Source organism: Coregonus lavaretus, assembly GCF_964263955.1.
Source record: "Coregonus lavaretus genome assembly, chromosome: 14".
NCBI classification, from domain to species: Eukaryota; Metazoa; Chordata; class Actinopteri; order Salmoniformes; family Salmonidae; genus Coregonus; species Coregonus lavaretus.
In genome coordinates this window covers 18,885,925-18,957,632 of record NC_140001.1, presented here as the reverse complement: position 1 = coordinate 18,957,632, position 71,708 = coordinate 18,885,925, and the positions used below count along the sequence as shown (strand labels likewise).

The 71,708-nt window shown below is 45.7% G+C and overlaps 4 protein-coding genes across 4 annotated transcripts; all 4 read right to left on the bottom strand.

Annotated features, from left to right (window-relative positions):
- Window positions 1–3,769: 3,769 nt before the first annotated feature.
- On the bottom strand, window positions 3,770–6,398 carry LOC311140996 (LIM domain transcription factor LMO4.1-like). Its single transcript, XM_084176266.1, has 5 exons — window positions 6,327–6,398; window positions 5,117–5,353; window positions 4,914–5,010; window positions 4,516–4,674; window positions 3,770–4,411 (listed from the first exon to the last, which is right to left on the bottom strand). Exons 2-5 carry the CDS (start codon window positions 5,332–5,334, stop codon window positions 4,403–4,405), a joined length of 483 nt encoding a protein of 160 aa, XP_084032392.1. The 5' UTR covers window positions 5,335–5,353; window positions 6,327–6,398; the 3' UTR covers window positions 3,770–4,402.
- Window positions 6,399–13,595: 7,197 nt separating this feature from the next.
- Window positions 13,596–15,640, bottom strand: LOC311141250 (CCN family member 1-like; the record flags this gene model as incomplete). Its single annotated transcript, XM_084176511.1, has 5 exons — window positions 13,596–13,898; window positions 14,062–14,264; window positions 14,440–14,799; window positions 15,035–15,248; window positions 15,569–15,640. 5 exons carry the CDS (start codon window positions 15,638–15,640, stop codon window positions 13,596–13,598), a joined length of 1,152 nt encoding a protein of 383 aa, XP_084032637.1.
- A 14,232-nt stretch (window positions 15,641–29,872) lies between these two features.
- LOC311140995 (FK506-binding protein 15-like) lies at window positions 29,873–43,762 on the bottom strand. The gene is made up of 28 exons (XM_084176265.1): window positions 43,549–43,762; window positions 39,602–39,705; window positions 39,414–39,492; window positions 39,219–39,288; window positions 39,015–39,089; window positions 38,818–38,916; window positions 38,564–38,713; window positions 38,372–38,440; window positions 38,088–38,231; window positions 37,830–37,981; window positions 37,685–37,733; window positions 37,431–37,547; window positions 37,262–37,337; window positions 36,962–37,065; window positions 36,594–36,794; window positions 36,397–36,495; window positions 36,186–36,280; window positions 35,938–36,040; window positions 34,937–35,108; window positions 34,653–34,789; window positions 32,942–33,097; window positions 32,620–32,772; window positions 32,292–32,384; window positions 32,016–32,159; window positions 31,812–31,919; window positions 31,092–31,696; window positions 30,778–30,889; window positions 29,873–30,468 (listed from the first exon to the last, which is right to left on the bottom strand). The coding sequence occupies exons 1-28, from the start codon at window positions 43,596–43,598 to the stop codon at window positions 30,394–30,396; spliced, it is 3,591 nt and encodes a 1,196-aa protein (XP_084032391.1). The 5' UTR covers window positions 43,599–43,762; the 3' UTR covers window positions 29,873–30,393.
- A 16,015-nt stretch (window positions 43,763–59,777) lies between these two features.
- Window positions 59,778–63,749, bottom strand: LOC311141036 (fibroblast growth factor 17; the record flags this gene model as incomplete). Its single annotated transcript, XM_084176312.1, has 5 exons — window positions 59,778–60,068; window positions 61,925–62,031; window positions 62,907–63,084; window positions 63,593–63,629; window positions 63,718–63,749. The coding sequence occupies 5 exons, from the start codon at window positions 63,747–63,749 to the stop codon at window positions 59,778–59,780; spliced, it is 645 nt and encodes a 214-aa protein (XP_084032438.1).
- Window positions 63,750–71,708: the final 7,959 nt, after the last annotated feature.

The window sequence follows — 71,708 nt, the reverse complement described above, 5'->3', positions numbered from 1 at the left end:
AGGAGAGAGAATGAAGGAGAGAGAACGAAGGCGAGAGAACGAGGGAGAGAGAACGAGGGAGAGAGAGAACGTGTTGCATCTGCTCCTCATTAACAGAGCGCTAATGAATGCACGTGTGTTCCACCTGGTTCCAGTGAGAGGGGGTTGGAACACACACTAACTAAACCTGCCAAAGAGGCCTTGGCCTTTCACAACACTTCTTCTGAGCAATAATAGAACTCTGTCTCAAGAAGCACTGCTGTGGAACAGAGTTGTATGAAGTTGCCAGTAGAAGCTGATCTATGGTCATTTTTGGATTTCTCCTCTCACTGGTTAGGATTAGGGGAGGGTAATCTGATCCTAGATCTGTCTACAGATCCTGAGGAACAGCCTCAGGTTTGGTGTTGTAAGAGCCTCTGGAGCCTAGCAGTGGGGGACAGGAAGACACAAGTGGAACTAAGTAAATAAGGTCATCACTATGCTGTGTGAGAATAGACTACTAAACGATCAGCATCCCACACTGAGTTCCATTTACAAACAGGTCACAGCCCATCTCAGAGCAGCATCTGTCCCTTGTCTCTCAGGTGAGAATAACGTTACTCCCCCTGGGGGTCTACAGTCTGTCTTGTTTTGTATCGATACAACACCCTGTGGGTTTACCCTAACATGGGCCACACCTGGGATAATCAGCACTACACCAGAGCGGCTGGAGTTTCAACCATTAGTCATTGGATAGGATTAGAAATAGTGTGTACAGTGTGTTTTATGGTACTGTATGTCAAATAACTTCTATGTCATGGGGTATGGGATCTGGGGGGGGGGGGGGGGGGGGGGGGGGGGGGGGGGGGGGGGTGACTACTCACTGAGATAGGGGCTGGTGTCACTGTGATACTCAGGGCAGACACTATTTAAAAGAGTTCGGGGTTATGAGAGGGAGCAAACACAAACATCAGCCTGCACAAACATGATAGCACAACCTGCATCATGCATGTATACACACTCACAGACTCACACACACACACAAACACACACACACACACACACACACACACACACACACACAAACACACAGACAGACACACAAACATACCATGACAAATGTACACACATATACAAATCCTCTATCTACAACTTGTTGTTAATATCAGACTTTGGCAAAACCTTGGCTTGCACATCCATTCTATTTTAGATGTGTGTGATGGGAGTAAAGTGAGCGTGTTATTGGGGGGTAGGGGGTGGATTGCAGGCGGTGTTAAGTCAAGCCCTCAATGTTGCTAATTTATTTACAGATTTAATTAGATGGATAGAGCCCTCACAGATATAAGAAAGAAAGGAGAGATGTTGCCAGCGTTACAGCACTTTAATTATGGTACCAGGCTTCTGATCCCTGCGCGCTGCTGTCTGGGGAACCAGTTAATTAAAATCCTCATTATTTTACTTTTAATTAGTTCCCCCCTCTTTTGTTTCCTTTCACCATATGGCCGTGTTCCATGGTCAAATTAACGTAATTGAGCTAATTAAGCCGATCAGTTTAATTATTCAAAGCGTTCTGATTGGGCAGGGAACTTTTCTCCTCTCTCTCTCTATCTATCTATCTCTCTCTCTCTGTCTCTCTCGTTCCTGTGTGAGGCTCATAGTTGTAAAGTTGTTTTTTCTTTGTCATTAAGCCTGTTCTCTATTGTTTTAGCAGACAGGACAGTTTTATGGTCGCAAGAAGAATTCTTAGCATAGTTACAATTCCTTAGGCAACAGTACATACATACTTGGCTTTTCAATAGATAGGACAAATGTAAAAAAAAAAAAAAAAACAGATGGTGTTTTTTACTGGAAACCTGTTACCATGAATGTTATGCATGTCTGTAGGCGGACATCACCTCAGCTTGCATGCCTGTCTATCAACACGGACCCACTTTCAGCAGAGTCTCTGGCTCTGTTCCTGACAGTGACCACATGCACATACCTCTCTAACATACTGTATTCTCACTGGAACACATTTAACAGCAGCCAGACTGCTTGAGCTGAGAGGATTTAAATGGTGTCTGTCTGTCTCTTAACGCCAGCACATTGTCAGATTGCTCCAAACCCTCTCCTTGGCCTCTCAACAGATCATGAGACAGATATGATCTTCCTGCCAGTCCTGCTGGCACAGAGACAGTGGTTCATCTTCATATGACAGCTCAACACAGAGACTCCATCTTGGATCTGTATCAGAGGAGTGGCTGGGCAGAAGGACATAGAGACTCCATCTTGGATCTGTATCATAGGAGTGGCTGGGCAGAAGGACACAGAGACTCCATCTTGGATCTGTATCAGAGGAGTGGCCACTCAGACGGAAGGACACCACTCAGACCCTCTCTTCCTCTTCATCCGCTTGTAAAAAATATCCTGGCTAATTTCTGTCTCTTCACACAGTGTGAGGCGTAGAAGCTAAGGCAATTACACTCATCTGCATGTGTTAATATGATTAATTAGTGAGTATAAACACTTTCCTATAACAGAAGATAGGCTAGATTGTGAGCCACACACCTGCAAAGTCTCTGAAAAAAAACAACACCTCATGGCAAAGAGTTTCTTTTATGAGACCTGCTAATTGGCATCTGAAAATGCTGGGCTAATTAGTAATATGCAGATGAGTCCTGATTGGTTTGAACGCTAAGTGTAACTTGTGGAGCGTTGGGATTCAGATAGTGAGGAAATAAAACCTCTGCACAATCTAGATATGAAGATATTTGTAATTGTTGCCATTTGCATACGTTAATGAATTTGCGTGATGCTTTTCAATCAAATGTGGAATACATCATTGATGCCGTATCAGCACCTACCATGACAAGTGGGACACAAGGTGCAATTTTGATGGCTGCCATGCTCCTAGCAAAGGTGTGAAAGTACAGACCTCATCTGAAGCACAGCAGATGCTATCAACTGATTCACTAACTGTATTTCTTAAAGCCTTAATCACTCAGGTCTACAAACCCATGTCTGACTATATTTTTACATTTTAGTCATTTAGCAGACGCTCTTATCCAGAGCGACTTACAGTTAGTGAGTGCATACATTTTTCATACTGTTTGCAGTATGGCTACAGATTTGTCATATCCAGTTTTACATTACATCAAACAGACAAATTCAAGGAAGTTCAAGCAAGTTAGCCAATGCAGATCCTAACAGAAATCAAAGCTCATTCTATTGAACAACCAAGAGCAGCAGAGGGGGATTGGAAAAGCTCTGGCTTGTGTCTTTTAATTGCAACATGGTAAACCGTCCAAGCATCAGATTGTTGTTGTGGTTTTTTTCTTCTACACGCTGGCTGGATGCGTAGGAGCCCCTCCCTTTAATTAGGCCGGCTCCCAGATTAGTCTTTAAAAACATCAGCCACGGGATATGGCCGAAGTTCAGCCTCCCAGGAGCAGGAACTGTAGCAGGCAGCAAGATACACCACTCATGTTTAATTGCTTCTGTAAATGGTCAAGACTATAGCCCTCCAACTCTATTCCTCAGGGTAATCAGGCATGCTTTCACCATACAGGGCTGGAGGAAGCTATGCAGCACAAGCAGGGAGAAAATGCCACACCAACTGGGTAGTAGCTTACCATGTAATACCATGAGACCCATGTCATGTAACCAACCAACTGCACATAGGCTTCAATTACTTCAGTTCACCTCATGTTATAGTAAAGTATTTTAATAGTATTTTTTGTCTCCATCTGATAATGTCACATATTGAACAGACATCCATAATTAAATTGAATGCAACATTAATTCAGGAAATAGAACTCTACTGGGAAACACACAATAGCATTATATAAAAAAGAATGGACATTTATCTTCTTCCTTGACTTCAGCCCAATTCATATGATGGTCTAAACATCACAGAGTAACAGAGGAGGCCATTGAGAGGGATTCTGAGTTCATCATCTAAGCGATATTCCTGACAATAAAGATGACCACAGCAATACCACTGTGACTGATAGAGTTTTAGTGGTGTCCATGAAGACACTTATTTTTGTTTGCTTTATTCTTCTTAGAGAGGGTCCAGGCCATACCCTTAAAACTCATGGCAAGATTTGTCCACAAGCACCAAAGTTCTGGATATGCACAGAATTGGGGGTCCCTTACTTACAGTACAACATGTAACCTCAGTCCTGAAGTAGTTCATGTGGTCCATATTGTCTTTGATGGGCAGACCAGCACTGCATCACACATGACTCACCATGACAGTGTATTTGTAAACTGTTTCAAGCATGGATATGCACAACACATCTGAAGTTGATCCTGCAAGTAAAAATAGCCTCCTGGTCAAAGAGACAAGATGGTGGATGGTGATGAGGATCCACAACAACAGTATCGGGAGCAGGGTGAGCATGGATGGAGAGACCTCTGGAGACAAGGGAAGGATGAAGGCACACCGCACCGCTCTAACCACTCAGCACACCTACAGACAAGAGCAGGGGTGAATAAAATGTTAGTTACTAGACAGTAGTGTGTGTGAAAGATATGACAGTGTGAAAGGCCCCATGGACCTGGTCCCCCTCTCACCTTCTGGTCAGGCAGCACAGGGTTACTCTGGAGTGGGGGCAGGTGGCTGCTGAGCAGTGCAGCCCCTGGCCGGTCATGCTCACAGAAGATGGTGCCGTTGACATAGTGGAAGCGGTCCCCTGGCACCAGTCTATTTCTACAGGTGGCACAGGTGAAACACTAAGGATAAAAAACAGACACAGGAGTTAGAATCCTCATGACAAACGTGCCAAGTCCAGGCCTTACTCTAGTGTCGTTAGCAAACGTTAAACTCCAACATACAAGTTAACTTTAGGACAGTGTATATAGCACCTTGTTTCAAGTATACATCTATTGGTTTCACACAAACAACTGTTACAAATGCACTGATGGTGACAGACACTAACAACAGTGAGACAATTACTGCCAGGAGGTCTTACCTTGAGATGGTACACATTGCCCTGTGCCCTCATAACCATCTCATTGGCCGGGATGGACTGGCCACAGGTGCTGCATGCCCCACTGTGCCCGAACAACCTGCAGACACAAAGCAGATCCAGATCAGTCGCAGTGCCCTAGCCTGGGAGATAAAGTCTAGATCCTCACCCTCCTGTCCTCTCCACAGAGCCCCATAGGACCTCACCTGATATAGTCGCTCCTACACAGGATCATGCCTCCTTTACTGTAGCAGGTGGTGCCAATGTCGCCCAGCTTTGCGTGGCAGCAGGAGCACTTGAGGCAGCGTGTGTGCCAGTAGCGCTCCATGGAGAAGAGCAGGAAGCGGTCTGCGATCTTCCCCCCGCATCCTGCACATGACCTGGGAGGTGATGCCACAACACCACCCAGCTGACTGTTCACCATGCTGGGCCCTCTGAAGCTCCTGGAAACAAAGAAAATGTTGACACTTAAGCTACATGGCAAAGGTAGCATGCTGTTACAATGACCTCATTGACAATGTCAAGCAGGGAGCCCCCAATGATCTACTCCTGTAAGGGGTCAGGATACCCACAAGTCCTAACAGGTGACCAATAAAGCAAGCAAGCATGGGCAACATGAATCCAATAACTTTAAGTACATTATTTAGTCAACATGCTTATGTTTCACTATATCTTCCGACAAAGGATTTCCCCACACCTTTACTTTCTGTATGTTCGCTAGTTCAAGAACATGAAGCTCCTACAGGACAAGCCAGGTAAGCTGTAAATTGAAGTTTTAATAAGGATGCCCATATTAGGTGGTTGGGTGAATGATTTTTTATTCTAAATACCAAGCAGACAAGGTATACCTAGCAAATGTTCATTTGCCTGCATCACAACTCACCAAAAACGTAGGAAGTCAACAAATAATATGGTCACTGATTGAACAAAATAGGCTACATTATACTAAAAACAATAACATAGCATTTATAACACGTTTTATGACAATAACACCAGTTTAACCTGCCATTTTACCTGTCATTTACAGGTATCACAATAATAATAATAAATACTACATATTTATATTCCACAAGACAAGGGAGCTGTGTTATCTATTCATACAGAACACTTTTCTACGTTGAATAAGGTCCTGGTTACGAATAGTATATTTTTTATACAGGAAATCATACAGTGAAACACAGAAGTGTCAGAGTGATGCACGTGCAAGGAAAACAATAGCAGTCTCAAAAGAAGGAGACTCGGGATGAACTTCGAACCATCATGCAACAGCGAATCAAGAGGAGGTAAAAAAATAGCCTGTATATAAATGTATACTTCATGGAATCAAAATTCATTTGAACATTACGGTAAGTAATTTGGTCATCAACTTAGACTGCTTAACGCACCATAAGCGCATTTAGAACAGAAGATGCTCACCTTGATGTGCTTCCCAGAGAATTCAGACGTGGAGAAGTTCAGTTGTAAAAAAGCAAAAACAAAACAATGGGCGACAGCAGATAATGTTTCAACAATAGTTAAACCTGACTGTAACAAACTAGCGCTTCTATGATATCCATATCCCATAAATAAAGCGACACATTTACGAAAGTGGTTAATTAAAACGATTTAAAGCAATGTCAAAAAGGAAAAAACGCACGTTATCAAAGATACAATGTAACAAAATTGGTTTTAAAGAGATGGCACGCAAAATCTTTTTGAGTCAATTACATTTATCATCCGACTCTCAACTATCACTCGCGTCTTTGACAGCTACACTATTTACTGAATTGCGCAAGCGGGTATTTAATTCGCTTCTTGGTGACGTTTTGAACATGCAGTGTGCGCAGCCACTAGACTGTCAGGGGTGGGGTTACTGTCAAAATGATTTATGTGTTTGGAGAGGGTCATTGGACATTTTCTCATTAGATTAAACCAAACTAAACTGTTTCCAATTATGACAATCCATTCCACAATTAACATGTCCAATTAAAACGTATAGACTGTCAATAACCACTTGCACTTCCATGCATGATTTAATTACATTTTACATTTTAGTCATTTAGCAGACGCTCACTTACAATTAATATATTCGGAATCATACAAATGTGACATTTACAAGACATTAACATTGACTTTTAAGAGAAGTTTGGGCGAGATGTGGCAATACATTTATTTGAATATAGTTACTATATTATTGTGTAGGTTAAATTATGTATCATATCTTTCGTAGTAAATAAAGAGCTGGGGGTCAACAATAAGGCCTGGAAAATAAAACATTTCCAAATAAGACTGAATCCTAGTATTATGAATGTTATTAGAGTAGGCCAAGTACAGTGGTTAAATTGACCTTGGGTCAAAGGGAGAGCCCGGCTCAACCCTACCCATAACCCTAGCTTCATGTCCACACCCTGGCTCAACCGTAACCCTAGCCATAACCCTAACCTAATGTCCTCACCCCGGCTCAACCTAACCTGCACTGCTTGCTAGGGGCCAGTAGAGGACAGTGTTCTCTTGTGTTGTAGGCGTACTGTCTCCTCAACAGTGGCCACTGAACAGTGATAACTTCAGTGTACTGGAAAACTGCTGCAGAAAATGTCCACCCAGTGCAGGTTATTTTTTCCCTAGAAATATTAGTTTTTTTTTTAAATGTAAAGATATGGTTTAGAGTTATATGGCGGGACAAGTTAAATGTTGTGTTTTACACAATACATCTCACAGACTGCAGCACTGAACTGCTGGAACCTTTACATTTTGGTGAAACCTGACTCCTGTTTAGAGAGTGACATTTCTCTCAGGGAGAATACTTTTTGTGTAATTGTTGCTTATATGACAGTTGTCTTCTGCAGAGGATGCTATGGTTCTTTTTGGGAGTTTCTTCTGCTCTGGTTAACCTTCCACCCAGGCCCCCACCGTACCACCACTTCCCACAGACCCTGTTGATGTCTGACATATTTCCCTTTCCTATGTTACGACCATGCTGAAACTCAGTTCTCTGTGAGGCTGGACAACACCTGTAACTTCCAGTCTGGTGTCCAGGCCAATGTAAACTCCACCGCAGCAGGAGGCTATAGCCAAAACAATTCACAGGGGAGAGAACTGCATAGACTCACTGCCTTTATGAGTAATGCTAATTTCACCGGATGCTCTGCTTTCATATAATATGTTTTAGTGTAAGTCAACTACTGTCGTGGTCGAAAGTTTTGAGAATGAAACAAAAATAAATTTTCACAAAGTCTGCTGCCTCAGTTTTTATGATGGCAATTTGCATATACTCCAGAATGTTATGAAGAGTGATCAGATGAATTGCAATAAATTGCAAAGTCCCTATTTGCCATGAAAATTAACTTAATCCCCCAAAAACATTTCCACTGCATTTCAGCCCTGCCACAAAAGGACCAGCTGACATCATGTCAGTGATTCTCTCGTTAACACAGGTGAGAGTGTTGACGAGGACAAGGCTGGAGATCACTCTGTCATGCTGATTGAGTTAGAATAACAGACTGGAAGCTTTAAACGGAGGGTGGTGCTTGAAATCATTGTTCTTCCTCTGTTAACCATGGTTACCTGCAAGGAAACACGTGCCGTCATCATTGCTTTGCACAAAAAGGGCTTCATAGGCAAGGATATTGCTGCTAGTAAGATTGCACCTAAATCAACCATTTATCGGATTATCAAGAACTTCAAGGAGAGAGCTTCAATTGTTGTGAAGAAGGCTTCAGGGCGCCCAAGAAAGTCCAGCAAGTGCCAGGACCGTCTCCTAAAGTTGATTCAGCTGCGGGATCGGGGCACCACCAGTGCAGAGCTTGCTCAGGAATGGCAGCAGACAGGTGTGAGTGCATCTGCACGCCCAGTGAGGCGAAGACTTTTGGAGGATGGCCTGGTGTCAAGAAGGGCAGCGAGGAAGCCACTTCTCTCCAGGAAAAACATCAGGGACAGACTGATATTCTGCAAAAGGTACAGGGATTGGACTGCTGAGGACTGGGGTAAAGTCATTTTCTCTGATGAATCCCCTTTCCGATTGTTTGGGGCATCCGGAAAAAAGCTTGTCCGGAGAAGACAAGGTGAGCGCTACCATCAGTCCTGTGTCATGCCAACAGTAAAGCATCCTGAGACCATTCATGTGTGGGGTTGCTTCTCAGCCAAGGGAGTGGGCTCACTCACAATTTTGCCTAAGAACACAGCCATGAATAAAGAATGGTACCAACACATCCTCCGAGAGCAACTTCTCCCAACCATCCAAGAACAGTTTGGTGACAAACAATGCCTTTTCCAGCATGATGGAGCACCTTGCCATAAGGTAAAAGTGATAACTAAGTGGCTCGGGGAACAAAACATCAACATTTTGGGTCCATGGCCAGGAAACTCCCCAGACCTTAATCCCATTGAGAACTTGTGGTCAATCCTCAAGAGGCGGGTGGACAAACAAAACCCCACAAATTCTGACAAACTCCAAGCATTGATTATTGCAAGAATGGGCTGCCATCAGTCAGGATGTGGCCCAGAAGTTAATTGACAGCATGCCAGGGTGGATTGCAGAGGTCTTGAAAAAGAAGGGTCAACACTGCAAATATTGAGTCTTTGCATAAACTTAATGTAATTGTCAATAAAAGCCTTTGACACTTATGGAATGCTTGTAATTATACTTCAGTATACCATAGTAACATCTGACAAAAATATCTAAAAACACTGAAGCAGCAAACTTTGTGAAGACCAATACTTGTGTCATTCTCAAAACTTTTGACCACGACTGTACAGTACATGACAAAGCTTCTGTTTAATATGGACTGGACCCTTAGAAAAATCCATACCATGATGTTATAACCCAATTTTAATGCTCTTGCCTTGAACAATCAACTATCATGCAACCTCCTATAACAACCTCCCCAGTCCTCATATTGCCATGGCTTTCGCTGAAATGCAAGAGCACCTCTTTGACAGCCGTTTTGTCAAACGTTGTCCTGGGACACCAGCTTTAGTGTTCAATAATTCTGAGAACAATACTTTCCCTGAATTTACAACGCCAAATAGCCCCACTAGACAAACACTAGAGACCATAGTCTTTGGAGAAATGTGGTACAGTCAGAAGGGATACAGCCAATAGGAGGAGTGGGGCCTTTAGTGAAGACGATGGCAGATAGTACTGCAGTCTCTATGGTGATGATGGAATGTGTGCTCTGTAGGGTTTTGTCTGTCGGTGGACCAGTGAACAAAATACAATGAGGATGTATAGGCTTATAGGAAACCAAATTGTCGCCCTATTCCCAGCCTTATCTCCAATCCTTATCTAACCCTATAGTGTATGATTGATGTGTCCAAACCTGAATTTCAAACTGATTACATTGAGCAGGTGAATAGGTGATACATTGAGATGATCCGAATACATTAAACAGTAGGCCCATGCTGTGATAGCCTCAGAGATGCCATTTAGGCAACTAGCACACTGGAAGTCAGTCTGTTCCAAGCCAGACCGACAGGTCTGTAGAGAGAGGTGTGATAGACAGGGAAGGTGGAATAGATAGACAAGGGGAGAGATAGGAGACAGGGGAGGAGAGAGGGGTGTGGAATCTGGGAGGCTGCTGTGATGTTTGTGCTGCAGAGACCAGCCTGTATGTATAAAGACAAGAGGGAACATGATCGTGGCTAGAGGACTGGCCCCGGCCACACTGGAGACCCAGCCTCTTCTCTCCGGCTGGCTTTCAGCACTACTCCCCTCTCTGGAGTAGTATACTCAGCCCTAAGGTACCTCTACAAGCTAAATGTCAGACTCACCACCTTCTGTGAGCCTATCCCAACTCAGGAGAGACTCTTGCTTGCCCCCCTTACAGTAGCATCCCAGACCAACCACCCGATACTGTCATCTAAATCACCTGACACACCTCTCTGAGAAACACAAGTAAGACGGAGAGGGGCACGTGTTGAATGTTTTTATTAGATTTTTCAGAGTATTATTGATAATAATTTTTACATTTTAGTCATTTAGCAGACACTCTTATCCAGAGCCTTACAGTTAGTGAGTGCATACATTTTCATACTGCCCCCCCGTGGGAAACAAACCCACAACCCTGGCGTTGAAAGCGCCATGCTCTACCAGCTGAGCTACAGGGGACTATAGAAATCTTAAATATATCAAATACAATCTTCCCTCCAGTACAAGTCTATATACTATGAGGCAATAAAAACACACCCCGAAAAATGAGGTGATCTCCATCAATTGCCACTCCACTAAGAGTGAAGTCTGTACACTATACTCTGTCATATGACACAAATACACACATGTAAACACTGTTTCTCACCCTTTCATTCTCTCTTACACACATAAACACTGAACTTTACACAATGTAATATACAGTTAATTACAATCATTGATGAATTTGTAGAATGATATCCTGTCCTCTTTCTACCATCGATGTATCAGACAAAACACTTCATGAATGTATGAGGATTGCCCATGGCCGTCACTCATCACAGCCTTACACATTCACTGGCCTCAGTAATTTACACATTTCTATTATGACAAAAAGTAATATGTCCATCACATACAGTGGGGAAAAAAAGTATTTAGTCAGCCACCAATTGTGCAAGTTCTCCCACTTAAAAAGATGAGAGAGGCCTGTAATTTTCATCATAGGTACACGTCAACTATGACAGACAAAATAAGAAAAATAAATCCAGAAAATCACATTGTAGGATTTTTAATGAATTTTTTTGCAAATTATGGTGGAAAATAAGTATTTGGTCAATAACAAAAGTTTCTCAATACTTTGTTATATACCCTTTGTTGGCAATGACACAGGTCAAACGTTTTCTGTAAGTCTTCACAAGGTTTTCACACACTATTGCTGGTATTTTGGCCCATTCCTCCATGCAGATCTCCTCTAGAGCAGTGATGTTTTGGGGCTGTCGCTGGGCAACACAGACTTTCAACTCCCTCCAAAGATTTTCTATGTGGTTGAGATCTGGAGACTGGCTAGGCCACTCCAGGACCTTGAAATGCTTCTTACGAAGCCACTCCTTCGTTGCCCGGGCGGTGTGTTTGGGATCATTGTCATGCTGAAAGACCCAGCCACGTTTAATCTTCAATGCCCTTGCTGATGGAAGGAGGTTTTCACTCAAAATCTCACGATACATGGCCCCATTCATTCTTTCCTTTACACGGATCAGTCGTCCTGGTCCCTTTGCAGAAAAACAGCCCCAAAGCATGATGTTTCCACCCCCATGCTTCACAGTAGGTATGGTGTTCTTTGGATGCAACTCAGCATTCTTTGTCCTCCAAACACGACGAGTTGAGTTTTTACCAAAAAGTTATATTTTGGTTTCATCTGACCATATGACATTCTCCCAATCCTCTTCTGGATCATCCAAATGCACTCTAGCAAACTTCAGACGGGCCTGGACATGTACTGGCTTAAGCAGGGGGACACGTCTGGCACTGCAGGATTTGAGTCCCTGGCGGCGTAGTGTGTTACTGATGGTAGGCTTTGTTACTTTGGTCCCAGCTCTCTGCAGGTCATTCACTACGTCCCCCCGTGTGGTTCTGGGATTTTTGCTCACCGTTCTTGTGATCATTTTGACCCCACGGGGTGAGATCTTGCGTGGAGCCCCAGATCGAGGGAGATTATCAGTGGTCTTGTATGTCTTCCATTTCCTTATGATTGCTCCCACAGTTGATTTCTTCAAACCAAGCTGCTTACCTATTGCAGATTCAGTCTTCCCAGCCTGGTGCAGGTCTACAATTTTGTTTCTGGTGTCCTTTGACAGCTCTTTGGTCTTGGCCATAGTGGAGTTTGGAGTGTGACTGTTTGAGGTTGTGGACAGGTGTCTTTTATACTGATAACAAGTTCAAACAGGTGCCATTAATACAGGTAATGAGTGGAGGACAGAGGAGCCTCTTAAAGAAGAAGTTACAGGTCTGTGAGAGCCAGAAATCTTGCTTGTTTGTAGGTGACCAAATACGTATTTTCCACCATAATTTGCAAATAAATTCATAAAAAATCCTACAATGTGATTTTCTGGATTTTTTTTTCTCAATTTGTCTGTCATAGTTGACGTGTACCTATGATGGAAATTACAGGCCTCTCTCATCTTTTTAAGTGGGAGAACTTGCACAATTGGTGGCTGACTAAATACTTTTTTCCCCCACTGTACATACATACATACATACATACATACATTTTCCCTTGTTCCTCTGTGGTTATAGAGGAACTTGACAATGTTAACAAAGAAAAATGATAAATAACGAGGGGGAAAAGCAAACAACCAAACTGATTAATTTACATATTTCACCCACAATTTCAAAATGACATCAAGAAAGTGACATCAGGCCATCCATAGTCTGTTGTGCTCAGTGCTTTACCTTCCTCCACCAGAACAGTTCAGGGACTGGGTCATCAACAGGGAAGGGACACTGGGCCTGGCTGCAGAGAGCAGTTGCTCCACATCTCTCATGTCGGATAACTGGTGGCAACGTGTAAGGAAGCTTAAAGTGCAAGCGATAGTTCTGCCTGGTTGGATGGAGCGGCCACCTAGCCGAGGCTCTCTCTTCCATAGTCTGGCGCTGGTGCAGGAGGGAGAGGCTGGTGTCCAGGAAGGGGCTGAAAGGCAGGGCTATCCCTGGGCAGAGGGTAGGTGGAAGATGGGGAGAGGTTAGCATGTCCTAGCCCTGTCTAGTGTGTCGAAGCTGGGGTTGGGCATCCTCCTATGCCTGCCTCAGTGCCTGAAGTTGTGGATGTCATTGTGCAGGCTGACAGAGGGCCTTGAGGGGGCACTGTGATTGTGGCAGCTCTTCTTGCAGCTGCAGCGCTGGATCCACATGACGTTGCGTGTGAAGCCCTCTCCGTCGGGACAGTGGAAGCGCAGGTGGACGGTGCGGGTCAGTGAGGGGGTGCAACATCGCCCGTCCGCACAGGAGCCACAAGTGCGAGGCCGATGGCGGCGTGTCGTGGAGCAGCCAGCAAAGTTGATCCTGATTGGCTCCTGGGGGCGTACTGTACGCTGGCACTTCTTTACCCTCTGGACAGTCAACAAACAGAGTTAGACAACTGAGCTATGTATTCCACAATAAATTGTAATATTGCAAAAGTTCTCATCATTAAAAGTGAAATATCAAATGTTCTATGTGCTCTAACGCAATTTCCCACAAACATATCAGACATTGAGTGGAGTCTCACTTTACCTTGATTGCTGGGGTAAGTTGCAGGTCACACTGGCGGACCTGACACAGTCGTGTCTCTCTGACCAGCCGACACTCTGCGTTGTTATTGGACACCCGGCTTGAGATGCCCATCCCGCACGTGGTGGAACATTCCGTCCAATCAGTGGTCTGAGGGAAGCATCTGGCGCTTAGCAACACCTGGGACCTGGGGAGGGACATCACCTCTGTGAAAGAAAATGACAGTCATGAGCAACATGTATGGTAAGGCTTGGGAAAAACAAACATATAGGGCCGGTTTCTCAGCCTAGTCCTGTACTGAAAAGCCATGACTAGACAATCTGTGCCTGGGAAACTTGCCCTTAGGGTTAGGCTTATCATTGGATAGGTGGTTTACTGTACCTCGAAAGGTGACTCCAGTGCTGGCCTGATAGCGTGGCTGGGCGTGGGTCTGGAGCTGGTTATTGATGTGGTTTGGGAGGGGTTGTGGGTCGGGTAGGGCTGCCTGTGGAGGTTCCTCTGGGTCCTCACTGATGTGGTTGTTGTCATCACAGACCCACTCCTCACAGCAGCGGCCCAAGGGCCGTGCCAGCCTTGGCCGGGAGCAGCGCCAGTCGGGCAAGGGTACCTGCTGGGGGCAGAGTGGCATGCAGCCCACCACCCCGTCCATGCAGCTGCACTGGTGCTGGCAGCTGGGCTGGAAGTCCTCTCCATGCTGGTAGACACGCCCGTTGAACTCACATGGCCGACCCTGGGCCTCCGCTGGGGAGAGACAGAGACATTTGCAGCACTGTGGACTTCATACCCCTATGGTAGTGTGTTACCATGATGCTGAGCATTTGACAACTATCTACCTGGATCAATCTAATGATCAAAATTCTACTACAATTCTGAAATACCCATACCCATCTGCTACTCCTATAATTCTGCAGACTCCCATACTGGCCCAACTACCTCATATCTCTTCCACTGATGTTAGGGGGCTCCTGGTCCTTACCTCTGCACAGGCCTCTCTCTGGGTTTCCCCCAGCCCCCAGGTGGCAGTGCAGGCCCTTGATGTGGTCACAGGGCTGGCTGGGGCTGCAGTCCTGGTTGAACTGCCTGGCACACACCTTACAGCAGCCACAGGCATCTGCCACCCAACTAATGCCTGCTGGGCACGATGGGGGTGAGGGGCCACAGGAGCACTGGGTAGGACAGTCACTCTCCACCTGAGACAGACAGCAGGGTCAGTGTTAAATGTGAGTTAGGGTCGGCACAGCAGCAGGAGGGTGGAGGTGAGGGGAATGCATTCCTCAACAGGCTGATCATTTCAATGACTACTAGTACAGTAGTATATTGATCTCAGTGCCTTTCTTCATTGTAACAAAATACCCAAAAAGTTCAACAATTATTTTAGTAAACAAATATTTGTACATAGAAAGACACAGAAACACAGCGTGAATATGGTCATGCAAAGTGTAGAGAGAAAAGGGAATGGGGAATAAATCAAACAAGGGCAGGCAGGTATGTATGCATCTTTGAAACTCACCATGACAGCAGCACTGAAGAGGAGAAAGAACAGGGTGGAGACGGTCCATCTCAAACTAACCCGAGAACACATCCCGAAAGCGTAGATTACAAAATTAAAATGACAGATAAAGATTCCGTCCTAGAGGTCGTTAGATGGAGAATAGATACCTAGTGATATACTGTCCAGAGCCTGCACCTGAGTCCAGAGGAGAGAAGTGTGTCTGTCTGTCAGTTCATCTATTCATTCATCTGTGTGAGTGCACTAAAAGGTACACCAGTCTAGTGTTTCTTTGCTCTCCTGCAGTGTCTTTGCTCAGCACGGGTCAGCACAGCTCAGCTGGGTTAGCTCCACTTCATATAGATTCCCCCTGTGGTGCCTGTACTTATAGACACGGGCAGACCGCCACCTCCCTGTGACATCAGCTCTCCTCTCAAGGAGGAAGAGAAAGTGCATCGGGGGGGATTGAGTGAGTGGAGTAGGAGAGGAAGAAATTGCACCATTGCTACATTACTATAATGAGAAAGCATGGTTATATTACAAACACAACACTGTAGGCACTTCAGTGCACTGACAGCTTACTATCATATGACCCTAATGCTATTGAGAAACTACATGAAAAGCTAATTGCTGATAAATTCATAATAAGAAAAGCTAAGTGTGGAGTGGCTTCAAATAGTATTTGATTTCTTTCAAATAGGTTGAGCATTTGATTGAGCCTGCCTTTAGTGCCAGATGGGTGTGGTTTGCACTTTTGGGACTATTCCATGGGAGAATCTCAATTGCATATTCCTCACATCCTCTCTCCTCACCTCTTTCTTAAAACCCATTGGATGAGAAAGCAAGATTTCCCTCCCCTCTGATCTTCTCCTCTAATGGGTTTTTGAGAAGGATGCAGGGAGAGGACGCGAGGAGTAGGAGTATGCAATTGAGATTCTCCCCATCAGTCCCATTTTGCCATGAAAGCTCAATCAAGTGCAGCTTAAAAGGGCAATTCCACCACTTTTCAACCTCATTTTCATTATCTCCAGCACAGTAGCAGTGTCTACATATGTAAAAACTGTGCATTTCTACATTTAGTAGAAAAAAATCGATAGTTAAAAAGTTCTACCCCATGACGTCATCAAAAGTTAAAACATTTTAAAAACACTATGAGATTAGATGAGAAAAGACCTTCCCTCTGGCTATAAACTTGTTGCAGGTTTGGAAAATCACAGTCTTTTTTTACTTTTAACCCTACCCTGTGATGTCAGAGAAGCCTTTTTTAGGACCTTTCGTCTTATCTTTTTAATCACAGATCATAGAAACATGCCATTTTCACATATGTAGACACTGGTTTGGTGCTGGAGATAATGAATATGAGGTTGAAAAGTGGCACAAATGTCCTTTAAGTATTTGTATTTGAACGAACACAAACACTATTTGAACCCAGGGCTGCAGGGCTGTGGGATTCCCATACTGTTGAGTAACACGGTAGCTACATTCTGGCATATGAGCAGTATTTGACAATGGGTCACGTAAGACCGATTCTGTAAACAGAAAAAAACAAGTGCAGGTGTAACGGAAAAAATGAGTGGGGAATCCCACTCTGGCATAGAATCCACTTTAATAGGGGAAGTGGTGATGCAGATAACAGAGAAAATCCCTACGTACAACTCTACCATTCTATTGCCTGGCTGGGCTGGCCCCAGCCACCCCATTGAAACACATTGCCCAGGCCAAGGCACATATCCTGTGTTCTCTCCATCTCTTTCCTAACGGCCACATTCCAGGAAACAAAGGCTCTTCTACAGGTTCCCATGTTCGGTAGGAAAAACGAAACATTCACATTGTCATCCCAGGGGGACATAAAAAGTGTTTTGTTCGAGGGCAGGAAGGCCCTGTATTAGGCCTTGGCTCTCATTGTTGTGAAACACAGGAAATGTAATTTTGCACATTTGATGAGGCCACTGAAAACCTGCAGAGCGAGAGAGAGAGGAGTGAGTGTGAATATAGAAAGCCTTACACCACAGGAGAGGGCAAAGAAAAGAACTAGGACCTGTTTCTGTGGATCCCTGCTCAATTTGTCAGACCTGTCCTCACTTAACCCAGTTCACATTGACAAAACCACAATGACAACACAGCTTCACCTATAAAAAGCAAATCCCCCAAAATATCAAACAAGATATAAATAATAATGGTTCAGAAATACACGCGTCTTAATCACATATATTTTGGCAATGTTCGAAAATCCAGTATTTTTGGTCTGAAATTCTCCATGTTATACAGGACATCACACATATTATTATTCAACCAGACCCATGTCATCTCCTTCTAGGTATTGTTCCTGTGGATACACTCCACTCCTCTCCACTTAAATTGATAGATTATCTTTTAGCAGCAGCAAGGAAATGTGTAACAAAATGCTGGAAAAGTTAACATGCACCTTCAAAAGATATGTGGTTAGGTCTATGCGGGAAACTTCTGGGTTTTTGTGTTAAGTGGCTTTATCCATACTGTATTCTTATTCAGACTCTTTAAATGTTTGCTTTATCCAGCCAAAATGTACCCTTAACATGTGAATCTCATTACGCTCCTTTGTAAAGACTGCAAAGATATGTTGTGTATGTACTTTACATGTTCTTTATGTGGTCTTGAAATAAAATTAATGTAAAAAAAAAAAAAATACAGGTATATTTGAATACAAAACCGCTTCAGAAATTCAAGAATTGCGAGGAATGAACCAAAATGAAAAACCAAATATAACAACCACCATGGAAGTGTTGAGAGTTGAGGCAGCAGGAATCTCAGTGGGAGTTAAGATCAGTGGGAGCAGAGGGGAACCACAGAGAGCAGGTGTTGCTACTAACCTGCCTGCCACTGATGTGGGGATGGAGCACTGTGGAGAGAGAGGAGGAATGGAGGGAGAGAGGTGAGCCACAAGCAGTGCCTTAGGCAAGCACCCAGACACCAGGCCGCTGGGCTGAAACCACCGGGACACGGGGATGTTTGAGAGAGAGCACCTTGTTGGGGAGGGAGGGGTGGGAGAAGGAGGGCAGCTGTCTGGATTCCTGGCCCACAAAGGCAGGATGTGTGAGCTGGCCGTGGTTTGGCAAAGTTCCCTCTGGCCCTCAGCCAGCCATTGTTTGTCAGATAGACAAACACTCCAAAACAGGGGGGTCAGGAGCCCTGGCGATTATCAATGCTGTCCCTTTCCCATCTACTCAGCCTAGAGTCTCAATCTACACCACTATTATACAAACCACCACCCATGGTTGGAAGATTTACTCCTATCCACTCCTGTGTCTGCACGCTGACCCATCTATACTGTATGACAGCAGTTAGCAGCTTTACTATTTTGGAGGCCTTTACAACAGCTTGATTTCTGGTCTACTCACAGTCTGAAGATAATGGTCTGTGGACATGTTGATATTGTTGGCAGCTCTGATGCCAGTAAGTACCCTGCGTAGTGCCGAGAAGGGCCAATGATGATGGGCATACTCGTGTATCATCGGTGAAGAAGTGGGTAAACAGGAAGTCTATCTACACAACGCTCACAAAGAGGTGTTATAATGTCCTAAAGCCTGACTGTCAGTAATCCAAACAGATATGCCCTGAACACGTAAGTCAGTGTAACTGGGTTTGTGGGTGTGAGTAAGTATTCCATACCGTATCATAGCAAACAGACAATTTCATTCAAGTCAACTTTATCAGACTGGTGTACTGTATAATGAGTGTCCTCTAAAGTACTGCAGCTATTTTCTTCACTAAAAGTAGACAATTAAAAAAAGAAACTCTTACATAACTGTCTGACAAGTACTGCATGCGACTTGCATTCTGAGTTACAGTATATAACAGTGACCGTGGGAGCAGCCTCACATGTATTTGTGTAAACATCTACCCTGTGTAGAATCAGCTGTGTATGTGCAGTGCACCCTAACCCAGCTCATGACACCACCTCTATAGGTCAGGCCTCCACTGAATTCCTCATACTAGTGTCCTAAAAACCTTGGCTGGTACACTCACAAACTCAATCATCAGTAACCCTTAAAATTGTCCCTTCCAAGAGCGCTTGTTTGTTTGCTAAATGCCCATAATTGTACATCTATGAGAGAGAATACTGATTATACAACAATTCTTTAAATACGTTACATTTTGTACATTCCTGTAAGGCAGTTGAGCAAGACAGCTGTGAAAAGGATGATGTCAGGGGGCCCGGCCATTGGATCCACATGACTGGGGGTCGACATCTGTGCATCTCTCCTCCAGTACGCTCCTCCATGAGGCCCCAGGGCAGAGCATGATAAGTAGACCTGTGCTAGCCTAATGCAGGTGTGGCTCTCCTGCACCCGTTAAGAGACAAAAGGGCCTCATTTAGGCCTAACCTGGCGGCTGCCCAAGCAGCAGCGCAGAGGGAACCCGTGGCCTGTGCATTCCTTCACCCAGCCTAATAGGAGTGATGAAAGCAGCCAGGAGAAGAGACCCCCTCAGCAGAGCTCTCTACAGCACTGCAATAACCTGTACATTGTGTGGCTGACTGACATGAGCAGGTGTAAGAGACAGACACACCCACCTTCTCTGAGAGAGGAGAGGTATGCATGCCCACTGTAATCAGTCAGCCCATGCTGTAACCCAAAACTACTGCTGAATCATCTGATATTGTGAAGCACACCCACCTACACATGGTTATGAGTTTTGGAATAATTGCATGACAGCCAGGCACATTACAAATGCAATGCATTGAAAAATAAATAGAACCCCAGGACAGAACTACTAGGCTGTGACAAGACATTCATTATAAACCATCTACTCTAACTGAGAATCCAGACCACCTACACACACACAAAATGAATCCTCCCTTTTACCTAATCCACTGTGGCTACTTATAGCCTACATCAATTGAAAATACTCTGATTTAATTTTTGGATTGTGAGGACAGACAAACAGATTATGGGCCAAGGCAACAATACCTACTGACACTGCTTTTTTGCTCCAGTGAATCTGAGGGTTCTTAAGCTGCACACTGCATATTAAACTAAGTACACAAAAAATGAACAAACTTGCATTTTAAAGAGACTTTAGTGGGAGAGCTGCTGGTGTAGCTGCCTGACAGAGAGTGTCCTGTTAGTGGGGAGGCGAGAGGGGGCGGGCTGTGTGGCACCATTACACAGTGGTGCCTATGATTCAGAGGGGAATTTTTTTTCGCTAAGAAATGTAAACAGAAAGTTCCAAGGTTATCCAACAGGGATGGTGACACAAACACATAAAGCTTACTGTGACTGACTGGGCACTGGATATTCACACTTCACTATCATAGTTCAGAGCATTAAGCAATACTTTCTTTAAGTAGTTAGATAATTAGTTTATCCAGCAGCTTGCAGCAGGCACTAATACCTAATGACCAATATTCAGTGTTATGCCACCTAAAAATAGGCCAGTTTATTTGCTCTGACATTCAACTTACTTGAGGTCATTCCTAATCAATGGCTTCTTTATACCCTGGTGAGGTCTGATGAATGAAATCAAACAGGACCTTTACGATAGGAAAACATAAAAAAATCAAATCTATACAATAATGTATAAGCCACAAAAATAGGCCTTTCCCTGATAGGAGATGCTCTGGGGTTAAGGGAGTAAGAGAGAAACCTGTTGAACACATCACTATTATAACTTGTTCATGTAGTACTTTCTGCTTTAAAAACCTTGCCTTTTAGAGAGAATGTAAGTAAAAGAGGGCATCAGACAGGTTCAGTTCAGCCAGTTCTTTCCTCAACCTAGCTTTGTTACAGTGAGAGTCAGTGCTTAATAAGTACTGTTACTGTGAGGCCTTCATAGGAGGAGCACCTGGCAGAGCAGCAGGAAACCTCTCCTGGGCGTCTACTCCACTAGCGGTAGCATAGCTAGCCTAACCTCCTGCACCCAACGCTGGCCTTGATATCCTCTGCTACATTACCAACCACTGTCTGCTGCTGCAGTCATAATTAGGCCAAGGACAGAGAGCGGAAATGAGCACAGCTGGAGAGTTGAAGGGATCAACTATTCCATAAACAAACTGAACTGAACCATAGGCCTAGCCCTGTGATGTGATCCAACCCCAGAGCCCCTTCTTTCACTTGTCATGGCGAATGTATATATTTGGGCTGCTGGACGGAGAGTAGCCACGGTTGTGACAGGGCTCACAAAATGTGTGGAACCAAGTTATCTTTTGTAGAGGATTTTATCACAATAAAAACACATTTTAACTATGTTTTGAAGTGAAATATTTAGAGGTTGGCATTGGCCCCCTACTGATCGAAACAGAGCCAAATTGGGAATTTCCTCAATGACTCTACAGTGACACCTGGTGCCCTCTCATAACCATGAAGGTGGTGGACTCCATTTAAACCCTGCGGTGAGAAGAACCTAGAATCCTGATACACAAGGCTGCCATGAAGCTGACTAATGTCAAATAATCAAATACTGAATCATGACATAGTTGAATAAGGATTGTTGATTTATTGTTGAATCAGGATAAGGCCTGTAGAAATCATGTAAGTTAACATACACTGAGTGTACAAAACATTAAGGACACCTTCCTAATATTGAGTTGCACCCCCGCTTTTGCCCTCAGAACAGCCTCACTTCGTTGGGGCATGGACTCTACAACGTGTCGAAAGCGTTCCACAGGGATGCTGGCCCATATTGTCTCCAATGCTTCCCACAGTTGTGTCAAGTTGGCTGGATGTCCTTTGGGTGGTGGACCATTCTTGATACACACAAAACTGTTGAGCGTGAAAAACCCAGCAGTGTTGCAGTTCTTGACACAAACCGTTGCGCCTGGCACCTACTACCATACCCCATTCAAAGGCACTTAAATATTTTGTCTTGCCCATTCACCTTCTGAATGGCACACATACACAATCCATGTCTCAATTGTCTCAAGGCTTTACAATCCTTCTTTAATCTGTCTCCTCCCCTTCATCTACACTAATTGAAGTGGATTTAACAAGTGACATCAATAAGGAATCATAGCTTTCACCTGGATTCACCTGATCAGTCTATGTCATGGAAAGAGCAGGTGTCCTTAATGTTTTGTACACTTAGTGTGTATTGTTATGTTACCATGTTAGGCTATACTTTGACATGAAAAAAAAAAGCAAGCTACCAGATGTATTTATATAAAGCAGAAGGATAGCTCTGGATGAAATATATGAATGTTCACAGGCCTGATGAGTACATTTACTCCTGGATCTTAGTCCTGGATCATTCAGTGTCTGTCTCTTCCTTTTCAAGGTTTACCATCGCCATTGGTATCGGAGTTGACGCTAGAGGTTGGAGGGGATGGCTGGGACCCTGAAGACCTGTGGCCTTTGTCCTCAGAGCTCCTCCCTGTCCTCTCTAAGGCTCCTAGACCTTCTTCAGTATCTCTCCCTGGGCATAGGCCAAATTCATGATCCTCTCCTTGACTGTCTGTGGAATCACATTGAGATTAGAAAAATTATCTATGAGAATATATTGCATATATGGACACTTCTGATGTACAAATGTACATACATTTTAAAAAGTAGCAGATTAATGATGATACAATAATAATAATAATATAATATGCCATTTAGCAGACGCTTTTATCCAAACGACTTACAGTCATGCGTGCATACATTTTTTTTTGTGTATGGGTAGTCCCGGGGATCGAACCCACTACCCTGGCGTTACATGTGCCGTGCTCTACCAGCTGAGCTACAAATATAAACGTTAAAAACGGAGAACCATCCTATTCGGTGTTGATATAATGACCAAATCTGTGGTGTGAAGCTGTGTCCTGAAGGTACATCATGGAGTTGTGAGGAGCAATGGTGCCCTTGTTGCCTGGCTCCACATCACTTAGGTCATCTCTATCTAGGAGCTTAGAGAACATGTCAGATCAGTTTCAAATGCAGGGCTGAATTTTGGTTTTGATTGGTTCACGCTGAGTGTGTTGGCTAGATTTGAGAGGTGTAGAGTCAGACACTTACTTGGTGCAAGGGGTTTTGACAGCTGAGGTTGGATCTGCTACAGAACTTGAAGGAACTGTTTGACACCAATGAATTATGGCACTTGGATATGGAGGCCAGTGGACCACCACCATGGCCACACCACATCCTATCCACACAGTCCAGGCAGTGCCACACAGCAGGACCTGCAATACACACACATTTTCCTCAACAACATTCTTCGCAATCTTTCTCTCTATTGGCATCACACCAACAAACATATACAAGTTTGTTACAAATTAGCGGTTCTTTGATCACCTTGATCCATTCAATGTCAAATCTACAAATCTTTAAGTCTCTTTGTGACATCATGGCACACAGCCTCCTGGCTTGCATACAATACGCAGCCTAGAGCTCCAGTGTTACCTTTGGACAGAGGGCTCCTGGGGTCGTGATGGAGCATGGCCTTTGGGATGGGATAGAAACCAAAGCTGTTCCACTGCTGGCCTGTCTGACAGACAGTCATGTCCTCTGGGGGAAATGGCTTCTCTCTGTCACAGTTGGGTGGAACGTTGTGCTTCCTCCACAGATAGGTCTGTCTTCTCAGACTATCCCAGTCAATGCCATCCCCTCCAGTCTAGAGTAAGAGCCATGAAGAGAGAAGAAAAAGGAAATGGAGATAAAAAACTTCAAACAAAACAACAATGTGAGTTGCCAGATTTGCCTTATTCAAGTGTAACACACTACAAACATTTGTTTATTTCATTGACTAAACTAGCGGTTCCTCGCTTCATTTCCACACACCAACAGGACATTACAATAGACAAGTGTTGTCTACAACAAGTAGAATACATCCCAGACAGTGTATTTGGCACTAATTCAGTGTCACGATCGTTTATAGACGAGAAGGACCAAGGCGCAGCGTGATAAGCATACATGTTTATTTAACGAATAAACACCACGACAAAACAACAAACGAAACGTGAAGTCCAAGGTAGCATACACACAACATACCTTACACGGAACAAGATCCCACAACTAACAGGTGCCAAAAGGCTGCCTAAGTATGGTCCCCAATCAGAGACAACGAGCCACAGCTGCCTCTGATTGGGAACCACACAGGCCAACATAGATCTATACATACTAGATCCAACATAGAAAATCAACCTAACAAAACACAACACAGAAAATACACACCCTGACTCAACAAATACGAGTCCCTTGAGTCAGGGCGTGACAGTACCCCCCCCCCCCAAAGGTGCGGACTCCGACCGCGCCACATAAACATAACAGGGTAGGGGCCGGGTGGGCATTCCGCCTCGGAGGCGGATCCGGCTCCGGGCGTGACCACCACTTACTCTCCACCTCCCTGTTGCGCCCCTGGTCTGGTCTGGACCTCGGCGCGCTGCTTCCCCTCTCCTTCCTCCCACGACGTACCAAGCCTTGTCTGGACCTTGGTGTGGGAGACCCCGAACCTGGAGAGGGGCTGACGTCTGGGTCTGGACTGGAACCGCTGACTGGAGCTGGACCCGACGACGGTGGAGCGAACTGCTCTGGCTCCGGAGTGGAGCGGCTAACCGGAGCTGGATCAGGCACCGGTGGAGCGGACTGCTCTGGCTCCGGAGTGGAGCCGCTGACCGGAGCTGGACTAGACCCCGGTGGAGCGGATTGCTCTGGCTCCGGAGTGGAGCAGCTGACCGGAGCTGAACTGGGCACCGGTGGAGCGGACTGCTCTGGCTCCGGAGTGGATCCGCTGACCGGAGTTGGATGGACCCGGTGGAGCGGATTGCTCCGGAGTGGAGCAGCTGACCGGTGCCGGACCAGGCACCGGTGGAACAGGCACGGGCCGTGCCGGACTGGACACACGCACCACTGGCTTGGTGCGGGGAGCAGGAACGGGCCGGACCGGACTGGCGACGCGCACCACTGGCCTGGTGCGGGGAGCAGGAACAGGCCGGGCTGGCGACGCGCACCACTGGCTTGGTGCGAGGGACAGGAACAGGCCGGGCAGGGCTGGCGACGCGTACCACTGGCTTGGTGCGAGGGACAGGAACAGGCCGGGCCGGCGACGCGCACCACTGGCTTGGTGCGAGGGACAGGAACAGGCCGGACCGGGCTGGCGACACGCACCACTGGCTTGGTGCGAGGGACAGGAACAGGCCGGACCGGGCTGGCGACGCGCACCACTGGCTTGATGCGAGGAGCAGGAACAGGCCGGACCGGACTACGAAGGCGGACTGGAGGTCTGGAGCGGAGAGCTGGCACAACCCGTCCTGGCTGGCTGCCCACTTTCGCACTACACATGCGGAACGCTGGCACAGGACGCACTGGGCTGTGCACGCGCACTGACGATACAGCTCGTAGAACAGGCGCAGGATATGCGGGACCGAGGAGGCGTACTGGAGACCAGGAGCGTTGAGCCGGCACACCCCGTCCTGGCTGAATGCCCATCTTCGCACAACACGTGCGTGGTGCTAGCACAGGATGTACAGGACTGTGCCGGAACACTGGCGACACAGTACGTAGCTCCGCATAACACGGAGCCTGCCCAGTCACACTCCTCCTCGCGTGAGTACGGGGAGTTGGCTCTGCTCTACCTCTAGGCTCCGCCAACCACCCTTTTAGCCCCCCCCCCCCCCCCCAACATTTTCTTGGTGCTGTCTCTCGGGCTTCTTCCTCGGCCGGCGCCTTCCGCGTTGCCGCTGCTCCTCTCTATATCGCGCCTCCACTGTCTCCTCCCAAGGACGGCGATCCATCCCGGCCTGAATCTCCTCCCAAGTCCAGGATCCCTTACCGTCCAGGATCTCCTCCCAGGTCCAGGCTGTCTGCTCCTGGACACGCTGCTTGGTCCTCATTTGGTGGGATCTTCTGTCACGATCATTTATAGACGAGAAGGACCAAGGCGCAGCGTGATAAGCATACATGTTTATTTAACGAATAAACACCACGACAAAACAACAAACGAAACGTGAAGTCCAAGGTAGCATACACACAACATACCTTACACGGAATAAGATCCCACAACTAACAGGTGCCAAAAGGCTGCCTAAGTATGGTCCCCAATCAGAGACAACGAGCCACAGCTGCCTCTGATTGGGAACCACACAGGCCAACATAGATCTATACATACTAGATCCAACATAGAAAATCAACCTAACAAAACACAACACAGAAAATACACACCCTGACTCAACAAATACGAGTCCCTTGAGTCAGGGCGTGACATTCAGTTAAGTTTAAATTATTTAATTCATTTGTTTATCAACAGCTGAGCAGGAATTTGTTCCATTCTTCCTGGACTAAAGCTTGGCTGTTCAAGGAAGTACGTGACTACTGACCACTCCCTACATGAGATGCTGAAAACAGAAAATAAACACTTAGTTATAAATCTAGCCAGAAAAGCTCAGTGTAATAGGAGCTATCATGGCCTGCATCTCCAGAACCAGTGCCCAGTCTCACTCTCCCGTGACTCTCCCTCACTGTGGAGCCAAAGCAGGGTTTCCCCCTCTCTCAACCACTCAGCAAGCCAGATGAATATGGATTGAGAGGCAGCAACATGCTTCATGCCTGTTGGTTACATGTAAATTAATTATATTTCACTCAAACAGCACTGGAGACAGGCCTTTTAATGATCAGTCAGAGAATTATTCAGAGAATCATTATTTAGAAAGAGAATGTCATGGGGCAGTAGTATGATAGTATGAGTGACCTTGCTGTCCAGTTTGTACATGTATGTTGAGAGGTCCTGCTGGGTGTGTCTCCTCAGTACCCTCTCCCTGACACTGTGGAACACCACAGGCTTGTTCCTGAGGAGGAAAGCACTTGGGACCCTGGGTGCTGGGGGAGGGTGTGGGCTGGTTTGAACCTGGGTCTGGGCCTCCTCCTCCTCCCTCTGGGGGTCAGTGTCTGTGTCAGGCTTGGCCAGGGCAAGGTCTGTTGGGTGGACAGTTTGCTGTGACACAGGGGAGCCCAACCCATGCTCACTTCTCGGCTTTGATGTCAATGGTGTCAGCTGGAATGGCACCATCTTCCGCACATTCTTGGACTTATTTCTGTTCTATAATATACAATAAAGATGAGAATATGTAACTGCTTAACGAAATAGGCCTATTCATTAACACTAATGTAATACAAAGACAAATAACCTGCCACATACAATTTATGAAAGCCGTGAAAATATGGTACTCACAATTTTGGAGGTTTTTAAGGACGGAAGGCAAGTGAGCTCCTTGACAGGTACATGGGGAGATTTAGGCCTGTGATCAAAAAGGCAATGTGCATATCTGCCAAGTTTAATGTCTAAAAAGGTTATGTGGTAATCAAATGATGCACATTTCTAAGGTCTAGGCCAATAACATAAAAAGTACAACATAAGGTGACTGAGTATGATGAAAAATTAAGATACAATCTACATCAAATACAATAAATCAAGTGACCTGTTTCGGGCTTGGCACTGAGGGATGTGTTGGGGATTGGGTACCCACATCACTAGGGAGCCAGAGCCCCATGATGCACTGGAGCAGCTGGCCAACTGATTGATCTGGGCTGTGCTGAGCTGCAATAACACCCACAACAGACATTACACTGGATCAGCTATACTCCAATCAATATTACTCACCATGGAAAAGTATAGCCTACAAAAACTCCATCTTTGGTTTTCAACGAAGGGTGTAAGACAAAGTCAGCAAGCCTTGCGTCTGACTTTAGGCATACTGTCTCTATGTGTAACTGTGACAAACCTTTACTTCCTTGTGTTGTTTATTACGAGGACTATGGTCAACAGAGTTTAACCCTGGAACGTGAAGAGCTGCACTGCAAAGAAGAATTAGAGAGTAGGAGGACCCCTATGCAAATCCATTGTTTAAACTTCAACTAGAATTGATAACTCTGTTTTCTGTTCCAGTATACTGAATGGCCAATGGCAATATACTATATTGACTTTGATTAGGCTATTACTAACCTTGTGTTATGCTCCTGCTGGTGGGCTTGTGACTGGCTGGAGAGAAGAGTTAGAGAAGCATCTGTGGCAAATTTCTCCTTGCTAAGTGTCTTATAGAGCAACTTCACTTTAGGGGTCTTTCGGCCTTCAGTCCACTCCGATACATTAACCACACTAAGGGTTGGAAACTCTTCCACTGATAAAACAGAAAGAACAGCACTGTTAACCCACTTTAACATTTGGCCCATTTGAGCCAGCAGCTGTTCAATGCATTTTGCAGTACTGCTGTGTGTGTTTGAAAGCGAGAGAGGAGAGAAATTGAATTGCAATACTTGACTGCCTACCATCTACAGTGGCTCTGCCCCTATCTGATGTTCTGGGCTTTATGTAGTGTGGTTTGCCTTTGGCAATGCGCTGCTCCGACTCCCAGCAGCAAGGATGAGGGCACATCGCCCAGAAACAGTGGGCCTCATCCAAAACCTCACTGGCAAGGCTGCCCATGGACTATACCTGAGTGAGTGAGCGCAATCATTTAGCTAGTCCTGTAGTACACGTACTACACACTACTGTTAGCTATTATCCAATGTCCATTCTAGCATACCACTTAGAATGCATTCCCAATAATAGCTCGCTACATCGGTTCTATGTAGCTAATATGCTATTGTGAATATTATAACAGAGCTGCTAACATTTTTGGAGAAGCCCCCGGCCTTGTCCTCTCTGTTTCTCATTCATTGGAAGGAAACCACTTTTTTTTTTTTAAAGAGAGAAACTTACTTTAGCTACCCAGCCATTTATACAGTAAGGTTAACTCCGCAATAGTTATTGAGCAGAAACCCCATCGGAGTGCAACGCATACGTACCTCGTGTAGGGCACCCTAGATAACTGAATGGAAAAAAAAATAGGCTAGGCTAATTTAGCCAGAGAAAAATAAATGTAGCTATTAAACAACTCCGCTAGCTAGCTAACCAAGAAGAACCAACTTTCAGAACTTGCGTTGCCAAGCAACGATGAGACACGTCCATACTATATCTCGTTCTCCACCTGCTGGTCAAAGTTGTTTTTACAACATTCTTTTACATTTTTAGTCATTTAGCAGACGCTCTTATCCAGAGCAACTTAGTTAGTGAGTGCATTCATTTTCTTTTCATAACCATACCCATCCTCTTTTGGAGGATGCTCTGCACAGCCTTCCATACTCATGACTCATTCTAGGCATACTTTATTATATGGTGTTATGGTAAATATGTCAACACCAAATTATGATCCAGTTTTGTCAATGTGTTTTTTAAATGTTTTAATTGCAGTAAGCATGCTATAGGCTAGCGGTATCAGCATTCAATGATTGCAGGTCCTTGGTTTGATTATGGATGTCATTCCAAAATGATGCAGAAATCTCTCTGGTGCAATATCTTATGGAAATACAATAAAATAACAATTTGAAGGAAAAAAAGGTGTCCACGTATTCTATGTCTTTTATTTTCTGGAATGAATCTCAGTCAGCAAAAATGTGTAAAAGTTAGATGTTCTTGAAGCAGCAAGCCCTCCTCATTAATACATGACAGCCTTGTAACCCTTGACAACAAGCAAACATACATTTTAAATCAAATCAGATAAATTAACATCTGAGCTACAGTATTTAAAAGACCCTAGAGCATCATTTTAGTCTTGAAGACACAATGAAGACAACAAATTACAGGACTAACAAGAGATGGATTGACTTTGATTGCATTTTCGGGGGGGCTTTCAGGCAACAGCAATCAGGTCAGCCCTACAGATCAACACAGCACACAGATCTTTAACCGCAGTGTTCAGGGCAGTCTGACAGGACGTCCTTCTCACTCAGAGTTGCATTATCTCAAACAGAGACTGAGTTCACTACATGTCCTTCCAAGTATAGTCTCTTCTAGGACAGTGGAAATCATATCTCTAGAGGAGGGCGTTTAAGACTCATAAGACCTATCACTTCAGTTGTTGCTCAGCCCAGCCAGTCAAGATCTTCATCCTCTTCATCACCAAACAGAGGGGCTGGGGGAGGTCGCCCCTTCAAGCTCTGAGAAAACATGGGAAAAAGTATATCAAATGTGAGTGTTCAGTAATCCTACGCTGACCAACCACAAAACACTTAACTGAGACTGTTTGGAAATGAATTAAGTAATTCAGAACAAATTCCTGTCATACACATTCAACAGCAGAGGATCCTGCCACTGAATTCTATCTTGAAACCAGCTTAATGTTACCTGATGTACTATTCAGTAGGCCGCGTAACAGACAAACTTAGGCTTTACTGACAAACAAGGGGAACAGAAGCAGTGTTTAGAAATCTGAGAGAACTGGTGTGGCTCTACTGATCCTTCCTCACCAGCTCATCCTCCTCCTCCTCCTCCTCAGTGGGTGGTGGTGGGGGTTTGGTTGGGGCTGTGCTCTGGAAAAATGTCTCCTTCCCATTTTCCTCTCCTACTCCCTCAGTCAGACTGAGAGAATAGAACACACGAGTGAGAATGGACATAAGAGTAGAGCAAGGAGGGAGAGCGAGGGGGGGGATAGAAGGCCGAGAGAAGTGCAGGAATTCATGCGTATTAGCAAGGGACAACAGACTTATTATTATGAACATAGATAAGGCTAAATTAAATGAGCCTGGGTTGTGTAGTTCAGTGGTCTCTCTATAGAACTCACCTTGTTACTTTCCCAGGACTATCATGCAGAGGGCTTGGTGGAGGTGGGGGCTGGGTTGGAGGACCGGTGGCTTTGGGGCTAGTTATATCCAGTTCACCCATGGGACCCTCAATAGTCACACTCACTTTCTTCACCTCTGGGGTACTTATGTCACCTTCTGACTGAGTTTTCTGTCCCATCTCAGAGGGCAGATTCTCCTCAGGGTTTATGTCAGTGGGTTCCGAAGCCTCGGTGGTGTTATCTCCCTGTGGCTGGGGAGATGTTGGTCGTGGCTGGGTTGAGTGTGATTGGTGCTCTGGATCTGTGTAGATGTCTGCCTCTAGCTCCACCTTAGTCGGCTTCTCGGTCTCTGGTACTGCCTCCAGGTGAGACCTCTTCTGCACATCTCTGGGGTCTCCCTCCCTCTGCCCAACGGCCTCACTAGGCTGCTCTGGCTCTGTCCTCTGCTCCTCCTCTTCCTCCCCATTCACATGGACATCATGTGGTGGTCTCTCCTCTCTATGCCTCACATCACTGTCCTCCACCACCTCCTCCTCCTCCTCCTCCTCTTCCCTCCGATGGGACGAAGGTCTCTCAGTACCATTGAGCAGTTGCAAAGTAACACTCTGAAGGGTCAAAGACCAACATTAATTCACCCAAATCCCTTTCAGTCCATCTCCATTGTGAATAACACAGTAATAAGAGAACAGTTTTGATAATTGTCGTGCAGAGATGCAGTACCTTTATGGTGTTGACGATTACACTGAGCACAGCACTGCCTGTGTAGGTCTCGTGTAGGTCAAACTCCCCCCTCAGAGAGTGGAACACTCCGTTCATCACACGCTTCACCTGCCAGGGCACACAGGGCTATGGTCAAACCATGAAGTACAGGTAAGAAAGACACTCAGCTCTCACAATGAAAACATGTCTCTGTGTCCCTCTCACCTCCCCTGCAGTGTCCTGTCCTGCAGTGTCCCGTCCTGCAGTGTCCTCTTGGCCCCCTTGCTCTGCCAGCCTCCTTTCCAGCTCAGCCACTCGCCCCTCAAGCTTCTGCTTCATAGCTGATGACTGCTCCTGCAGGCCTGAATACTGAAAGAGAGGAGAGAAAGAGAGAACAAGAGAAAAGAGAGAGAGAATGTGAGTGTGTGAGAAAGAGGACTTCATAATGATATGGAGAGAGTTAGCTGCTAATGCCATACTAAAATGTAAACACACCAGTACCTTTTCTTGTAGGACCTGCAGCTCCTCGTCCTGTCCCTGCTGCTGTAGCAAGCACTGCTCCTCTGAGTCCCTGGACTGCTTCAGAGATGAGAACTGGTAGAATGAGAAGGAACTAGTTAGGTTTCCGCACCACTAGACTCTCGCAGATTAAGCTACACAATAAGTCATTTCACAGCCTTATACTTATGTAATTCCATTGTTGTATAACAACATTAACAAATCCCCCCTTAGCCACACAATATAAAACTATGTATTAACTCAGGAGTCCAAAGGGGCGTCAGGAGAGAGAAAGCTTTGTGTACGGTAAAATATGGGTTAGGCTGTTGACCTTTTCCTGTAGCTGGGTCAGTCCCTGCTCCAGTGTGTCCTTTTGCTCTGCCAGTTGGGCCATCTGACGCCCCTGCTGCTCCTGGGCAGAGGCCAACGCCTGCTCACACTTCCCCTTCCACTCCTCCTCCAGCTCTGCTTGCAGCTGGGCTAGCTGGAACAAACACACGCAAAAATATAAGCACACAAGCACAGTCAGGCACACACAATTACTCTTCATTCAAATTAAAATAAACATCTCCAAAAGGAGATTGAGCTGTGTAAATATTTGTGTTATCATCACCCTCTCCCCATAGACAATATTACTACACCCTGTACAGTACCTGTTCTGAGGCTGCCTGGCCAGTGCTGGTCCTGGCCTTCCGGAGCTGGGTCTTCAGACTGTCCATGTCCTGCTGGCTGCTCCTCCTCAGCTCCTCCATTTCCTCATCACACCGCTGCCTCTCCGCCTGCCACTTCCTCTTCCTATCCGACAGTGTCTAAGAGAAGAAAGATGAAGCTACCCTTAGACACCAATCTAATGTCAGTTTTAGGTCATTTTCCCACTCTAATGGTAAAGGTTATGGTTTAGGATTGAAGAGAGCTGAGATCTGTAAGCTGATCCTAGATCTGTGCCTTTGGGCAATTTCTACCAGAGATGTCTGATAGCCCCACGAACATCGACATAAGCGTTGGAGGCTAAATATTAATGTTTAAACAGGGTTAGTTACAATACCATATTTACAATGTGCAGGGATACTAGAGTGATAGAGGTAGATATGTATAGAGGTAAGATGACTGGGCATCATGATATAGGATAAACAGAGTAGCAGCAGCAGCGTAAATTATGATTGTATGCGAGTGTGTGTAGAGTCAGTATAAATGTGTGTGCAAGTTGTGTGTGTGTGTTGGAGTGTCAGTGTGTGTTGGTGTGCATATAGACAGTGCAAAAATAAAAAATACAATACAAGGGTCAACTCAGATAGTCCATGTAGCCATCCTGTTAGCTATTTAGCAGTCTTATGGCTCGGGGATAGAAGCTGTTCAGGAGCCTGTTGGTGTCAGACTTGATGCACCGGTACCACTTTCCATGCAGAAGCAGAGAGAATAGTCTATGGCTTGGGAGGCTGGGCCTTCCTTTCACACCGCCTGATATAGAGGTCCTGGATGGCAGGGAGTTCGGCCCTAGTAATGTACTGGGCTGTCCGCACCACCTTCTGTAGCGCCAGTCGATCGAGTGCGGTACTGTTGCCATACCAAGCAGTGATGCAGCCAGTCAAGATGCTCTCACCACACTGCCAGGTCACTGACCTCCTCCCTGTAGGCTGTCTCATCGTCACCGGTGACCTACCACCATCTTGTCGTCAGCAAACTTGATGATGGTGTTGGAGTCGTGTGTGGCCACGCAGTCGTGGATGAACAGGGAGTACAGGAGGGAACTAAGCACAGACCCCTGTGTGGCCCCTGTGTTGAGGGTCAGCGTGGCAGGGGGTGACCCTCACCACCTGGGGTCGGCCTGTCAGGAAGTCCAGGATCCAGTTGCAGAGCGAGGTGTTCAGTCTCAGAGTCCTAAACTTGGTGACGAGCTTGGAGGGGACTATGGTGTTGAATGCTGAGTTGTAGTCAATGAACAGCATTCTCACATGGGTCTTCCTCTTATCTAGGTGGGTAAGGACAGTGTGGAGTGCAGTTGAGATTGTGTCGTCTATGGATCTGTTAGGGCGGTATGCAAGTTGGAGTGGGTCTAGGGTGGCTGGGATGGTGGAGTTGATGTGTGCCATAACCAGCTTCTCAAAGCACTTCATGATTACAGATGTGAGTGCTACAGGGCAGTAGTCATTGTGGCATGAAGCCTTAGAGTTCTTAGGAACAGGAATGATGGTGGTCATCTTAAGATATTACAGACTGGGACAAGGAGAGGTTGGAAATGACTGTGAATATGCCTGCCAGCTGATTTGCGCATGCTCTGAGAATGCACCCTGGAATAACGTTCGGCCCCTCAGCCTTGAGAGAAAAGGCAGACCAACAAACACAGACACTGTATGCCATACTCACTCGTTCCAAACTTTCTTTGTCAGTCTTCAGGTCCTGCAGCTCCTCCTCCATGTTATGCACTCTGAGCTCCATCTCTTTGCGTTTCTGCTTCTCTGTACGGTACTGGGCCTGGCCTCGGTCTGACGTCTCCTTCAGCTCTACACAAACACCCCTTTAGAGACACTTCCTCCGTCTCACACCAACATAAACACACTCACATATAAAACACTCACTGACACCTTTCTAACCAAGTTAAAGAAAAACATTCAGTTTATAGCACATAATTATGTAAGAGTACTGCAAACCTTCCAGTTGGGTCTCTAAGGAGGAGATGTGTGTGCAGTGTGTGTCGCTGTCCTGCAGGGCAGAGGTCAGTTTGCTCTGCAGCTCTGCAGCCCTCTGCTGGTGAGACGTGGCCTCCTGCTGCAGCTGGGACACCCGCGCTGTACACGTGGCCAGCTCCTCTGTCAGACGCACCTAAGAGACAGAGACAAGTACTTTTAGTCAGCAATGTTGTCTGTCTATACAATACACAGTCCAAAGACAGGCTGTCACAATAACCTAAAATAACTGATTTCCTTTATGATCACTAATCTGACTGGAAACAAAGCAACATGTTGGGAACTGTCAGTGTCCAGTCCTTTTTCCAGTGGTCATGAAGGAAAGACGACGAGAAAAGGAGGCCATCTCAGAGTTTTGGGACACAGCCATAGACAGTGAGAGTGGACAGTGGTGATGGGGATTGGCTGGACAGTGGTGATGGGGATTGGCTGGACGTGATGATGAGTGAGAGACATGGAGTCTGTAAGCATGACACTGTGGGAAGAAGATGACTGGTGAATTATGATGTTTGATGATGAGAAGGGCTGAAGAAAAATAAAATTAATGAAAAGTTAGCAAAAAGGGGACAGGAAGGAGGATGAGTGGAGGAAGGTAGAGCGAGAGCTAACAGGCTCACCTGGCCCAAGCCCAGGTCCTGAGGCAGAGCATGCTGGAAAGAGAGAGCAGTCACTACTAAAGTTCCTGAGAGGAACACAGCAGGACAAACAGCCAGGAGCTGCAGCAGAGTGGCTGTTAGTCTAGTCCCCAGACAAAAACAACACTAATATCCCTAAAGCCATGTTAGATACTGTAATAGAGCCGTTAAATCACATGAGAATAATGAGCCATGGCTGTGGATTAAATAATCACACCTCATATTTGCCCTAGCTGTGAGTATAAGAGAAGGTTAGTTCATCCTTGCAGGGTGATGACAGTATATACAGATGTACAGTAGGGTGGGCGTTGCAGTGGAGCTGTGATCTACCTTATCCTGTTGGGCCTGCAGCACCCGGGCCTGGTTGTGTTCACTGGATGACTTCAGGGAGTCATTCCTCTGCTCCATCAGCAGGTTACTCTGCTCCATGTACCTGGACAACAACAAAAGAGACAAGCCTGGCTGGACACGTGGAGAAACTCAACGGCTGGGTCCGAAAGAGCACCCTATTGGTATGTGAATATGGTGCCATTTCAGATCCACCAATGTTATCTTCTGCATCAATGTCTGTGTCTTACCTCTGGTTCTGGTTGATGAGCTCCCCAATCTTGTGGTTCTGCTCCTCTACACGTGAGCTCTTCTCGTAGACATCCTTCTTTAAAGATTCATTTTCCTGTACAGTAAATATAGTGAGAGATTTAACGAATAAAAAAAACCATGTAGATATTTCACTAAAGTATTATTAGGGTATTAAATCCCTCACACCCCCCGCCCCCAACCAGACTATACCTGAATGATTCTTTGGATGTTGTGCATAATCATGGATGTTTCCATAGTGACACTGGGCATAGCCAATGAGTGGCCTCCTTGCCTCTGAAGGTCGTCAACCTGTCAAAACATGAGGATCGATGAGAAGTGAAAAACTGATGTCACACTGGAGGTGGAAATGTCTGATAAAGAGAAATACCCTTAATAATATTGCTGACCTTTGACGCCAACTGGTCCACTTTATCGGCCACTTTGCCAACAGCCAATCGGATCTCAGTGTTGTGCTGCCGAGCTTCAGTCATGAGGAAGGAAGTGACCTCGCCAGTGCCTCCCATGTACGGCACTGTCTGGGTGGGGTAAATCTGGCCCATTGGTTGAAGTTGAGATGGAGCCATAGAGGACTGTGTGTAGGCATAAGGCTATGAAAGAACATAAGACTGATTCAATGACGCAACAGAGAATGGAGGAAGATTCATTAGAAGGGAGGTTAGCCTTTAAATCAGCTCTACAGCCAATACAAAATAGCATGGAAATTAGTTTAAATGTTTGACAGTTGAACGATGAAGATGACATTTGTCATTCTCACCTGAAAGGCATGGGCGGAGCCTGGCATCACAGGCTGCGGAGCGGCAGTTGTCATAGCGACAGGCATCAAGGCAGAGGGCGGTGCCCCATGAGGGTAGGAAAGCACTGTAGGAAAAAAACATTATGTACAAACTGAGAAATGACATCCCAGGGCAGCAACAAACATCGACACCATGAAAAGCTTTACAGCAGATCTGAGTCTAATTCAAGACATCGGTCTTAAAAAACAGTGATATTGGCCCATCTATTGGACAGCTAAACATGGAGTAATGACTCCAGCAAAGGCTGTAGGAGAGCTCACCTTGCACTGGCGCTTGGGGGGCAGTGGAGATCTGCACAGGAGAGGGAGCAGCAGGACGCGCCTTCACTCTGGAGTCCTGAAGGAAGACACTGGTTATGTCTAGCATCTTTATCTCAGCTAATATTGTGCAGCTATGTGAAAATACAATCCCTTGGACCCTCCATCTCACCTCCATCTCTGAGTCGCTGGAGTCTGGCTGGGAGGAGGGCCCTGCCATGAAGGGCAACATGGGCTGTCCCATCTTGGCCATGCGAGAGATCAGCTTGGCTTTGGTGGCATCTGGATTCTGGAGCCATGGGAAGATTAAGGAGTAGGTTATACCTCATCAGCCTGATAGGGTTTGGGTTACTAACAGGTCAGCTTTGCCCGTTGTATATCAAAGTCTAATGTTACTCAGAAGAGAAAGAGAGAGAAAGCACTCACTGTCAACTGTTCACTGATGGAATTTGACTTTGCCCGAAGTGGTGTTTCTCTGAAAAAGAAGGTGAAAACAATGAAAGAAGGACAAAGACAGAAATGAGCTGGGGGAGTTGGTTATAAGTGTGTTCAGGAAAGCCTGTGCTCTTACCCTGGTCTCCCGGGGCTTGTAGAAGGGGGCTGAGCGGGCCCTGCCGGAAGGTCCGGGCCCAGGTTCTCCACACTGGGGGCAGGTGAGGGGGCAGCAGAGTCCCGAGACCCAGCACTGGCACGGTCAGACACGCTGTCCTTCGCCAACTTCAACTGAGGACACAACAGAAGGGCATGAGGAGACAAAGAAACTCATCAAATATGAACTTTGGCTTAATGTTATTGGACAGTCCCATTTGAAAGATGCTGGACGTCCTACCCGTCGTAGCTCTGCCTCAAAGATAAGTGTGCAGTCTGCTGGGACGCGGTTGGCCACTCCTTGGGAGCCGTATCCCAGACTGGGGGGTATCACCATGAGACGCCGGCCTGACTTCCTCATACCCAGCATGCCCTCCTCCCAGCCCTGGCAATTAGAGAGGAGAGAGAGGAAGCTGTAAATTCACCATACATGTCTGGAATGGAATGCCACTACTATTCTTATTTAGAACAAAAGCTGTGCCCATACAACCCAAATTATTCACCCATAGGACATAAATAACTCACCTTAATCACTTTTCCAGCGCCAAGTTTCAATCGTAGTAGCTTGTCTTTGTTCAGATTGGAGTCAAACACCTGAAACAATAGTTGAATATTACAAAACTACTGCTGTACCACTACATCCCAGGGCAAAGACAGCACACAGCATTGTGCAAAGCATTGATCTCTAATGGCACAACAAACACAGCCATATCTTACCTGTCCGACGGCATGGTTCTGCAGGAGCCAGCCTGTGTATGCCACCTCCAGGGAGTCTCCATTCTCAACCCCCTGCCCCTCCCCTAGTGTCAGGTCCTGCACCACCACCATATCTAAGGAGGGGGCGCTGTTCACTTTTGCCAAACATACCTAAATCAAAGACAAGTAGCCATTTCAATCACTTTTATACCACTATTAAATGTTTTCTACACAAAGAAATTAAACGAACTCAGAGTCCATCTGCTGTCCTTCACCTCTTTACAAAAGTCCACGGCAGCTTTGTCTGTGTCAAACATCAGGGACCAGTTCTGACGCTGGTCGTCATAAAAAGTGCAGTAGTTGCTGGGCTGAACCTGCAGGAGACAATAGGAGAGAGTAAGAGCTGATATTCTTTAAGTAAAGCCAACTGGCTCTCTCTTCACTTGCTCAGGTTCTTCTGACACAAACTCACCGTAAAGACGAACCCAACATGAATCTTGGCCGCAGTCACTTGTTTCTGTTGACTGGCGTACAGCAAGAGTTTGTACTATGAAAAAAACAGGACAGGGAACTTTTAGATCATTGGTAGCAAACGTGTATGATCAGCATGTTCAAAGAGACAAAGTCTCATGAAAATGTACATTAAAAAAATAATAAAAAACATCTCTGCTCGCACCTCTTTGGTTGTGTGGTTACCCAGGACTGCAGCTCCAAGCTTTCCTTGTTTCTGATACTGTCCGTTAAGACTAAACAGAAATATGCACCGTCAGTTATGGAGTAAGTCATGAACTCAAAACAAATGAATGGGTCTCATGATGTCACATCAACAGGGTGGCATTTCAAGTCATTTGTACAGTTTAAAGATACTCACTATTTGAAAGCATGGATAGCTGTGGCCAATAATACCGCAGGAGTACCAGGAGGGGCAGTGTGTTTCTGGGCAGGAGGTCCTGGAAATTAAAACATGCTCTATTGTCAGTAAACACATCTCAGTTTCACCTGAGCATATTAACCTAACTTTGGTCATATTTCCTTCCATTGCTAAAATTATGTTTTTACCTTGATTCGAGGTCTTCCTAGGCTGTTTAGGGGCTGTATATTGGAAGGATTCATTCCCCGGACTTGGTGCTTTGTCCAGTCCAAAAAGTGATGCCAGCTTTGCCCTGAAATAACACAGCGCAGGGATCATCAACTAGATTCAGCCACGGGCTGATTTTTTCTTGAGCGGATGGTCAAAGGGCCGGAACATACAGTGCATTCGGAAAGTATTCGGACCCCTTCACTTTTTCCACATTTTGTTACAGTACAGCCTTATTCTAAAATTGATTAAATGCATTTTGTTCCTCAATCTACACACAATTCCCAATAATGACAAAGCGAAAAAAAAGTTTAGGAATATTTGCAATGTATTACAAACAAAAAACAGAAATACCTTATTTACATAAGTATTCAGACCCTTTGCTATGAGACTCGAAATTGAGCTCAGGTGCATCCGGTTTGCACTGATCATCCTTGAGATGTTTCTACAAGTCCACCTGTGGTAAATTCAATTGATTGGACATGATTTGGAAAGGCACGCACCTCTCTATATATGGTCCCACAGTTGACATTGCATGTCAGAGCAAAAACCAAGCCATGAGGTCGAAGGAATTGTTCGTAGAGCTCCGAGACAGGATTGTGTCGAGGCACAGATCTGGGGAAAGGTACCAAAACATTTCTGCAGCTTTGAAGGTCCCCAAGAACACAGTGGCCTCCATCATTCTTAAATGGAAGAAGTTTGGAACCACCAAGACTCTTCCTAGAGCTGGCCACGCGGCCAAACTGAGCAATCGGGGGAGAAGGGCTTTGGTCAGGGAGGTGAACAAGAACCCGATGGTCACTGACAGACCTCCAGAGTTCCTCTGTGGAGATGGGAGAACCTTCCAGAAGGACAACCATCTCTGCAGCACTCCACCAATCAGGCCTTTATGGTAGAGTGGCCAGACGGAAGCCACTCCTCAGTAAAAGGCACATGACAGCCTGCTTGGAGTTTGCCAAAAGGCACCGAAGGAACTCTCAGACCATGAGGAACAAGATTCTCTGGTCTGATGAAACCAAGATTGAACTCTTTGGCCTGAATACCAAACGTATTGTCTCGAGGAAACCATGCACTGCTCATCACCTAGCCAATACCATCCCAACGGTCATGCATGGTGGTGGCAGCATCATGCTGTGGGGATGTTTTTCAGCGGCAGGGACTGGGAGACTAGTCAGGATCGAGGGAAAGATGAACGGAGCAAAGTACAGAGAGATCCTTGATGAAAATCTGCTCCAGAGTGCTCAGGACCTCAGACTGGGGCGAAGGTTCACCTTCCAACAGCACAACGACCGTAAGCACACAGCCAAGACAATGCAGGAGTGCCTTCAGGACAAGTCTCTGAATGTCCTTGAGTGGCCCAGCCAGAGCCCGGACTTGAACCCGATCGAACATCTCTTGAGAGACTTGAAAATAGCTATGCAGCGACGCTCCCCATCCAACCTGACAGAGCTTGAGAGGATCTGCAGAGAAGAATGGGAGAAACTTCCCAAATACAGGTGTGCCAGGTTTGTAGCGTCATGCCGAAGAAGACTCAAGGATGTAATCGCTGCCAAAGGTGCTTCAACAAAGTACTGAGTAAAGGGTCTGAATACTTATGTAAATGTTATTTCCGTTTTTTTTATTTTGAATAAATTAGCACACATTTCTAAAACCTGTTTTTGCTTTGTCATAATGGGGTATCATAAAAACAACATAATCCATTTTAGAATAAGGCTGTAACGTAAACAAAATGTGGAAAAAGTGAAGGGGTCTGAATACTTTCCGAATCCACTGTAATTACAAATAATTTGTAGACTGCAAATTGACCGCAAGAAGCCCAAACGGATATTTTTTGCTCAGAAAACTTGGGGGGCCAAATAAAATCACCCACGGGCCGCGAGTTGGGGAACCTGGACATAGAGCAAGTGTTATTTAGGTTATTTCTGTAAGCCCATAATCTGCAAAAGCCCTATTGGTGTAATGAGGTAGGCCTACTAGGCTCTCTCCTAAGTGAAGTTCAAAAGAGATCAACACACCATATTATGTTCCATAGAGACAAAAAAAAACTGATTGGATAAAAAGCAAAAGCTATTCTATCAACTCAGCAGTTCAGTTGTTGCTGTTTCATGGTTAACAATTTTCTTGCTTACTGTTCCTGATTTTATATTGAGCAGAGAGAACAAAATCCCCATGCCTGGTTGATACAGCCACCACACTGTATATCAAGACCCATGCCCACACAATAGAGAAAAGCTGCTCTTATGAGCCCTTTCATCTGACAGACTGAGGATTTCTGAATCCCAAAGCAACTGCCTCCAACAAGTCAAGTCAACATTCTACAATGTTCATGTTAAAAAGTCCACATTTAACATGTTGTTGAATTAAAGATGACAAACACAATACCACGAATGTAGGTTATCACAGCAGCTCTTACTACAATACAATAATCTTACACACTAGAATAGCTTACATCATCATGTATTGCACCATCATCTCTAACAATATTATGTTGCCATAACTGAAGCGTAAATACATCACAAGAACATTTCACATGCTTGCTATCATAAGAACCATATCACAAATTCACATAATAAAAAGCCCCATAACCTTCCTCAACTGCCACAGACAGACGACAGACCACCAGTGGAAAATGAATGCTATGTTCATCATCAAGATGAAAATCATCAGATTTCACTTGAACGTTTCCATCCAGGGCAGGGCCATACTGACCCTTGGATCTCCCTCCACAGGTAGTCATTATCCCTCAGAGCAGAAGACATGGTGGGCACCTTGAGGCCTGGGTCTTTGTTGCTGACGACTGGTGGTGAAGAGTAGCCTGTTTAGCCACTTGTAAAACAGGCATGGGCCACCCAACAACACACTGAGTTTCAGTGTTGCCACCCTTAGTGATGCCCTCCTCTCCTTTCCCCAATGTCTTGTTCTCCAATGCAGTCACACCTCCATGGCAGATTTGACACCATATCACTGGAAGAGCTGTGGCTCAATCTGCAGTCCAGTTTTCTGAGCTGATCTGAAGGAGCAGGCAGCCCTCGCCCTACTGGCCCTAACTACCAGCATGTGAGAGGAATTAGGAGCCACAACGCTAGCCTCCCCCCTCCTTCACTGCTCCTGGCCCAGACAAGTTTTATTCCTCCAAATCATATTAGCCGAGGGAACTATTGCCCCACTATCCAGGAAATGTTAGAGAACCAAATAACACAGGCCCTAGTTGGCAGTTAGCATGCATTGTACAAGTGATTGAATAGTTATGAACTTCAGATGAGACATAGCAGACCTATTCATCCAGCAACTTTGGTACCAAACCAATTTTTTAACTGAAATTGGGCTCACAGCCAAAAGGGAAAACATATTTGGGTGAAATCACAAACTACCCTAAACATAGGATGTTGCAAATACAGTGACCTGAGACCGAATCAGTTGCATAAGACACCCACTGTCCATGCAAATCCCATGCATTACTGTCTCTGGGTGAGAGGTGGAGGACAAAGCCTGTCTCAGAACACAAGGCTCTAACTGAGGATGCGCGAAGAGCAAGGCTAGGTCACATTTTCTTTCGATTTATATCGTGCAAGGCATGCGCCCGACTCGCGCAAGTCTGTCAAATGTACCAGACTGTGTGTGTGTGTGAAGGGGCTTGACTATTTTAAATTGTTGTAGTGAATTCGGTTGTAGTAGGCTTCAGGGTCAATCAAAATAATTTCGCAGCTAGCCATTTTCCATCGCATCGGTGCAGTTTTTGTCAGTGCGTGCAGTAACTATGTAGCTAGCTCTGTAAAAATGACAACCTAGCCTACTTCAATTCAGGCAGTGTCTAAAAAGCAAACAAGCAAGATAGCTACAAAATAAGCAGTTTTATGTAAAAAAATTAAAAAAATAAAGTTTAGCTAGATAGGCTAGCTGGCTAATACCAGAAAGAAAGCAAACTCACCCTCCAGTAGGCGACAGAAAATCTCCATCCTCGTCGTCAGCGGCAAACATTTTGAATGTATTGTCTTTTTGTAGCAATAATAATGTGTTTCTCAGATATTATGATGTGTCTTGGGTTTATAAATATAATACTTCTTGAGAAATAACAACGCTATGACACCCAATCTCTCTTCCTGGTTCTTCTGCTCATCAGCTGACATATCACCTGATCCATTGTGCTGGCCGGAAATGGCCTGATTTCACTTTTACGTCATAATGTAAATAACGCGTTGCACTCTGGGTAAATTCCGTCAAATTCAAAAGGTAAACAAAGCAATTCAACATGTTTGCGCTGAGACATCGAGGAAAAAGACGTGAAGGGAGCCACCCTTCCAACACCAGTTATAGAAGATGATGTCTCATACGTTGGCTACAATGTAAAGGGTTTTCGGCGTCGAAAAGCGAGTCTAAGAAACGTTTAGTAACAAGGTTAGCTACTTGATTATACTGGTAGCGTAGCTAGCTAACGTTATCTAACTGATTTCACCGTTGCCAGCTTGTTAGCAAACCAATGAACTGTTGTCTTCTCACTCTACCTACCAGTTGTCCAACACAATTTTGCAAATTGAGCATTGTAATTCTGTTTTATACGCAGGTCCAATGTTAGACTTTCAGAATAAACACAAGCCATGGTGGACATGATGCTCTTCTTCTTCTATGGTATATTGGCGATCGCACAATTTAATGTGCATGTAGCCACCTACTGTGCAGAATGGAAACATGAGTCTAAAAAATTAAACAAAATGACCCCCAAAAATAAATACACTAAACTAAATCAAACAACTTTTCTGTTAAAAAAATAAAACAGATCTGATCCCTACACAGGCTCAGGGGGAACCTGGGAGAGCGGGTTTTCTGGCGCCAGTACCGCCTGCAAGTCTTGTAAAACCCTTATGTCCCAAATACTTTTCTGCCGCAGCCACAATAATGTCCAGTTTCTTAGACTTCTTTGAGACTTGTGCCGTACAGTTTATAACTGTGGCAATGAATGCCACAAAATCCACCTTTTTTTAACACACAGGGTATATTTTCACTGGCAGCAAACATTTACTTCAGGCTGTGGTGCGTCCACTACCATATCTTCACTTGCATCACTTATTTTCTCAATTATTTGAATCGCCTCCACATAGGAGATTCGATTGACGGCTCCAACTTTTGCCACCTCAATCCCCTTCACCCTTACAGGGCACTCCAGGAACTCGGGATCAGGAACCCCACCACAATTGCAACACCGTCGTCCTTCAATATACTCTGTCCGTCTGCACACACTTGAAACATGGCCAAATCCTTTAGAATTCTTACACTGCAATGGTTTGGGTCGAAAGCCCTTATAGTGTATCTTATATAACCAAGCTTCACATGCGTAGGTATTTGGTCTTTATCAAAAAAGAACAGGACTTATTTTTCTCCATTCACCCATCGGGTCAGACTCCAGGCACCAACCACACCAGGAATTTTCTTCAGGTATTCAACCTGAACATCCGTCGTCACCCCTGAGATGACTGCTTTGACGGGTGTTCTACTCCGAAGTTCAAAACACAAAACTTATGTTGTTCGGATTCTTTTGAGGCTCGCCGCAATCTTCCTCTGTTCTTCAGAAATAAAATTAATCAAAATAAGACCACTCCTGGTCACTCTGACAGACTCCACTTTTCCATTCTTACTCAACAAGCGCATCCCAACAAGAAGCGATTCATTATCATTCATACACATATCCTCACTCCAATTTTAGACATTTTCCTTTTTGTTCCATTCGTCTTCACCAACTTCGCTCGAAGCACTGCTTGATTTGAACTCAGCATCTACTTCCGTCATCTCATTCTCATCCCCCGCTTTCCAACCAATCATCCAACCGCCATCCTTTCTCCCGATTGGCTCATCTGTAAATGCGTTAGGTAAATGAGGCTAAACCGTGTTGTGAACACCTACGGTTCTATATCGTGGAGCTCCGCCCCATAGGGGAGCTCTGCTCCTAGTGGTTTACCCTCTGCCCTAAGGCAGAACAGCCTGAAGCAAATTTATGCACACACCTGCAACCAATGGGAGCACAGGTGTCCCTATAAGAGGGGACACATCCCCTCAATCAGCCTCCCTTTATCTTCAGCGACTGGACGACTAGACTGAAGAAGCCAAGAAGAGAAGAAGACTCAGGAAGAAATCGTCTTCTAAATGAGCACACCAGGAGATTTTCCACCCCCAAAAGCCCTTTTCAGGGCTCAGTGCCGATGTACCGCCATGACATCTGCGGACCCCCACGACCTTTGTTTCGGCAATCCCCCTAATTGCGCCTCCTGCGCCCTCCTTCCTATGAAGGAGAGGAAGCAGCGTTGGGCGTTTTTTAGGGAGGATATCCCCCAGAGGATGTATTGTCTCTTCTCGCCTCTGCTTCAGAGGCGTCGTCGGACAGTGCTGGCTCAGGGGATGATAAGGAGGGAGACGCAGAGATGGATGTTCCAATGGAACAATCCGACCCTCTAGCGCCAACCTTCAAGACCCCCTTCCCTATGGGGAGTACGAGGTCTGAAGGCTCCTTATGCGATGACGACACAGGCTCTGTTACGTCAGCAGCCCTGTCCTTCGCAGCGGCCTCTCTGCGTTCGGACTTTCCCGAACTCATTGAGAGAGCCGCCAATCGACTCGAGATAGCGCTGCCCCCTGCTCCCCCCCCTGTGGAGGTTGACATGATGGAGGGCGGCCCCTACTCTAAACCAAGGAAGGCAGCTGAGCCGATGGCTCCTGCTATGCCTTCCCTCGGGAAATATGTCGAGGGCTCGTGGGACACACCCCTGGCGGCGCGTTCGCCGGCCAAGGTGTACATCCCATTCACGAGAGTGGCTGGACGTGAGTGGGCGGCTAAGGGAATCCCTAAGCTCGAGAGCGCCATGGCGGCGTATCTAGTGCCGGGTTCGAGTCCCTGGGCGGCCTCCAAGAAAGCCATTTTACCAGCACAAAAGGACAGACTCACAGCACAGCTGGCTGAGAAGTCTTTCACGCTGGGAGCCCAGGCTGTGTCAGCGGCTAACAACATCGCCCTCCTCGCGGCCTCCCTATCCCGTCTAACAACGGGTAGGTCGGAGTTGACCAGCGAAGAGATTGAAGAGGCGTCCAGGATTTCTGGCGCTATTCTTCATTTGACACAGGCGTCAGCGATATGCGCAGGCCGGTCCATGGCCACCTCGGTGGTCATGGAACGTCACCTCTGGCTGTCAATGACAGCCATGAAGGAGACGGACAGAGCCTCGCTACTAAACGCTCCCGTCTCTAGCGAGGGCCTCTTTGGGGTCGCCGTTAAAGAGGCGACGGAACGCTTTGGTAAGCTGGACGAGGAGAAAAAGCACCTGGCTAAACACCTGCCATTGGCAGGCAAGTTTAGCAGGGCCTCAACCAACCCGTCAACCTCCAACGCCCCCAGTAGAACTACAGGGAGGCGACGGGCCAGGCGACATGCGCCTACCACCGACAGCAGGCGAGCGGGCCCGGCCCCTCCAGCGACGACGGTGGTGGCGACGATTCCGCCGGCGAGAGAGGTCGTCACGAAACCGTCCTGGCAACACCAGAAGGTCAGCCAGAAAAGACGGCGTCAATGACGGGACGAGGGGGAGAGGACAGATGACGGCTCGGCGCAAGACGCGACAGAGCCCACTGTTCCCCCCCACCCTACTGTTCAGGGCATGGAGGGAAATGTTTATTGTTGTTGTGTGAATAAAGAGCTGGCTCTCACTGACATTGTCACAAAAGGGCCTGTCTTCCATGACACATTGCAGAGTACTTCACGTCCTATGAATTTCTCTCACCATCCTGAGTGTAGCTCAACCCACCAAGGGTGCGTAGTTGAACACACTCAGGAGAGGAAAGAGAAAAAGGTAGCAAGGCGTAGCCTTAGCTCACCTAATAAAGATATTTTACTACAGACTCCTAGGAGCTCTGTAGTAAAGGTCTCACATAGCAGGCAGCCATCTCAGTCTAAATATGACATGAAGACGCAGCCGCTAGCTGGGAATGACGCCTTGCTTCAGGCTAACGCCTCAGCCAGCGCAGTTCAGACCCGTGCGACGTTCACGGAGGGCGGGAATACTAGAGTTACAGGTGTAACCAATGTATGGACGCCCCCGGTTAATTCAGAACGTAACAATGCCCATTACTCTGAGTGCAGCTCACCACACCCAGAGTGTGCTGTTGAGCAGCCTCATGAGACCAGTGAAAAAGAGGTATTGTGGCACCACCTTGTGGTACCAGTTAGAGACCACACTTTCCAGACTCTGTTGAGTACTGCAGTGGACGGATCTCATGACAAGCAGCAGTCTCAGTCAGACAATGACATGATGACGCAATTGCTATCCGGGGAGAGCGCTCTGTCTCAGGTTAATACCTCAGTCAGTGCAGCTCAAAACCGTGCTGCGTTCACGGAGGGCCGGAATACTAGAGCTACAGACGTAACTGACGTATCAAGGCCTCCGATTCTCTCAGAACGAGCTGATGTTTCCTCTCCCTTTCGAGGGGGGCCCGCCTTGGGCTATTCCACCAACCCAGTGCTGGGGAATAGCGGCGGCGAGGGCCATAGAGGAATACAGGTCCTTCCTACTGGATGCACCACAGCTTCGTGCGCGCCCGCTTTCTCTGCAATGCTGGCAGTGGCAACGAAGCTGTACCCTCTCATGCTGGCTAGAACAGACGTTGCAGAAGGGTTATGCCCTCCAATTCCATCGAACCCCACCCCCGTTCAGGGGAGTGGTGGAGACGGTGATGAAAACGCCGGACAAAGTGGCCGCTCTGATGTCAGAGATTACGGAACTTTTGGCGAAGGAGGCGGTCACAGTAGTTCCCCGGGAGCAAAGGAACAAAGGGCTATATTCGCCTTATTTCCTAGTGCCCAAAAAAACGGGGGGAGTGAGGCCGATTTTGGATTAACGCACTCTCAACGAGAGCATAACCAAACGACCCTTCCGAATGCTGACAACAAAACGTCTACTGGAATGTGTCCAGAAAGGAGACTTTTGTACAAGCATAGACCTAAAGGATGCGTACTTCCATGTGCCGATACAATCGCGTCACAGGAAGTTTCTGCGGTTCGCCTTTCAAGGGGTGGCGTACGAGTTCACGAGGATGCCATTCGGGTACGCCCTGGCACCTCGAACGTTTTCCAAATGTGTGGAGGCGGCATTGGAGCCGCTGCGTCGTCAAGGGATAAGGCTATTAGCCTACCTAGACGACCTGCTGGTTCTCGCCCCGTCAGCAGAGCTGGCGTTCACTCACACAACACAGACAGTGATACATCTCACGCGTCTGGGGTTCGCTGTGAATTGGAAAAAGAGCGCACCCTGGCCCAGTCATCAGATTGTCTACCTGGGGCTACAGCTAGACACTGTAATGATGAGGGCTCGAATTTCGGACCCTCGAAGGGTAGCATTGTTGCTAGCCCTGAGGAAGTGTCGTCCGAATCACACAGTGACGGCGCTGTCGATCATGTCACTTTTGGGTCTCATGTCGTCAGCCCACTCTGTGGTCCCGCTGGGACTTCTGCACATGCGCAGAATACAGCGATGGTTCGCCCAACTAAGACTAGACCCAGTGCGTCAACGTCATCGGTTGGTGGTGGTTCCTCTCTCGCTAAGAGCAGACCTGGACTATTGGAGGAATCCGAGCGTTCTCACACACGGAGTCCCGATGGGCAAGGTGTCATCCTACATTCCAGTATTTACAGATGCTTCTCTGACTGGATGGGGAGGGACATGTCAGACTCAAGCAATAGGAGGTGCATGGCCTCAATCAGGTCGTCACATAAACCTCTTGGAGTTGGAAACGGTTCAACTGGTTCTGACCCACTTCGCGCCTACCCTTCGGGGTCGCGACGTGCTGGTCTGGTCAGACAACCGGACCACAGTAGCTCACATAAATCGCCAAGGGGGGGTCAGGTCACCTGCCCTCCACAGGGCGGCAGAGGAATTGTGGCTGTGGGCTCACAAGCACCTTCGCTCGTTGAGAGCAGCACACATTCTGGGCTACTTGAACGTAGGAGCAGACCTCATGTCAAGAGGGGGTCCTCGAGACGACGAGTGGTGTCTGCATCCAGACATTGTTCTCCAAATTTGGGAACAGTTCGGGAGAGCCGAGGTGGATCTGTTCGCGTCACGCGTGAACGCGCAATGTCCCCTATGGTTTTCTCTGAGGGAACAGGACGAGCCACCACTGGGAAGAGACGCATTCGCGCACTACCCATGGCCGAAAGTTCTCCTGTATGCATTCCCTCCGCTGTCTTGCATTCTCCCACTGCTAGCCAGGGTGAGGTCAGAGGGGCTGTCAGTGATACTGATAGCGCCCGATCGCCCGGGGGCTCCGTGGTTTGCGGAGATGAGTCAGATGTTGATTGCGCCACCTTGGCCAATTCCACATCGACGGGACGCGTTGACCCAGGCGGGAGGCTCGATAGGGCAGTGGCCCATAATCGGCCAACCACTGAAGGCTTGGTTCCTGAATGGGACAGGTTGAGGCGCCGTGGGTTATCTGATGCAGTGATCAGAACCATACAAGGTGCACGAGCCGGTTCCACTTCTAGGATGTATACCAGCAGATGGAACGTTTTTTCACGATGGTGTGACACACAGGGTGTGGACCCCATGAACTGTCAGGTTGAGAGTGTGCTCTCTTTTCTGCAGTTTATGTTTGATAAGCAGAAATCGCCCTCCACCATCAGGGTGTTTGCAGCGGCAATTTCAGCTGGTCATGAGGGGTTTGACGGAACGAACGTGTTCAGCCACCCTTTAGTGAAACGTTTCTTATTGGGAACGCGGCGGCTTAGGCCAATGCCTAGAGCCACGCTGCCCCAGTGGGATTTGGCCTTGGTTCTCGAAGCGCTATGTAAGTCGCCGTTCGAGCCATTGAATCAAATACCCCTCAAGATGCTGTCTATCAAGACGGCACTGTTGCTCGCCTTGACTACCGCTAAGCGTGTCAGTGATTTGTGTGCCCTGTCGACGAGACCCGACTGCCTTGCCATTAATGGCGATCTGAGCAGAGCGGTGTTACGTCCTAACCCGGCGTTTGTGCCGAAGGTTATTAGCAGTGCGTATAGATCACAGACCGTGGAGTTGTGGGCTTTTTCTCCCCCTCCTCATGGGGAGAGGAGTGAGGAAAAGCTTCATTGTCTGTGCCCAGTGCGCGCTTTGGCGTGTTACGTTGAGCGCACAGCAGCGATTAGGTCATCGCCTCAGCTGTTTGTGTGTCACGGTGCGGCTGCATTAGGTAGACCACTTTCAAAACAGCGATTGTCTCATTGGCTTTGTGAAGGTATTGAGACAGCTTACGAGGCAGCGGGGCGACAACTGCCTCAGGGTATCAGAGCTCACTCCACTCGTGGAGTAGCAGCTTCTACTGCCCTCTTCAGAGGAACAGGGGTAGAGGATATTTGTAGAGCAGCGTCATGGTCGACACCGTCTCCATTTATCCGTTTCTATCTATTAGATATGTCTTCTAACTCTTTGGCTCGATCTGTACTCAGCGTGGCTGAAGGAAGATCTTGAGCAAGAAGGAGAGGGAAAAAGCAGGACTGTGGACATGGGTGTCTATCAGGTCCGCTTTGGTTAGGAAGACATATTCTGTTTCTATCCATTAGATATGCCTTCTAACTCTTTGGCTCGATCTGTACTCAGCGTGGCTGAAAGAGGATTTTGAGCAAGAAAGAGAGGAGAAAAAGCAGGACTATGGACATGGGTGTTCATCAGGTCCGCTTTGGTTAGGAAGACATATTCTGGACAGATATGTTTTCTAACTCTTTGGCTCGGTCTGTACTCAGCAAAGCTGAAAGGAGATTTTGAGCCAGGAAGAGAGGATAAAGCAGGACTATGGGCAGGTTCCCATCAGGTCCGCTGTGGTTAAGAAAACATGTTTTTTGATAGACAGGCTTTCTATCTCTCTGGCTCGATTGTACTCGGCATAGCTGAAGGGGAATCTTGAGCTAGAGGAGAGAAAAGCAGGACGATGGACACAGGTCTCTATCAGGTCCGCTTTGGATGGAAAGCATATCTGGTGGCATGTCTCTTGACTGACAGGGTCAGTATAGTAGAGACATGTATTGAATTGACAGAATGTGAGGTCATCTATCTGATTATTCAGTTTAGTATGACTTATATTTTGTTCCTGCCTACTAATCTCTGGGATTCCATTGAGTGAGTGAGGTGGTCTACTGTGCACATAATGTAGAGTGACACTTGGTGTCATTCCATTAGTGGGCGGTAGTGTTTTCACAGGATATTGAGGCACAGCTATCTGCTAGTACAGATTAGTGTAGCTTCTATTCTGGTGATCTGCCCACTAGTCATTGGCATTGCCATTGAACTAGGTGGGGCGGGTCTTTAACCGATGACGCGGTATATTGTGACGCCCGGAGGGGTTTTTAGTTGCAGTACTGCGGGAATTGGTTGCGGCCATTGCTAGGCTTGACTTTTTCATTTTTTAATGGGAAGTGTTAGGCTCGGCAGGGAGTACATTTTGGAGCGCTACGCTCCGCCTTAAACCACTAGGAGCAGAGCTCCCCTATGGGGCGGAGCTCCACGATATAGAATGATTAGTTACCGGAGTGTAACTCCAGTTCTATGAGTGGAGCGGAGCCCCATAGGACTTAAGGCCCTGCCGACCCTCTCTAGTCTCGCTGAAGATAATGTCTCGGGAGGCTGATTGAGGGGATGTGTCCCCTCTTATAGGGACACCTGTGCTCCCATTGGTTGCAGGTGTGTGCATAAATTTGCTTCAGGCTGTTCTGCCTTAGGGCAGAGGGTAAACCACTAGGAGCAGAGCTCCCCTATGGGGCTCCGCTCCACTCATAGAACTGGAGTTACACTCCGGTAACTAATCGTTAATGCCCTTTTCCAGCACGACACACTGACGTCACGCACAGATGCGCGCGACTCTACAGTAAGAAAGCCATCGCCATCTGCGCACATTCAACATAGCCTAGATTTAATTTTTTATTACTTCTAAACAAAATTACTTTTTTGGGTTCTCATACGCTTACAATTATGTTTTGATTCTTGCTTGAACAGTCGCTAAGATTATATTTGGTTGTGATCTTTGCAAAATAACTATTTTGGATGCAGCAGTTGTTAGCTTCGATGCTAACGCTCATAGGCTGTAGCAAAAGCTAGCCAAAGAGCCATATTACTGGTTGAAGTGTTTTTTAAGTATAATGCAGTTGATTTACGATGATGACACGAACATTATATTAAGCAGGACATTCATACTGTGACACTCTGGCTCTATGGACTTTGAGAATTGAGCCAGGGTTGTTCATTTTCATGTGTTCGGGTGTATTTCATTTGGTGGTGTTGGGGATGGGTGAGTTTCATTTTGTTTGTGTCTAGTTGTGATTGGTTAATGACTCCCAATCGGAGGTAACGAGTCTCAGCTGTCGGCTCGTTATCTCTGATTGGGAGCCATATATATTCTGTGTGTTTTCACCTTTGGTTTGTGGGTTATTGTTTCTTTGTTGCTGTTAGTCTTATTCAGTATTAGAACTTCACGTATCGTCTTTTGTTGTTTTTTCGTGGTTGCTTTATAATATAAAGTCATTATGTTCACTCGCAACGCTGCGCATTGGTCCAATCCTTCAGACGATCGTGACAGAATAACCCACCACAAAAGGACCAAGCAGCGTAACAAGCGGCAACAGGACCTACCTACACAGGAGTTATGGACGCCTCCTAAGGTCTGGACATGGGAAGAGTTATTGGACGGAAAGGATCCTTGGGCACAACCGGGAGAATATCGCCTCCCTCGTGAAGAGCTGGAGGCAGCCAAAGCCGAGAGGAGGTGGTACGAGGAGGCAGCGCGAAGGCGAGGCTGGAAGCCCGTGGAAGAGAGGCAACCCCAAGAAATTTTTTGGGGGGGGCACATGGCTTGGGCAGCTGGGCAGCAGGAGGCTGCCACAGGTAGAGCTGGAGAAAAGGCTATCGGATTACGGGAGCCATTGGCGAGTAGAGGGAAGGAAGTTGTTGTGGCACGGCATGAGAGACTGAAGTGTGTTCCCAGTCTGGTCCGGTCCGTTCTTGATCCCCAGTTAAGGCCAGTGGTGGGTGTTCCCGGTACGGACCGGTCTGTTCCTACTCCACGCACCAGGTCCACGATGTGCGTCGCCAGCCCGGCCCGGCCTGTTCCGGCCACTCGCACCAGGGATAAGGTGCGCGTCGCCAGCCCAGCCCGGCCTGTTCCTGCTCCACGCACGAATCCTACGGGGTGCGTCACCAGTCGGCCAGAGTCTGCCGTCTGCCCAACGGCGCCTGAACTGCCCGTCGGCCCTATGGCGTCTGAACTGCCCGTCTGCCAAGCGCTGCATAAGCCGCCCGTCTGTACTGAGCCTGCAAAGCCGTCCGTCTGCCATGAGCCTTCAGAGCCTTCCGCCAGACAGGAGCCGCTAGAGCCTTCCGCCATACAGAATCATACATCTGCTATGGAATCAGCAGGAGCCGACGCAGCCCATACTAGACTGGAAGCTCGGGTTCGGGACCAGGAAGAGCAGATCCTGCAGATGGGAGCCGCCCTGCTGGAGATGTTGACTGCAATCCGAGGCTGGGGTCCGCCTCCACCGCCAGTCTCCCAGCCAGCACCATCAGCCAGCTATGAGCAGCCAGATCCGTCAGCCAGCCATGAGCAGCCAGATCCGTCAGCCAGCCATGAGCAGCCAGACCCGTCAGCCAGCCATGAGCAGCCAGACCCGTCAGCCAGCCATGAGCAGCCAGATCCGTCAGCCAGCCATGAGCAGCCAGATCCGTCAGCCAGCCATGAGCAGCCAGATCCGTCAGCCAGCCATGAGCAGCCAGATCCGTCAGCCAGCCATGAGCAGCCAGATCCGTCAGCCAGCCATGAGCAGCCAGATCCGTCAGCCAGCCATGAGCAGCCAGATCCGTCAGCCAGCCATGAGCAGCCAGACCCGTCAGCCAGCCATGAGCAGCCAGACCCGTCAGCCAGCCATGAGCAGCCGGATCCGTCAGCCAGCCATGAGCAGCCAGATCCGTCAGCCAGCCATGAGCAGCCAGATCCGTCAGCCAGCCATGAGCAGCCAGATCCGTCAGCCAGCCATGAGCAGCCAGATCCGTCAGCCAGCTATGAGCCGTCTAGCCAGGATCCGCCAGAGCCGTCCGGCCGGGATCCGCCAGAGCCGTCCAGCCTGTATCCGCCAGAGCCGTCTAGCCAGGATCCGCCAGAGCCGTCCAGCCAGGATCCGCCAGAGCCGTCCAGCCAGGAGCCGCCAGAGCCGTCCAGCCAGGATCCGCCAGAGCCGTCTAGCCAGGATCCGCCAGAGCCGTCCAGCCAGGATCCGCCAGAGCCGTCCAGCCAGGATCCGCCAGAGCCGTCCAGCCAGGATCCGCCAGAGCCGTCCAGCCAGGAGCCGCCAGAGCCGTCTAGCCAGGATCCGCCAGAGCCGTCTAGCCAGGATCCGCCAGAGCCGTCTAGCCAGGATCCGCCAGAGCCGTCCAGCCAGGATCCGCCAGAGCCGTCCAGCCAGGATCCGCCAGAGCCGTCCAGCCAGGATCCGCCAGAGCCGTCCAGCCAGGATCCGCCAGAGCCGTCCAGCCAGGATCCGCCAGAGCCGTCCCGCCAGGATCCGCCAGAGCCGTCCCGCCAGGATCCGCCAGAGCCGTCCCGCCAGGATCCGCCAGAGCCAGCCAGCCAGGATCCGCCATCTAGTCAGGTGATGCCCCTTAGTCCGGTGCTGCCCCTGAGTCCGGTGCCGCCCCTTAGCCCGGTGCTGCCCCGTAGTCCGGTACTGCCCCTTAGTCCGGTGCTGCTCCTTAGTCCGGTGCTGCCCTTTAGCCCGGTGCTGCCCCTTAGTCCGGTGCTGCCCCTGAGTCCGGTGCCGCCCCTTAGCCCGGTGCTGCCCCGTAGTCCGGTACTGCCCCTTAGTCCTGTACTGCCCTTTAGTCCGGTACTGCCCCGTAGTCCGGTGCAGCCCCTTAGTCCGGTGCTGTCCCTTAGCCCGGTGCTGCCCCTTATCCCGGTGCTGCCCCTTAGTCCGGTGTTGCCCCTTAGTCCAGGTGGGGTTAGTTGGAGGGTGGTCATTGGGGGGAGGCTACCGAAGCAGGTTGTGACTGTGGTGGGGTGGGGATTACGACCGGGGCCAGAGCCGCCACCATGGACAGACGCCCACCCAGACCCTCCCCTAGTCCTGATGTTGGTGCGCCCGGAGTTCGCACCTTTAGGGGGGGGTACTGTGACACTCTGGCTCTATGGACTTTGAGAATTGAGCCAGGGTTGTTCATTTTCATGTGTTCGGGTGTATTTCATTTGGTGGTGTTGGGGATGGGTGAGTTTCATTTTGTTTGTGTCTAGTTGTGATTGGTTAATGACTCCCAATCGGAGGTAACGAGTCTCAGCTGTCGGCTCGTTATCTCTGATTGGGAGCCATATATATTCTGTGTGTTTTCACCTTTGGTTTGTGGGTTATTGTTTCTTTGTTGCTGTTAGTCTTATTCAGTATTAGAACTTCACGTATCGTCTTTTGTTGTTTTTTCGTGGTTGCTTTATAATATAAAGTCATTATGTTCACTCGCAACGCTGCGCATTGGTCCAATCCTTCAGACGATCGTGACACATACGAGCCTTAAAATCAGATTATAATCCAAAATAAGTTGAAATGCACTCATATGCAACATGTACAGTCACGTTACCAGTCAAAAGTTTGGACACACCTACTCATTCAAGGGTTTTTCTTTATTTTTACTATTTTCTACATTGCAGAATAATAGTGAAGACATCAAAACTATGAAATAACACATATGGAATCATGTAGTAACCAAAAAAGTGTTGAACAAATCAAAATATATTTTATATTTGAGGTTCTTCAAATACCCACCCTTTGCCTTGATGACAGCTTTTCACACTCTTGACATTCTCTCAACCAGCTTCACCTGGAATGGTTTTCCAACGGTCTTGAAGGATGTCACACATATGCTGAGCACTTGTTGGCTGCTTTTCCTTCACTCTGCGGTCTGACTCATTCCAAACCATCTCAATTGGGATGAGGTCGGGGGATTGTGGAGGCCAGGTCATCTGACGCAGCACTCCATCACTCTCCTTCTTGGTAAAATAGCCCTTACACAGCCTCGAAGTGTGATGGGTCATTGTCCTGTTGAAAAACCAGTTGTCCCACTGAGCACAAACCAGATGGGATTGCGTATCGCTGCAGAATGCTGTGGTAGCCATGCTGGTTAAGTGTGCCTTGAATTCTAAATAAATCACAGACAGTGTCACAGCAAAGCACCCCCACACCATAACACCTCCTCCTCCACCAGTCTAATGTCCATTGCTTGTGTTTCTTGGTCCAAGCAAGTCTCTTCTTCTTATTGGTGTCCTTTAGTAGTGGTTTCTTTGCAGCAATTTGACCACGAAGGCCTGATTCACACGATCTCCTCTGAACAGTTGATGTTGGGATGTGTCTGTTACTTGAACTCTGTGAAGCATTTATTTGGGCTGCAATTTCTGAGGCTGGTAACTCTGGGTCTTCCATTCCTGTGGCGGTCCTCATGAGAGCCAGTTTCATCATAGTGCTTGATGGTTTTTGCGACTGCACTTGTAGAAACTTTAAAAGTTCTTGAAATGTTCCGTGTTGACTGACCTTCATGTCTTAAAATAATGATGGACTGTCATTTCATATGATTCCATATGTGTTATTTCATAGTGTTGATGTCTTCACTATCATTCTACAATGTAAAAAATAGTAAAAATAAAGAAAAACCCTTGAATGAGTAGGTGTGTCCAAACTTTTGACTGGTAGTGTAAATAGAGACATTTTTTGCTGGCTTTCTATAAGAACTCCCCCTTGTTCTGCCTCCAATTTACGCGCATCGCCCTTGTGCGGCAATGTTTGTAAACACAGAAAGGGGTCTATTGAGAAACTCTTTACGGTCCTGTTTCTGTTTGACACACGGTGGTAGCTTTTCATGGTGGTAGCTTTTCTAACACTGTGAGTGCAGGTCCAGGGTCAGTTTATTCTAATGGGGTTATTGGGTTTATCCTACCAAAAAACCCTGAAGCAAACAAAAATGACTAGATCAGCCCAATGGGGCACAATTACTGCTGCAGTATACAATGATAACCACTAGAGTGAACTGTTACTCCACTTAAACCATCCCAGTATTAGCGGAAGAAAAACATGGGCATTATACACTGAGTGTACAAAACATTCCATGGCATAGACTGACCAGGTTAAAGCTATGATCCCTTATTGATGTCACTTGTTAAATCCACTTAAATCAGTGTAGATGAAGGGGAGGAGACAGGTTAAAGAAGGATTTTTAAGCCTTGACAATTGAGACATGGATTGTGTATGTGTGCCATTTAGAGGTTGAATGGGCAAGACAAAAGATTTAAGTGCTTTTGAACAGGGTATTGTAGTAGGTGCCAGGTACACCGGTTTGAGTGTGTCAAGAACACACTGTTTCCAGTGTGTATCTAGAATGGTCCACCACCCAGAGGACATCCAGCCAACTTGACACAACTCTGGGAAGCATTGGAGTCAACATGGGCCAGCATCCCTGTGGAACGCTTTCGACACCTTGTAGAGTCCATGCCCCCAACGAATTTAGGCTGTTCTGAGGTGGGGTTGCAAGTCAATATTAGGAATGTGTTCCTAATGTTTTGTACACTCATTGTATACCACTAGTTAGGGGGGTACCTACTCCATTGAGCTACATTTGCATGTGTCAACAGGCTATTTTATTTTAGCACTATTACGAAAGGATGGGGGCGAAATAATGATGTCCCTATAATAGCATTAGCAGGGTATATCAAAGTGGTCAGTGTTTAATCAGTACACAAACCCCAGTATTGGCAATGGATGCTCTTATCTGGCTTTTGATGATGATTGAAATAAAAGACAGATGTGAGGGATGAATGGATCAGCACCTCTCCAGTGGAGTCATTCAGATTGTGGCTTTCATTGGACTACATTGACAAATGGTTTTCCTAAAAAATAATCTGTCATCAGGTTGAAAATAGATCTAATTAATATTGAATAAACATAAGACCACATTTCTTGCTATTAATGATAATTAATTGTAATACCCATGTCTTACTTCCTTGCCAAGTTCATTACAAGCGTTAATCTCCACAATATTATTGGCCTATTCCTTGATAAAGGGGTTAGTGGCAATATAATTTTGGATCTGTCATAACAGTGTCATAAATCCATGTGGTTGATCATTTGGAATCATGACAAGTTCATCCTACAATGTAATGGCGTTAGGAGTTAGTTTGATTGGTGTTGTTGCTCTTTTGGAGTGTTTTGAATTAAGCATTTATGTAATTGTACAAAACAGTAGGGCTAAGTAACAGAATTAATAGCATGGAATTAAGTAAGTATAATAAGTACATGTCTCACTTTGATAGTAAGCAAATTATTTCATATTTCTAACTATAAGTACAGTAGCTAGGCTACATTTCGGTCGGTGGATGATTTAAAGCATGTGTGAAACTCATTCCACGTAGGGCCGAGTGTCTGCAGGTTTTCGCTTCAACCTTGTACTTGATTGATTAATTAAGGTCACTAATTAGTAAGGAACTCCCCTCACCTGGTTTTCTAGGTCTTAATTGAAAGGAAAAAACAAAAACCCGCAGACACTCGGCCCTCCGTGGAATGAGTTTGACACCCTTGATTAAAGAATCAAACCTGAACAATGAATCATGTCTTGGCATAGCTGGTCGTTAGAATTAAATGCCACCTGGCTACAGATTTTTATACTGGATACATTTTTTTTGATGGACATGTTGTGCACACTGATCTGTGAAACAAGAACATTAGTACTTCCTGTAAATTTCTGAAGAAGTTTTCTTAACTTAGAAATCTATTTCAGCACAAGTACCAAGAAAGCAGTCATATCATATGAGAGGGATGATCTAAAGGTAAAATGTTGCATTTGTCACGCTTAAGTTTTGTGCTAACCAAGCTGAACATGTTTCTTAATGTACCTATCCTATACCCGCTCTGTCACGGGACCAGTCCAAAAGCAAAAGAAAACGCATACATACACACAGTCATATTAAATATATACATCAATCTCATTTACTCTCTTACATGATTTACATGGGATCATTTTACAACAATATTACTTTAGACTTTTTGGCATTTTAAGTATCTTCACATATTAAAAACATACAAAAATAAAATTCTATTTTTTCCTCAATAATAGTCTGATTTGTTCTGTACTAGGCAGCAGTCTGTGATTTCCTGTTCCGTTTCGCTCGACGGGTGGGTGGAAAACTGATAAACTCAAACTGTTTGATTCTGTCCATGTTGGGGAAAGGTAGTGGGCCCTTGTGTAGCCTCTTGATGAAATGGACCTCTCTCTGGTTCTCCCTCGTCTTGGAGGCTTTGATGGGCCTCCCTTTCCTGGTGAAAGCCACATACCAGCCCTCATACTTGGCATTCTGGAAGGCAGTGTAATTGTTCTCCAGAACAATCTCTGTGAAGATACAATCCCTGCTTCTGCCATTAGGCTATTGAGAGGATGAGAGAGAGGAAAGACTAAGTCAAATCCAAGTTTATTGGTCACATACACAGTTTAGCACCACTACTAGAAGGCATGTTAAAAACAACATCTGATTAGCCTACTTACAGTATTTCCCTCTGAACTACACTGCTATCTATTAATTTCCAAGCTCCAAACAAAATGGAATACTTCAATATTCTCATGAAACACAGAACAGACTATTTAACAATTACAAACAAATGCAAACAATGTGTACAAGACAAGTGAAATAGTATCCTACACGACAAGGTCAAACCCATTGTATCTACAGTTTGAGACAGTTTCGTTAAAACTACAATGAAGATACCACATACTGTATCAGTACAGCCAATAAACTAAGCGTAAACTAGGAATAGTGAAGAATGTGTTTAAAGTAGGAAATATTAGCTGCATATCCAAACCACACCACAATAACTATATTGGACGAGTTGTGAGAAGTATTAGCAAACTATTCCTCTCTAACATAAGGTTTTCAAAAGAGAGGAACCGCTAGAAAGCTACACCATTTATCTGCATTTATTTATTCACTAGATTAAACCAGAACCTAATATTTTAAGATGATGATGAGAGATGAAGAAGATGATGCGAGATGACTTCTGACCAACCACCAAAGGGTGTGAGGAGAGTTTTTCCCATACCTTGAAACTGTAATTCTACACTTGGAAATACAAATTGGGTTGTCTCCCTGTCATCGACCCTATCCAGGCTAATGAATTACATTACAAATAAATATCATTATAACACAATATGAGTCACGTGTGTCTCATATTTTTCTTACTTTTTAACTTTGCATTGTTGGGAAAGGGCTCGTAAGTAAGCATTTCACGGTAGTCTACTACACCTGTTGTATTTGGCGCATGTGAAAAATACAATTTTAGTAAGTATACATCAGTTTTATTGCATTGTCACTATTTAGCGAACCAAACTCTTAAAATTATTTTATATTTGTTTAAAGAACCCTTCATTTAAAGAATGTACAATAACAATTATACTGAACACAAATATAAACGCAACATGTAAAGTGTTGGTCCCATGTTTAATGAGCTGAAATAAAAGATCCCAGAAATATTCCATATGCACAAAAATATTATTTCTCTCAAATTGTGTGCACAAATTTGTTTACATCCCTGTTAGTGAGCATTTCTCCTTTGCCAAGATAATCCATACACCTGACAGGTGTGGCATATCAAGAAGCGGATTAAATAGCATGATCATTACACAGGTGCACCTTGTGCTGGGAATAATAAAAGGCCACTCTAAAATGTGCAGTTCTGTCACACAACATAATGCCACAGATGTCTCAAGTTTTGAGGGAGCGTGCAATTGGCATGCTGACTGCTGGATTGTCCACCAGAGCTGTTGGCAGAGAATGTAATGTTCATTTCTCTACCATAAGCTGCCTGCCCAGGACCTCCACATCTTGCTTCTTCACCTGTGGGATCGTCTGAGACCAGCCACCCAGACAGCTGATGAAACTGAGGAGTATTTCTGTCTGTAATAAAGCCCTTTTGTGGGGAAAAACTCATTCTGATTGGCTGGGCCTGGCTCCCCAGTGGGTGGGCCTGGCTCCCAAGTGGGTGGGCCTATACCCTCCCAAACCCACCCATGGCTGCGCCCCTGACAAATTGTGAAGTCCATAGATTAGGGCCTAATGAGTTTATTTCAATTGACTGATTTCCTAATATGAACTGTAACTCAGTAAATTCGTTAAAATTGTTGCATGTTGCGTTTTATATTTTTGTTCAGTATACATAATTACCAACTATGAAACAAGCAAGCTGGAATTCTTGCAACGTTGAAAGTGATGTGGATTTGATATCATACCTTTCCAACTAGTTTCCCCTTCCGGTTCATACAGAGGTAGCGTCCACTCTCTGCACCTTTGATCCGAACCCGACTGCCAAAGGTGTCAGTCTCTACAAAGAGACGTGCTACAACATACACACAAATATCCATATGAAAATACAACAATGGTGTGATAAATCCACTAGGCCTATGTCAATTAGCTGAATAATAAATATATTTTGGACACTCCCTATATCATATTCAAATTCTTATATGGAAGTGGAATGATTATACAAAACTGTAAAAAGCCAACAATAAACTGTCTGCCATCTATTGGCCTACAAGAAAATAATGTGCAAAAGGAGGACCTAAAACAAACTGACATTCACTGGAGAGAAAAAATCACAACAGCCTATGTGAGATATTATGGGTTTCAGGTTTTGAGACACATTAACAAACCATTGCTATAATTTAATTAAATGTTATCATTAATCATGTTTGAAGAAAAAGTAATGGAAGTGGAATAAAACAAATCCCAATTGCAGTTGTCCTATGGGTCAATTGATTTACCCCCTGGTTAATTAGGCTAACAACAGTCCCCTGTAGCTCAGTTGGTAGAGCATGGCGCTTGCAACGCCAGGGTTGTGGGTTCGTTTCCCACGGGGGGCCAGTATGAAAATGTATGTACTCACTAACTGTAAGTCGCTCTGGATAAGAGCGTCTGCTAAATGACAAAAAAATGTAAAAACAGTCATGTGTATTGGACCAGGACAAAAGACTTGGCCTGATTCGCCAGACGAGGGTTTAGCTACAGTAGGCAGGCCAAATTAATATAAAGCCCCACAGAGGGTCGGGCCAGCATCAGGTGGGCAAGTATCCTAGCCCTGCAGACCTCTTCATCGACAGACAGCACATTGCAAATGCAGTCCTCATTAATAAGCCTTGTATGCATTGGTCCGACTGGTTGAAAACAGATCATTTGTCCAAATGCAGCCAACATTGTGTCATGGGAACAACTTACCGTAATTGTTGCCGTCCTCAGCAGTAGCGGCGACCCTCTTGCCCTGTATCTGGACGTGCTTCCCGCTGGTCCGGCTGTATAGTTGGTAAACCCTGACCTGTCGCCGGCTAAGCTGGTCCGTCATTGCGCCCTGCTCCATCACATACTGGTTAAAATGAGGAGACGGGTGATTCTCCCCCTTTTTATGCAAAAAGGAAAAATAAAATCACATATAGAATTTTCTTCTAACCTCTTTTTTTTCTAAGATAAGTCAACCACTGCATGACTAGAGCCTCACTGAATAACTCAATCCAAACATTTAAAAATCTGGGCTAGGCCTGTAAATTATTTGGTAAAAAGAAGCCCATCACATCAAAATATTGTGTTACATTATGCATATTAAGTGCATTCAGAAGCAAGCGTCCCACTTTAAATGACCTTTATCACCAGCGTGGGAAACTAATTTAATTTGCAAAAAGTCTTTAATGTAAGGGCATTTCATCTTTCTTTCACCCAATTTTTCACCTAAATGACATGGTGATTTTTTGGGGTTGATTTCACCTTGAATTCACGTTAGTTGACAACTCAACCAAATGTAAATCAAAACTAGACGTTGAACTACTGACGTCTGTGCCCAGTGGGAGATGCCTATATATTAACAATTATTTGTCTGTACAATCTACGAGGAACTTTGGAAGAGAATTTACCTGAGCATGGCACCACAACACGAAGAAATGAAAAGATCTGCAAAATTAAATCACAATAAATAAAACATTATCACCAACAATACAATCTGTTTCGATAACAATGTTTCAAAGCGTAGTCTTCTTACATGTAAATACAGCGCTGATTTATTCCATACATTCTTTCATCCAATTGCAAATGTTTTTCTTCACAGATAATCCAAGAGTTCCCTGGTTTCCGCTTGACCTGTCCACTGCGTGCCCCTTGTTAGTTTATGAGTTTGATTCCATTCACACACCAACTTTCAGATGTGAAACACCTTCTTCATAAGTTCATATAAGAAACACATCATGGTACGCATATGAGGAAAATGATATACTCCAGTTACTGCAGGTGTGTTGAAGTGTGAAGGTCTTCCTGAGAGTATCCAAAAAGTCTGCAACCAAGAGAGTCACCGAGATCCATCATACATTTTAGAGTGAAACTTCCAAAGTCCACACGAAAACCTATTAGCTATTGCCATTTGGATGTTTATTTCAAGGGAAGAAAATTGTCACCCATATGTACAGTATCGCAATGTAGCCACGATGTAGCCCCAAGTAATTCCACGTTTAAAAAGCCCTCTTACTCAGCGCGTCTTGGCCTCTTGCTAGGCAGTGGTTAAATGTTGAAAGGCAGGTCCAGGTCCCTCCCATGAGTTGGGAGTTGGAGGTTTTGTATTGTGGGTGGGCAGGGCACAGTGGACTGTAAATGGGGAAAAAATGCACTTTGGGTATGTTTTACGCATATTGTTAGCCTACGCATTAATGGCATATCAGCATTAACTTAATCTGTTTGTTTCATTTTATAAAAATACATCAGATAAAAAAGACTGATTGGGTTACAAGAAAAGTTTAAATTTAACTCTACATCTTGTTTTTCACCCCTCTCTCTTGGCGGATATAAAATGCGATTTATCAACTATGTTATAATGCATAATTAATCACTGTATTTAGAAGTGAGTAGCCTAATGTCACTTGAAGGGGTGTGGCAATGAGGTGTCATATATTCCATCGCTTTTCCATTCTTTCTCTCTGAGCGGTTTACTGCTCACACGTTCAGCTAATGTTTAAAACAAATAATTGTAACAATAGGCTGTTTCATCATGATGCAGTGGTAGTCTGGTGAGATAAGCCTATGTGTAGTAGCCTAATCAACATCACTAATTGATGACTAACTGATGTTAACAGGATTCTTATTTTTCGCTGGTTAAACTGTCTAGGCCTTCACCAGTGTCAAAGTCGTCATCGAGGTAATGGAGATGTCTCTGAGAGACTTTGATAATTGCACAATTTATTGTTTCAGTACAATACATGAGTTGTAATTAATGTTATATAAAATTATGTTAGAATTTCTTTATTTCTTTAGTTACACTGATATCCAATACAGCACATTAACTAAAAATAATCTTAAACCTAGCAGCACAGATTGCAAGAGACAAGTTTCACAATTGGATAACCTTGCACTGTTATAGTTTAACATACAATTTCTACCATTAAAGAGTACATTCAAACACAACATGGTGTAATCTGGGCTCTGTGCAAGAATTTAGCAAGTCCCAGTGTTTACATCGTCCACAGCTTCACATCACTGGCCCTCTGTTCAGCCAGAAGTTAAGCATCTCTGACAAGTTGTAGCTACAGCAGTTAAACATCTCTGACAACTCATTCTGCTGAATGTGTGACAGGCATTGGTAGCCACTGACATAATTTGTAGCAATTGATTCCACTTGTTAATGTCACTTCTTAAAAGCGGTCAATCAGTCTATCAATCAAGTTGTGTTGCCCAAGCTGTAGTCTCTGACATAATTCAACAACAAACAATGTTTTTTTGTTGTAAAAAAAACAAAACAAAAACAAGCAAGTTGCAGACAAGCAAAGTAACAGTCATGATTTGAGAGTAAGGAAACATGTTCAAAACACATTTGTATGTATACATATAGATGCATATACAGCAATACGAAAATAAACCACAATTTCTTATGCAGCAGTAATAAACACCACATCACCTGGAAAATCTATTTGCTTCTTGAAAGAATGTTTGTCAGGCATCTGTTGATATTTGATCCTGTCTTCAGCATAGTCTGCTTGTACAATTCAAATATACAATTTTTAAAGAATCTAACAGGTGTGGCATATCAATAAACTGATTAAACAGCATGATCATTACACAGGTGCACCTTGTGGCGGGGACAATAAAAGGCCCCCACCAGTCCACCCCACCCATTTACCTTTCACGCATAAAATGCACATTTTCGGTTGCTCATCACAAGTAGTTTTGAAGACATTGCCATCCTTAATGAATCATACCTCTAGTCTTTTCTATTCCTATACTAGTATAGTGTGTGGAGTCATTTACTCTACAGTTGTTCCAATGGGGCAATAATGTGATGAATATGACTGTGGTTCAAAAGGGGTGTTACATACTGCTATACGTAGAAACATGGCAGCGTGGGATGTTTAGCTCTTGTGACTATACTCCAATTATAGGAGCTAACTAGCAGAAATGTTGGGGCGTGGCTGAAGGGAGAGAGAGCTTTTGCAGTAGCTAGCCTCATCACTGTGGAATTCATCTCCAACAGGCTGCCTTGCTCTGGTGTCAGCAATATTTTTTGGGAGTGGGATGTATAAAGACAAAAAGAGATGCCATTTTAGTCATTTAGCAGACGCTCTTATCCAGAGCGACTTACAGTCAGTGAGTGCATACATTTCCATACTGGCCCCCGTGGGAAATGAACCCACAACCCTGGCGTTGCAAGCGCCATGCTCTGGCGTTGCAAGCGCCATGCTCTACCAACTGAGCTACAGGGGACCCACACACACACCCCCACTTCAGTTTACAAAGTGACGGTGAGATCTGAGGCCTTGCAACCTGATCTTATTTATTAATGTCTCCACTGGCTTTACTGGCGCTAAAGCTGTGATGGAAATAACCAGACTTTCACTGAAAAGCAGGTAGCTTCAACCACCCACAGAAAAGGTACAGAATTCTTTGAACCTCAGGAGAGAGCGAGAGAGGGGGTGACTTTAAAAAAAAGTATTGGGTGGAACTGCAGAAACCCATGACAGGTGGACAGATAGATCTGACTCAAGTGTCATGCTTCAATGTGAAACTGATCATATGTGATTATAAATGTATAGACACGCCCACATTTAAACAGAGTCAACCTTAGAGCATAACTAGTCTCCCAAAATCGGACAAATCGGATGTGAAAAAGTTCTTCCTCATGCAATGGCAATGTTTTTTACCTACCTCAAATCAATTCATGTTTTGCCACCAGTTGACCAAAGGCTGCCTGCATAAAGTTATGGACAGCTTTAAACCCTCACTATACACTATCTCTACATGTAATTAGTTATTATATTGAGTAACTTTGTCAACACATGACAATCTTGATCCAGTATAATTCAGAGCTACTGTACCTCCAGTAACAAGTGAAAGGACGATTGGTGGTCTCCCAACAGCTCCAACTACATCGTAAAGATCCCCGCCATAAAGAACAACTGGACACTCTTTTCTGCCCATGCAAAAATAGAGGCAAAGGTTTAGAAAGTGGGTGGTCCTCTTTATGAATTATAAAAACTCAGATTGTTTCAGAACATGAGCTTGGAGAATATCCCTGTTGCTTCCCCCTGTGGATTCTTCCACAGCAGTGGGGCACCTCCACTCATGCCACCCAAACCCCTGCTATAAGGTCACTCTGCAGTGCTCTGATGAGAGGGCTCCATAGACTTATAAGAGGGCTCTCGCCATTTCTCTGGTTGTCCAAAGCCTGTATGACAGAACATACATACTTGCCTCTTATATAATGTTATGTTAGAGAGGACTTTTTCTAGAACTGTCAAACTCAGGATAAATGATGAGACATTTGTACAAATGTATCAACATTTTACTAACATACTTACCTGAAATCTAATTACATTAATCACACCTTTTCATTTATACATGTAGAGTGTGCTCAACATGTACAGATTTGTGGTTATTAGAAAGGCTTCTGACCCCTACGTATACCCCAACCATTTGCAAGCTGACCATTTGAGCTTGCCAAATTTGACACAGCTGACACAGGCAATAAATTTGAACTAGTTTCCCCGCCCCCTTTATCTGTAATGAGCCTTGGCCTACAACCCTTCGCACACACACACACGCACACGCACACGCACACGCACACGCACACACACACACAGAATTTGAATGGGTCCACACTTATTGCCAGCATAACAAAATATGATATATGCTGCTATATCAGATTAAGTGCATTTTCTAGTATTGGAAACACGGTACAGGCCTAGTCAAAACACCATATAATAAAAAAATATATATATCTAAAATGGGATGCTCAACAGGTGAAACCCGAGTCGTTGATCCACGATTAACACCCGCCAGTTGCAGACAGGGTTTGACTGCTTCATCTGACAAGACCAAGAAGCTGGTAACATGTCAGCCTTCAAAACTAATAGAGTGACTCAGACAAGAGCGATTCACAGAGAGGCAATGAAAATAGCCGGACGCTGTCCAATTCCAATGGCTGGAATCAGACAGGCCTGCTGAGGACGTCAGAGCATCTGTGTTATTTTTAAGGAGCAAAATGTCACTGAGCAATGAACATGCTCAAGGCTCACGTGTAACAGGGTTAGGCACAAGGTCACGTCGAAGCCCTATCACTTTCTGAAGATAGTCACTGTTGTTAATGTGGCATAGATCAAGTGCTTTGAAGGTCCAACATTTAGAAAAAGAACATCGTTAAGGAACATTTGATTAAGTTATTGTCAACACAGTATTAGTAGCAGCTGTTCCAATACCTTAATAAAAGAGAACCTTGAAGTCCTTGTATGAAAATTGCATTCATTTTTATGGAGATGCTTTGAGGCTGTCCCTCAGTCTTTGGCAGTCATAGACAGTATTTCTGAATCGTTGGAGAAATTCAGGAAAATCATGAGGCATTAATAAAAAAATGATCAAATGTATTATTCAACAGTTTTTTTCAGGCTCAGCAGAGCAAATCCCAGACTCCTCACGTCTCACGTGGCAGTAAGAAAACAGTCTTTGGAGACGAGAGACTGCAGAAAAAAAACATGCAAACAATGTGACCTCTAAACACTGGCATTAGGAAAAATAGCCATTTATTAGAAATTAGTTATGCATCCAGAAACATGTGACCTCCTGCTCCCCGAGGACACATTAGGCCATTATATTTGACTGGTTTGGGGTTTCAAGGACTCACTGATAGGCCTTTTTAAGATGTATTCTGTCATCAGTTGACAGCAAGACTTCAGGCATATGCCACTGATGTCACTGGGCCAACACTGAATTGCTGAGTATATTCCCTGAGGAATTTTGAAGGGGGATCCTTTAGAAATTCTCCCCCAGTCTTTTTGTAGCAGAGGAAAGATAGTATATTAGTATACATTTATTATAGGTAGTTGATTCCTTTAGCAATATAACATTATAATATACATGTTGTTTTCAAAATAAACCATGTCCTTTGTTTTAAAAGCAGAAGAATGCTTTTTGTGCACATCTAATTATGATGAAAATATTTCATCTTTGAGAGGGAGAGGGATCAACTTCTGATAATATACATTTCCCTCTAGTCTGATGATGTACAACATCAATCCTCAAGGACTGTAGTCCTGCTGGGTCCCCCCACCCCAGCCACTAATGGATAAATTGTCACTAATTGACTGTAGTACACACATGGTTGCCTAGCTGCAAATAAGACCCTAGCAAGCATGAAAGTCAGCTGACAGCAGCAATAGCCCCTGAGGACCTGACCTGTGTAACCCTGCTCTAGCCCCTCAGCAACAACATGTAATTTAATATTGGACAATGTAATGTTAAAATAGTGCTAATAACGCAACGAAAATGTGCAAAAAATAGATTCTGTAGATTCTGAGTTATAGGTGAACATTCACCTTATTGGTTGTTGTACTTTGTGAAAATGATAAATGTAAAATAACCAAGCAAAACATGCATCTGCTTTTTTGACATCATGATTTGTGAACTTGTTGATACATTCCAAACAGCCGGGGCAAAATAGCATGGGGGGAGTGTTGAATATTGCACCCCTGGATACAGTTTAACAAGCTGTCAGTCATCTCCCAGTGATTGCATAAAATGTTTTGTGTGTCTCAACAACTTCCTGTACAGAACAGGACATACTGTATGTGTAGTAAGTCACTCGATCTAGTGTCAGTCTATCAACAATAAGGTTTGATTGCAATTTGATTGAAACTGTTTGCAGATAGACTGATGCATGTTTTAATGTGGAGCATGCTATGATGGTTCATATACACGTAGAATGGCATCATGAACATGCTTTTTATGAATGAAAATCACTTCATTGATTTATCAGACTAATTGAAAACATCACATTCCATAATTATGAATGTGCAAGTATAGGCGAATGACTGAGGTTCCCCGCCTTGCATTTTTTCCATCTGCTGCCTTGCCTCCCAACTGGTTGCCTGTCTGCCTGTCTTGAGCCCTCAAGTAGCTGCCTGACTGTGCGCCCCAGCCCCAGCTGGTGTGTGGAGTGGTGGAGGGCTGACTGGGGCTGGAGCAGCTGTCCGCTCTCTCCACCCCTTCCTCCTCTGATCTCTGCTCTGCAGCTCACACCTGATCACCAACGACTGCACTTCACACAGGAATTTTCTATTTTCTATTTTCTCTCACCCTGGGCCCACCCCCACCAGCAAGACAAGTGGTGCCCTACAACTCCCTGACTGGCGACACCCAAACCAGGCTGTGACACAACAGCATGCCTGGTATTTCAGTCACACTTCCATGACTCAGTTGCCATGGGAGTAGAAGGCTATTCTCTCTCTGTGGTGTGACTCTAGGCAGTAGACTTAAAAAGCCCTTCTGCGTCAAATAATTGTCTGTGCGTCCGATGAGCAAAGTCCCCTCATTATCTCCTACCTCTTCACCTCCAATTATCTCTTCCCAGCATGCAAAACTTGTTGAAATAGCATCATTACAGTCAACAATTGTGGTTGTAAACTGGTTGTAACGACATTATTTCAACCAGCTGAGTTGAAGCAGTTTAATGTCACAATAGCTGAGGAGATTCAGAGCATATCTGAGACTGACCCCTGATATATCCCTGTCTAGAGGTCACATGTCATCCAACTGGTCACTGGCCGTGAGAACCAAATTGTCCTAGGTCAGCCATGCTGTGTCTTACCTGCCTGTGACCTCTAAGAGGGCTGCCGTTGACCCCCTTCAATCTCTCCTCACATATCTTTACTCTGAGCCCTGTGTCCCTCTCAAAGGCCTCTTCACATCCAATCTAACACTGCATCTCTGAACCCAGGGCAGGTCTGCTTCCCCTGACTGGTCTGTAGTTCTGTGGACGAGTGCTTACAGCCCCCCAGTCAGTCCTCCATCAGACAGTCACATATTTCACAGACATAATGACAAAGTCAAACAACGGCTGGTGACACATGGCCTTAAAGAGGAGTTGAAGGCCGCTGCCAGAGTGTGTGTTGGGGGGAGTGTGTGTGGTGGTGCGAGTGTGTCCTTTCATGTCCTTTCAGGCGGTAGTTTCAACCTCATTAGTAAAAGTTTAATTGACTTTCATAGTCAAGCTCAGTATTGCTTATCATCGGGATTTCTGCATTCAAAGTGAGGGAATACAAATCCTGCACAATATCCCCCCCAAAAGTAAAAGCATTACTTAATTATATATTTGTAATGTTTCATGCATGATTGTAGGATTTCTTATCAAATGTACAGTTCTTCGGAAGTCTTTATTCGAACTGGTGAAGTTGAGGGTAGCAGTCATGACAGAAACGGAAATGAGATAAAACAACGTTTTATATTAGATATTTTTTTTAAATCATTCAGATGGTCTGCTGCTTAGAAAACAGGTCTCAGTAGGCAAAGCAAATCAATAGCTTACGATTCCATTGACAACGTCACACTAAAGTAATGGAAGTAATTGGCTTACCTTTGATGCAGGGGGAGGGTCAGAGGGTCACCAAGGGAGCAGCGTAACAGGACACTTCCAAAGACAGCACTTAAACTCTACAAAAACACAAGTGCAGCTCCTGTTTCCACTCACCTGCACAGCCCAGCATTGAGGCCCTCTCTCCCAGC

Bases quoted from the DNA above. Each gene is read 5' to 3' on its own strand.
- LOC311140996 (XM_084176266.1), bottom strand. From the start codon at position 5,334: ATGGTGAACAGTCAGCTGGGTGGTGTTGTGGCATCACCTCCCAGGTCA. The intron at 5,011-5,116 runs GTGAGGTCCTAT...TTGTGTCTGCAG, and splicing joins TGTAGGAGCGACTATATCAG to GTTGTTCGGGCACAGTGGGG. The intron at 4,675-4,913 runs GTAAGACCTCCT...TTTTATCCTTAG, and splicing joins GCAATGTGTACCATCTCAAG to TGTTTCACCTGTGCCACCTG.
- LOC311140995 (XM_084176265.1), bottom strand. From the start codon at position 43,598: ATGTTTGCCGCTGACGACGAGGATGGAGATTTTCTGTCGCCTACTGGA. The intron at 39,706-43,548 runs GTGAGTTTGCTT...GTGTTATTTCAG, and splicing joins TTTCTGTCGCCTACTGGAGG to GGCAAAGCTGGCATCACTTT. The intron at 36,496-36,593 runs GTCAGCAATATT...ATGTTTTGACAG, and splicing joins TGGACCAGTTGGCGTCAAAG to GTTGACGACCTTCAGAGGCA.